Source organism: Convolutriloba macropyga, chromosome 7, assembly GCF_964194025.1.
Source record: "Convolutriloba macropyga chromosome 7, txConMacr16.3, whole genome shotgun sequence".
NCBI classification, from domain to species: domain Eukaryota; kingdom Metazoa; phylum Xenacoelomorpha; order Acoela; family Convolutidae; genus Convolutriloba; species Convolutriloba macropyga.
The window spans coordinates 30065379-30137467 of NC_134474.1; the positions used below are offsets into that span (position 1 = coordinate 30065379).

The following is a 72089-nucleotide window of genomic DNA, read 5'->3' on the forward strand; positions in this document are numbered from 1 at the left end:
TCTTTCAGAAACTTTTTAAAGTAACTGGAATGACATGTCATTTGTGGCAAAAAACCATTATTTGCATTTCTTGTTTGTGGCCGTGATGTAATTGGAGTTAAAAAAACTGGAACCAGTCCTTTCTGAACAGTTTGATCAATTTTTTGAATAACATTGACAAGTAAATTTCAAAAACTGTTGAACTTTTTTTCTAATTCATCAATTCAGTTACGGGCTCATTTTTTTTGTGCGGAAAAACATAGTCCTTATTATGCAATTTTTGAGTTTTTCGATCTTCATGAGGTATGTCTCATAAGTATTGCCTTACACAATAAGTGAATATTCAAGCACTGATTTCGCATATACGATGTAAATAATCAGCATACAGTTTTTGAAAAAACGTCTGCATCTATGCACTATACCGCAAAATTTAGAGAGTTTTTGCAGACATTATAAATGTGTTCTCTTAACGTTATTTTTTGCTAATTATGATGTCTAGATATTTAACTTCATCTTGCCAGGCAATTTTCTGATTGCCTGATTGCAAGCTGGTACCTTAATACTGTCTTCCCACTGCAAGTAACGGGCATTTTTTTGCATTTATGGCCGATGATTTATTTTTCGTGCAATTATCAACTCTATTAAAGTCCGTGATAATTTTTCCATTTTGCAACCGAATTGTGTAGATTGTTGTGTCGTCTGCAAAACGAATAATTTTGCTCTTTTCTAATACTTTTGGGGATAATTAACATAAAAGAGAACCTCGAGGAACACCGAAATTCATTTCCATAAGTTTCGATAGCTTTTCATTACCACAAACCTAAATTTTTTTGATGACCTTCAGTATCAAGCGCTTTTCTGAGGCCAAGCACTTGTTTGAGATCTTTGTATTTTTTTTCAATTTTCGAAGCTTGGTTCTTGAGATCACGGAAGAACTGAAGGAAGTGCTGTTCTCCGGCCGAGCATGCGGCCAAGTTTTAAGCAATAATTCTGTGTTTTAACGTGGTGTCACTGCAGAGAACTTATTGAGGATTTTTTAAAACATCCGTCGGTTGGTGACGCAGCAATTGGTTTATAACCCAATCTCGTTACAGGAGGTTGAATCTCCTTCGATGCTTTGCAGACATACGGGCGCAAAAATATCTTGGTAGGGGTTTCAAGTGAAAGGGTTTGGTCTGGACTCAATATAATTGGTTTCCAGTTGTCGGTTAATGCAATTGACCACAGTAAGCTGCAGGGAAACGTCCGAAGTTGAGCTAAATTCACTCTGAAGCTTGTTTTTAGTGCTATGTGTCAACTGTCAAGAGTTTTCTGAACTGATGTTAACTAAAGTTATGGACAGATTGTCAATAGCGTGTGTTCCCTGCCGCGGCAAATAAGAAGCAACCAAGAAGCAATTCTTGAGAACAGCGAGATACGTGGCCCACGAGGCAATTGGAAAGAGCAACCCCTAAAGAAGATAGTAGATGGTCGAAGGGATGGATGTGTCATGGCACAACAATGAGACGACTCGAATGTGACGGCATTTCGCGCTGCAGGAAACGGCAAAATCGTGTGGAGCGAAATTGAGTTCATGGTGGTCATGAGAGCTTGAGCCGACGAGTTGTTGAGTAGGCAGTGTTGGTGGTTCTGACCGCAGATATCTGAAGTGGTAGCCTTGTTGCTCGTCTTGGGCTGACTGTAGCGAATTGTTTTTGATTTTGGGTGTGTTGTAGGTGTTTCAATGATGCTTTCTGGCTGCGGCCAAAGTGATGTCCACGAGTGTTGTGGCCGTTGTGAGTGCCGGGGTGTTTGACTGGTTTTGTACTAAAGTCTCTTCTGTAGAGTTTGGGAGTCGTGGCAGTGCGAGCAGCGTCCTGTGATAAAAACCATTTTGTATTAAAAGTTCGCGGCAAATGATTAGTTGTGTCTGAAGACGAAGAGTGCGAGGAGGGCAATAGATTTACACAATAAGAGACAATTGTTGCAACCATCTGGAGTTGTTTTGGTGACGCTGTTCGGATGACTGGTGTAGGTTTTTGTATTTTATCCCCAGTGATTGTGGAATTTTTATCGTGTAAGATCTGACAAATTTCTGACAAAACCATCTTGCTAATAGCCTGTAAGGGATGCATCTTCTTATAAAATCTTATGAGACGTTTATCAGATCTTATACGATAAAAATTCCTCTTATAAGATCTTACACGATAAAAATTCTTCTTATAAGATCTTACACGATAAAAATTCTTCTTATCAGATCTTACACGATAAAAATTCCTCTTATAAGGTCTTACACGATAAAAATTCCTCTTATAAGATCTTACACGATAAAAATTCCTCTTATAAGATCTTACACGATAAAAATTCCGTCTTATCAGTTCTTACACGATAAAGATTTCCTCTTATATAAATTCCTGAAGCATGGTATATTCTTCATATTGAAGACAATTCAGAGTTGCTCTCAAGCAGTAGCCGAAAAACTACAGCATGCAACACTTAAGTGTCAGAGCAACAACGAGAAGAATATCTTATACTTTCTTTTAAGACTTATAAGATATTGTAAAATAGATTATTTGAGTGACAGGGGCTTTCTCCGAAGCGGTGATTATCAAACAGGGCTGAAAATTTTTTTCAAACACCAAAACTATCTTGGACTGCTAATTTTAGCCATAGTAAACAGTTAAGACTCACAAAAAAACTGCCGCCAAAACAGAATCAACAAGCATTTTTTTGTTTCATAATTGGTTAGCTGACCGATTATTATTTTACTTTCATAGGACCTTGACTACGTTATACGGTTATATTGAAATAATTAAGACATGTCATATCAGATCTTACACGATAAAAATTCCCGTCTTATCAGATCTTACACGATAAAAATTCTGATAAGAGGAATGTTTATCTTATAAGATGTCTTATCAGATCTTACACGATAAAAATTCTGGTAACAGGAATGTTTATCTTACAAGATGTCTTATCAGATCTTACACGATAAAAATTCCTCTTACCAGAATTTTTATCGTGTATGATCTGATAAGAGGAATTTTTATCGTGTAAGATCTGATAAGATCTTACACGATAAAAATTCTTAGTCAGCATCTTATCAGATCTTACTCGATAAAAATTCCACAATCACTGGGGATAACACACCTGAGGTCAGGAAGACGAGTGTCAGGATGACGGTGCAGTTTTTTGATAATTGATGGAAAAATTCTTTCCACTTCTACCATAGAAAAATTGAATGGAGTTGGTTCGATGTTCTCAGTATTTTATGTAATCTGGGGCTAATCTTAAGTTTAGTTAGGGTGCTTGTATCTATATAGTACTTAAGAGTGGGGATTGTCATTGCGTTTCTAGAATTATTGAATTAGTAGTGTTGTGTATATGCGAATTTGCTTAAACAATTTTAATTGTTTTGGTATCTGATTCGTTTCATTTTGAGATTGCGCATGCAATTCAAAATATGAACTTGGTGGCTGATCATGTTCCTTGGTTTTTACTCAGCGGACATGAAACATGGGTTTAGAATAAAATCCGAAACAACTGGAATCCAGCAAGGGTGACGTTAAGTCCTAAAATGTTTTGTCATACGCTCTAAATTTTTCTCATGTGAATCACACAAAAAATAGTGTATTGTCACACGAATTTTCGGGAAAAAAGTGACACACGAGAAATTGGCCAGTTACATGATGAATCGTGTATTTTTTCACGATTCTCTTGGTCTTGATCTCATGGTTTATAGCGTGATTCACACAAAAAATCGCGTGAAAAAACCCGAATTTTCCTGTATAAAATAAAATTTTTCTCCTGAATACCATACGAAATTCTCACGTGAAAATACAAGATAATTCGCGTAAAATTCACATGATTTCTCATGTTTTTCAGCAGAATTTCTTGCTGGCACACGAGAAATTTGTGTATTTTCAGTCAAATAATTGCATTTATTACACTAAAAATTGGGTTCTTTTCACACAACTTTTTGTGTGAATCACGCGATAAAACACGAGACTCACAAGGCCGAGAAATTAGTGTAAAAATACACGATTTATCATGTAACTGGGCAATTTCTCTGGTGCCAGTCTTGCCCCCGAAAAATTGTGTGACAATACACGATTTTTTGGACCAATCACACGAGTTTTTGTGTACAATTTTTACTTTCACATCAAAAAACCTAATTTTGGCACCCCACAGGAGTGCAAATGATTAATAATATGAAAAGCATAACAAAGTCTGTGAAAAAGTTTCCAGAAATCTTTATTTCTCTAAGAAAACAGCTAGTATCCAGCCTGCTTGACAACCTACGGCTAAAATATAATGATAAAAACAGTTTTTGTGAGAGAATCTCTTAGGTGGCTCACTTTATTCCATTTTTTGCGATTGTGTTGTGTTGTCTCTACAACTATGCCTTGAAAAAGGATTAAAAGATGTCCAATTCAACAGTGGCAATTCAATAGCCGTTGGCCTCTTTTTCCGGAATGTGTGGTGAAGTTTGAGGGATTTTGCACAAACTGCAAATTTTGCACAAAACTTTTCTTGTAGCCATACTGGCCGGCAATGACAAACTTGGGGTTAAAATTTATTGAGTTCATTTTTTTCGGCTTTCAACCTATGTTTCACATTACACGAAAAATCGTGTGGAAAATTAACACACGAGTTAATTTATCTCGTGTGAAAACACACGACTTGGGACTATCACACGAAAAATCGTGTAATTCAATGCTCACACGGGAACAATTCGTGTGTTCCCACACGAGAAATTTTAAGAGTGTATGTGTTAAACAAGTTTCATTTTTTGAAATTGAGAACGATCCATCCAAGGACTATCTCTTGTTGTAATGAGTACCGATTAGTAAGTCGTGCAAATAATTTCTATTGATAATATCTCGCCAATATAGCCTGCGGAGTGTAAACACTCTATCATTAAAAAGGGTCTGCCTCTGTAATTCTGCTGGATGGACAAGATCTATAAAGTGAACAGCTTGAACTACATCAAGTTTATTTGCTGCGTCTTAAGTTAATAGATTTATTTTTAATTTACTTATCGATTTACTTAGGGCTTTATGTCGAAATACAACAATCCGATGAGCTGTAAATAATAATGGAGTAAAACAACGCTGATTATCATGGGATATTAATACTAGAAACCTGATTTGCGTCATAAAAGGGTATGGCCTGAAGTGATGCTATTTTTTATTTTGTACGTCTAGAGTTATGAATGGATCAAATTTAACAGGCGCTGTTGGTTTAAATTACATGGTGCTGTTGCTGACTTGAGAAAAGTCTTAAAAATTTTTTACACGGTCTTAAGATATGACTTGTCCTACAAATTGATTTTTTTGGGTTGCATATAGATATATGTTCACAGCATTGGTTGTCAATTGCAATAGAAAAAGTTGTCACTTTCTTCGTCCAATTAATCTGTTGTCTAGGGTTGTCTAGGGAGCACCGTTTCATTGTATGTGGTTGGTTTCTGTTTACCATTCTGCAGAACAAAGCCATTGGACTATTGTGCATTTGGTGTGCGTGGTTTGAAATCAGAACTCAAAGTTAGTGTAATTATTTCCATCAACTGTCATACAATCATCTCGTATTTCAAATTCTGAAATCCATGATCAAATACCATTAATATTTACAGTGCTATAATAGAAAGGACGCCAGTAGCGGAAATTTTTTTTAGAAAAAAGTTTAAAAAAGTTCAATTATCTACCCGAAAAACTGAAAGAACTGGTGAAACATGAAAAGTTATAGAATAGCTCCAATTTTTTATAACTTAAACATTATGTTACAAACGTATACTAAATGGTTTTTTTGGCTCAAAATCAACAGGATTCAAAAAAGAGTCACTAAATAGAGTAAAAACACTAAATGTTATTTGATCGAGTTAACTTTTCCTCCCCTCCCCTGTTATGTAGAATATTCACACAGACTGAAATTGAAGTATTATTTTTTCAAAACATTTGGCTCTGAACTTATACAATTTTCACAAAATGAGGAGGCACAAAGAGCAAAATTAATGGATGGTTAACAAAATTATAGGCAAAAGCTCTTAGTTAGACAAAATTCTGGAAATTCCTAGCATATTTTTTCGACAACGTCGGTGTTTTCAATTTCAATCGTATTGAATTGTCGTTATGTTTGGTTTAAAACGCAACAAATCGTTATAACAATATTTTTGTTTTCGAATCTCAGGAACCGTAGGTATGTTTCACGCCAAAAAAACAATTTTTTCCGCATTATGGTATCAAATCTTCTTGCGTGTAAAGTTACGAACTAATTCACCATGAATCTTAATAATATGTGATACAATTCTCAGATACAATTTTAACATAGTTTGAAATTTATTCAAATCGGTTTGTGAAAACAAGCTAAGAAGAAATTTCTCTGTTGTCTGAACATCTATGAAATGTTCTCATTTTTTGTTTTTAATATAGTAACAATTTAAGATAAGAATATATGTCAAAAACTTTTAGAATTGATTTTAAGAGATTGGCAGATCTTAGTGAGTTTCTTCCGTTAGTATGTTGAGTAAACTAATTGAACAATTTCACTGTTTTCGTTTAATATTGTCTTGAAAATGTGGCACGCACAATGAGCATTGATAGAGAATCAGTTCATCAATTCACACTCAAGATGTAATACGAAAAAGACCCCGTATAATTAATTGCGTTTTGCATTCAAACATGTCGACGATTTTCTACTTTTCAAAATTGAACATGCTGCATATTCCCTGATTTGAAAGACAAAAAATTCTAACGATTAATTCGTCTTTTCTGTATAATTAAAACCAAGCGTACTAACGATTTTCCTACTTTTTTATGGAAAATTTTTGGAGTTGAAAACTCTAGATTATGTTTTTGGCTCTCACAATTCAACTTGGGATAGAAATATCAATAAGGAAGATTGAGGCTTAACTGCATGTAGGCGTCAGCGGTAGTGTGCAGGTAGACGAATTGTTGTTTGCATAAACTAAATAAACAAAATTAAGTGTTGAAACAGACAGTTAGGTCCTCCTAATTCGCTGAGACATCAGAACAACTTAAACGGATTTTAAAATTTTATCTTGTATTTGCTGGTCCACCCACGAGGTTAGACTTAATGAGGTTATCAGATAAAACAAACATTTCTCTCCGCTGTCAAGACTGCTCAGTTTGCATTTCTAGAATAAAGCAGGTTCAAAAGCTCCCTTAGAAATGATTTGGTTTAAAATTGCTTTGAGTGTCATCATTTTCGTAGAGATTATTTGGACCTGGAACGTGAGACAAACAAGATACTCAAGCAAACCCTACACTAAGCTTGAAGTTCCCTTAAATGATATCACTAGTAAGCATCTACAAGAATGGAGCCACTGGAAGAACCTCTACAAAAAAGAATACAAAAATGCGGAGGAAGAAAGTACCAAATTTTCTAACTGGCTCAGAAATTTGAACAGCGTCAGTGAGCATAACTTGAATGCGAGCCTGAATAAAATTTCGTTCACTGCTGCTCTAAACGAGTTCTCGGATATGTCGATTCAAGAGATCAGAAACAACATGTTGGGACAGAAGATGAATTTTGTACAAGCACCACCCGCACAATCTCAGGAAATGTCTGCATCAGATATTGATTCGGTAAGTGTTCAAATCAATAATCCTAATCACACTTCATTTCCGAGTGCAATGCTTCGAGGAGTTGACTTAACTAACTACAGATTGTAAATCATTTTTTACAAACATTGCCGTATGTAGAAGCGTAGAAGATAATTAACAAATCTGCATGCATAATGTTTCATTCAACATTATCTCGGTTCTACACAAAACGCGGCAGTGTTGTTCTGATCTCTCGGGGAATATTTAGGTCTTATTCTTTATCTTTTCCGTTCTTGGAGGGTCTTTTCCGTTTGTGCCCCCCCCCCGCCCCCGTACGTTATGCATCTCCCAGTTAAAGAGCACGCGTCATTACATGTTAAATCATTTTGTAAAAATATGGCACGTGCGTCGGGGGGGGGGGGGGTGGAAATAATATGCACCCACTAAGCTGGGGGCACAAACGGAAAAGATTCCTTATTCTTTTTAAAGGTGCTAAAACACTCTTTCGAACAATGTTAATTCATCATAATATCGATAAGGCAACTGTATTCAACACGTATCGAGGCAAAAAGCCCCTCTCCATGGCCCGGCAAATCTAGCTTGATCTTTTTTAGCAGGTATTTTGTCTGAGTCGATTTTCGACTCAGATTGGTCACCGATACGTTTTCGAAACATAAAAATATTAAGCCTAAAAAGAGCGCAATCGATTCAGTATATTAGTAGGCTCAACGAAAATTATGTTTAACGAACTTTTTCCGACCTTTCTACGTATATTAGAAGAGATTTTGTGTGCATTTAAACGGTTAAGCAATTACGTAATCCTTTCTCGCTTTAAATTCGTCGCTGCTCTTTTATTTAAATAGCGCATTGTTCATTTACGCGGTAACATCCTCCGGCCCGGAAGAAAATGTTGAGAGGATCGGTACAAGTTTAACGAGTGGGCGGACGAGCGATCCGGATGACGTGCGTAAGACGGCGGAGCGGGCGACGCTGTCGGAGCCGTACCGAAGTTCCTCAATCCGAGCGGTTGGATAGTAACCCCTAGGGTTGCTTTCTTCAACGATCCAAACTAAATCACCGACCTTGAGGTGCTGCTCGGCAGGCGTCTGCCACTTAGATCTACGGTTCAACGCAGGTACATACTCCTTGAGCCAACGTGCCCAAATTGCATTGGCGTATGACTGTGCACGGGCGTATCGCTTACGATGATCGAACTCGTCGACGCCAACGATAGACGGAATTCTGGTTGCTTGGTTACCGAGTAGAAAATGATTAGGTGTTATAGCGCCTAGGTCGGACGGGTCGGCGCTTATGGGCGTTAAAGGACGTGAGTTTAGTGCGTATTCGACCAGACAAAAGGTAGTGTTCAACACCTCATCTGTGAGGCGACGCGTACCGAGGATAGTGTACAGTACTCTTTTAAAACTCCGAACTAACCTCTCCCAGATGCCACCTTGGTGTGGCGCACTGGGTGGATTGAACCTCCACTTAATGCCCTTATGTGCAAGTTCGGTGGCAATGTTAAGCGTATTCCATTTTTCCACACATTCACGGAGCTCTATCTCCGCTCCAATGAAGTTCGTACCATTATCCGAACAAATCATAGCAGGAGTACCCCGACGGGAGACGAACCGCTCCACTCCCATTACACAAGAACTAGTGTCCATGGACGGGACAACTTCAAGATGGACAGCACGAGTAGTGAGACAAGTGAAGAGAAATCCCCACCTCTTCTCGGTAGTCCGACGAACTGTGACGTAGAATGGGCCGAAGTAATCAACCCCGGTGTTGGTAAAGGGAGGAGACTGGTATGCGAGTCTCTCCTTTGGGAGGTCTGCCATGATAGGTTGAATGGTTGCTGCACGGAACTTTCCACACAAGACGCAGTTTGATTTGATGGAACGCAGTGTGGAACGTAGTTTAAGGATGGCATAACGTTCCTGTACCTTTGACCGTAAGTAATCGATGCCCTGGTGATGGTTTTTCAAATGAGTATGCCGCAGAAACAGTTTAACAAAAGTATGACGCGCATCCAGCACGATAGGATGCTTAGTGTCAAAGTCAATTTCCACTAGCCGTCGGAGTCGACCAGAAGAACGGATGAGACCATGAGGCCCAATAAACGGAGTGAACTGAGCAATGCGGCTGCTCTTCTTAAAGGATTTGTTGTCAAGAAGATCCTTTCTTTCAGTATTAAAGGACTCTCCCTGAACCAAGTACTGGAGATGACGCTCGGCTTCGTCAAGCTCAACAGGGTTGGCTATGCTGCCGTCTACGGTACGGTAACTTTCATGAGATGGTAAAAGACGGAGCACATATGCGGTGACACGAAGTAACTTTTGATAAGAAATGAACTTATCAAACGGGATTAGATTGATGCTTTGTTCCTTAGGGGGCTTGGTTACGGATGCGGCTAGAGATGAGATGGAGTCATCATCTTGTTCCTTAGTTACAACGCCGAGCTTGATGTTGTCAACGACGTCGGTATTTGGTACAAAAGGGAATTGCTTAGTTCTCAAGAAGTCAGGACCCCTCACCCAGCTACTTGATTGCAAAACTTCAGCGGACATACCACGCGTGCCAGCATCTGCCGGATTATCACAAGTGGCGACGTGGTTCCATTGGTCAACGCTGGTGTTCTCCAGGATTTCACTAACACGATTTGCAATGAAGATGGGGTGTTTGTTCGTTGAGTTTATCCACTGCAAGACGATGGTACTATCTGTCCACATAAAGACTTTGTCCACAGTAACCGTTAATGCTCGACAGATTTCCCTTTTTAAACGGGCAGCGAGGAGAGCGGCTTGTAATTCCAACTTAGGAACTGTCATTGCCTTCATAGGTGCAACACGGGCCTTGCCCAAGACAAACGCCAGCTCTGTTATAATCTCCCCGGAGGAGCAAGTTACTTGAGCCCTAAGAAACCCTACTGCACTGAATACGTCTTGCGAGCTATCACCAAACATGTGGAGTTCAAGATGTTGGAATGGTCCTGAAAAGAAACTTCTCGGTATAGTAATCTCAGCTAACCGCGGCAGTTCAACACACCAGGCAAGGAATCTGTCAACTGTGTCTTTAGGTAACTCGTCATCCCAACTTTGTCCATTGACACGCCAAATGTCTTTCAAGATTAACCTAGCACCAATAGTGAACGGTGCGACAAGACCAATTGGGTCGTAGACCTTTGACACAAGACTTAAGACCAAGCGCTGTGTTAAACTTTTCGTGATGGTGCTGTTAGTACCCCTACTCACAACCAGAGTATCGTTGTTGTGATCCCACTTAAGCCCAAGCACGTGCATTGATTCCTCCTTTGATGAAACGATGACCTTCGGTTCAGTGGATTGAGCAGACCCATCAATTCGGTCAGCCAGATCTGGTACATTGCTTACAAACTTAGTAAGCTTGAACCCACCTAGATGGAGAAGATGTACCAATTCCTTCGACCTAATGAGGGCCCTCTCGGGGGATTCCACTGAGTCCAAGTAATCGTCCATGTAGAAGTTCTCAAGGACGGCTTTCGCAGCTTCTGGGTACTCCTTAGCATTATCGCGTGCCGTGCGCTGAAGTGCGTAGTTGGCGCAGGTGGGCGAATCTTTTGCCCCAAAGATGTGGCGCGTATACTGGTGTACCACAACATTTGATGTGGGGTCCTCCCGCCACAAAAAGCGCAATGATGGCTGATCACATGGTAACACTCCAACTTGGAGGAACATTCCCTCGATGTCGGCGGATACGGCAAATGGATGTTGTCTGAACCGTAGGAGTACATAGATGAGGTTTTGCAGTAAGTCAGGTCCAGTGAGTAATGACTTATTAAGAGATGCGCCATGGAATTTAGCTGCTCCGTTTAGTACCCTACGGACCTTGCCCGGCTTGTTCGGGTTAACAACCGGATGGTGTGGTAGGTACCACTCTCGTTCCGAGCGACTTTCCACCTTATGAGCATCTTTGACCCTTACTACGTAGCCTTTGTCTAAGTCCTCTTTGATGGTATTCGAGTACTTTTCCCTAAATGTCTGATCTTTCGTGAGCCGCTTTTCCAAAGACTTTAATTGAACAAGCGCTGAGAAATAATTGTTGGGCAGTTCGATGTTATCTTCAGCCCATAGCATTCCTACATCGTACCTTTTTCCATTATGCACGGTGGTGTTTTCAAGAATTTCATGCGCACGCGCATCCGAGGCGGATCGTGGGTCTACTTGCTTAAGTGCGCCGTACGACTCCATGTCGTACCAAGATTTTACCTGACTAGCGAGTTCAAAATCCTGCTCCATATTAGCTTTGAAACAAGTCGAGATTAAACCTGAAGACGACGGTAGTGGGCCGCTTAGAACCCAACCTATGGGCAAGCGAACAGCGAAGGGCGAGGACTTCTCGTCAGCAGCGAAGTACTCTAACGGGCGGATGGCATGATACACATCCTGTCCAAGTATCATCTCAATGTTTCCATAGCAATATGTAACTGGGTCTAGAACTGCTAGGTGCGGGTATGTTTCCTGAAGTCCTTTAATGTTAATGACATTGGCGCCTACATTCAAATTTGCCTTTACGTAAGGGCTGACTTTAAATGGTTCAAATGCTTGGTTGTCGCGTGGTGTTACAATTAGTTCAACTAACTTAGTGTCTACAACCTCCTCGGTATTTATACCCTTGTCTGTTAATTTCAATGATGTACCGTGCAAACCAAGTCTATTTGCAAGATCATTGGACACCCAAGAGTTACTGCAAGCGGTATCACACAAAACTAAAGCCGTGGTATCTTTACCGGAGGAGCTCTTCAACTGTAATTCAGTCACCTGAAGGAGGCCTTTCACATTACTCACAGATGACAAAGTAGTGGTCTTACTCGATGATTGGACACTAGAAAGTTTACTTTGATTTGCGCCGGCGTTAGAATTACTATTGTTATTGTTTGAAGGGGATTTTGATGGATAAACCCTCTCAGCTCCATGTAGAAGTGTATTATGGGAGCTGTTACATCCGTCTTTCCTGCATTTCCTGGCGTTTGGGCATTGCCTAAACATATGCTTTTCTCTCAAACATGAGAAACACAGTTTTGCTTCCGCCACTACCCTTGCTCGCTGAGTGGGAGACTTTTCTTTAAATACCCTACACTCCCAGATGCGATGATTGCCTTTACACACGATGCAGCGAGGGGTTGCAGGCGTTGCCGATGTTGAGGCTGGTCTCTGAGTGCCCTTAGTTTGTGTATTAGCAGCAAAAGTTCTTGAGGCAACTTTGGTCTTTACTACTGAGTTGGTGTTATCCTCAGTTCTTGCCTTCGATGAAGTTTGTTTCATTAAATCGTGTGCCTCGGCCTTCTCCTTCAGCCAATCGTTGAAGTCAAGGAGTGTTGGCTTTACCCAGTGTTTCTTCACTGTGAAGAGTGACCAATACTCTTTCAGATTGGGCGGCAATTTTTGCACAGCCGTGTTGAGAAGTGAGGCGCTCTTAAGGTCTGAGTCGTATGAGAGTGATTTAAAGACCCCTACAAGACTTGAAATTGTTGCAGAATAGTTTATGATGTTATCACTATTGTGCATCTTAAGTGGAGGAAAAGAGCTGAGTTTGTCTAAGTGTGCACTGACTACTGCCTGTGGTTGGCCAAATTTACGTTCGAGTGTCTTAAGTGCGTCCTTATACATTACACCACAGTATGCGAACTCAGCGATGGCGGTTTTAGCTTTTCCAGTTACAAGAGTTTTTAAGTATGTTAACTTGACATCATCAGTCAAGGACTGTGCGTCTATGGCGCTTTTAAATTGTCCGAACCATTCGTGCCACTGCAGTGGATCACCATTGTACTGTGACAACTTCCACTCGGGCAGTGGATCGTTCTTCTTACAAGTAATTGCCTCCGCCAACTGCTTTATCAAATCCGCAGAGTCCAAAGAAGGAGCCGAAGGTGTGGGATGCGGCGGGCCACCCCAACACAACGGGTTCGGAACGGTAGCTCCATACGTTGGCGGAATGATCGGAGTGACAAAGGTGGGGGCGGTACCTGTCGAAGAACTAAATGGATTCGCTTGCATGAAGTCTGATGTTACGTAATTTTGAGCGCCTGCTGCTGCTTGTACATGAGAGGAGCGGTGCGATGTAGATATATGAGGGTTGATTGACGGGGCCGGTTGTACGGTGTATAAGTTTGCGGATGTTCGTACAAATGGTACTGCATTAGATGGGACTGCTGCTGGAAAACGCCAGACATTTGGATCTGGAGGAGCAGGAGGTGCGTGGGTTATAGGGACAAAACTTTGGGGCTGAAAGCTCTTTTGTGGGGATGGTGGATGAATTAATTGAGGTACAAAAACGTTTGCGGAGGAAACAAATGGTGCAGGCGGAGAATGGGGTAACGGATTGACATTATTCGCCACGGGGTTAGTGGCTTGTAGTGGTAGTGCTTGTGGCGGCGAAGGAGGAAAGCGGAATGCTGGTGGGATTAACGGGAAATGCGGTGGTGCGAGGTTTTGAACGGGGGATGGTGGGGCTGGTACATTTATGTGTGCTTGTGGCGGATTAGGTGCTAGAGGAGCATTAACGATTGTATTAAAAGGTGGTGAATGCAGAGGGCTGACTAAATTCAACTGTCCCGGCATGCTCGATCTGCGAGGGAATTGATGACCTAACTGCAAACCATCGAAGTGCATTGTTGCTTGAGACAGTTGTCGGGCTGTGTTTGGGGCGTTTAGTTGAGTTGGCATACCAAAGTTTATTGGTGATGGAGGCGTATATTGAGGCTGTTCCTGCTCTTGCATGATGTTGTTTGCAACATGTGCATCAATGGTTACATTGGTTCTACTACTTGGTTCTTGCGTCTCATGGACAGGGAGGTTGATGTTGGCCTTTATGCGTTGTTGAATACAGATGCCTTCTTGCAAAAAACGTTGCTATCTTCGATTATAGAGATGAATTGAACTTACTACGATTGTCTGAATTTATCAGCTATATTTTCTGGTTTTTTTTTTGCCCTCGCTCTATAAAGTTTGTTAAATTTGTCCTGCAAAGTCTTCATGATCTTAAGAAAAACAGGAACCACAAGTTTAATTTGGTACTAATATAAAGTACACACACATGCAACAGCACAACACAAAGGGGTTATACCGAACCCTAGTGTGACGGTTTGGCTAGCAAACCGCCAAAGAGCAAAGATGTTCATCGAGTACAATAGTACCCGGCGAAAGAAAGAAAGAACGGTGCGCAGGAAGCGCTAAAAGGGGCAGAACGGGAGACGGGACGGACGGGAAGAGACGCCGAACGAGTAACGCACGACGCAACGGGAAACCGGACGGACAAACGGGAGCGTCGGGCGAAAAGCGCGCGACGAAGCGGGAAAATGGCACGGGCGGGGCGGAAACGTCGGGCGAAAAGCGCGCGACGAAGCGGGAAAATGGCACGGGCGGGGCGGAAACGTCGGGCGGATTGCGCGCGACGAAACGGGAAAACGGCACGGAAGGGGCGGAAACGTCGGGCGGATGGCGCGCGACGAAACGGGAAAACTGGCACGGGCGGGGCGGAAACCACAAGCGAGGAGGCGGGAAGATCGATGCTAACAGACCACAGCAACAAACTCAACCAAACAAGCTAGCCGTAACTCCAGAATAAACTTAAGTCACACCCTAGAAAGAAGGAGAGGAGCTACTGCCAGGTAGACTAGCACAAACATTATGGGGGCTTTATCAACGGCATCAAAACATCAAACATGAAACAATTTACGGCAACAGTGTAGTATAACCAAAAGTCGAAAAGGTCAGGAATTTTACTAGCCGTAACTCCAGAACAAACTTAAGTCACACCCTAGCAAACCACCCTACCCAGACAACAAAAGTGCATACTACAAAAATTAATAAAGCTACAACAAATTGCCAGCAAACAAGTGTGGTGAAAGTCACGAAACAGACCAGCCGTAACTCCAGAATGAACTTAAGTCACACCCTAGCTATTAATGAGACTACACAACAAACCAGCATACTGGCAGAGAAATTTTACTACAGCAGAGACTCAACATACTACATCATACAACAGATAAACGGGGGATAGAAGGAAAAAAAGTGACACGGAAACAAAAGGACGGAAGCGGAAAATGAAACCAGATAACCTGCGGAAAATGGACGGTCGTGAAAACTCGAAGAATGGGGAGAGCAAAACGTTTAGTAAAGCGCTATCGGAGAGAACCAACCACAAACTAACCCGTAACTCGTGAGTTAAATAAGTCACACCGCCAGTCAGCGGGTAGACTCCCACAACAGCGCAAGACTAAGTGACATTCAGGTTATCAAAGGCTTGTGTGAGTTCCGCCTCCTCGAACGCATGACGGGTGCGAAGCGTTTTACGACGGCGCTTTGAAAGTTTCTTCGGTCGGGAGCGTGTTATCAAGGACCGGAGGTTGTTCTTATGAGCTAAGACTATAGTGAGTGTTTTCAGCTCAAGCGCAGGCCTTTGGTGTAATGCTCTGTACTCTTTAAGTAAACTAAGATCTTTCTGTTTACGTTTAGACACAAAGTCTTTCACTAAATGGATGGTAACTAGAGTACTACGCTTGAGCTGATTGTAAATATCAGGAGTTCCCTCTCTGGGGCAATACACTATAGCTTCTATGCGCTCCTGATACTTTTCAAGCACTTCAATAAGCTGCGAAGGTGTTAAAGGCTTATTGTTGTTACTGCGATGACGGGACAATGAATTGTTCACCACATCATGCCATATAACTAGCCTCTTTTTATCACGGAAGAAGTGACTCAATTGAAATTGCGCGGTTTTTTGGACTTTCAAAGCGTTAGGATTAAAACTCAGACCCGGTAATGCGTAAATTCCTTTTTTATAATGGTCTTGTAACGCTTGAGGCAAAGTTTTTATGGCGTGATGAAGTGAACTTGCAGCTAATATGAAAACCATATAATGTTTTTACAACATAATTGATTTCAGCTTTGCTCAAACTCCGAACCTTGACGTTAAATGCACGATTTTCACGAGTTACCAAGAATAAGCGCTTTTTTGCAAAAAAAATCAGTTACCTGATCTTTTTTTTTGTTAAGTTTGAAAGACTTGACCAGACTTGTTTTTTACAACGTTTTAATCTATCTATCTACTATATTAGTATGCTAGAATGATCGGATAGATTTTATTCCAATTTTTTCTCAAATCTGGTCACTTTTTCAAACTTTTTTCTTTGGTTCGCGTGATTTAGACGTTTATAGCTTTTTTAAGCCTAATTCAGCGAGATATAACGCCATGAAACAATTATTGCATTTTTTTGCCGAAAATTTTCAAAATTGATGTTTTTAAACTCAAAAAATTATGAGGGATAGGTTATCGGCGACCTGAGAAAATGAAAATACCGGATTTGAGGAAATGAAACCAAAGGTAAGGGGGCTACCAGATTTGCCGGTTTCTATAATACTAATTTACTGCAAAAATCAGAAGTTTTTTTTTTCAACATGAAACTTTCCTTGGAGGAGTCTTACAGTTTTCCATCCAGCGATGTTGAGATCATGCATTTTCTTTTCTTTCCGCAATTTTTTCATCAGAGACATATGAAGGGGTCCAGCCCACATGTATCCAGTTGATGGAATGATGGCAGAGGTATCCACACTGTGATAGAGTATGACGTAATCATCTGCCAGTCGAGCATACTTGAAATACCACTCAACTGCCCTTCCTGAGTTCTCGCTCTGGTCCACGGGCAGGAACACTTTGCGCTGGCCGGGTTGAGGTCCCGGGCCGTTTGAACTGTTTGACGAGGTCCAATGTTCAGAAGTCACCTTAGTCGGTGAATAGAAATAATTGATGAATGGTCCAATTAAATAGTCTGACGAGAATTAATCACGCCTCTGTCTTCGGAGTTTAAGAGTCTTCAACCAGTTTCTGACCTGGCTAATACACTACTTGGATTACTCGTCACTGATTGTTGAGCTTTACTGAAGCGGGAGCAGGACAAGTTTGAGCAGTAGAACTCGTTAGTCATAAGCAATGAGTTTGTCAGTAAGCACAGTTCGACAAAGGCAAACCAACCATCCAATCACTATTTAATAAATTTATCGTACCAATTACGCTAAACGAGTGTACACTAAAGGCAGCTCAAGGAGCGGCACCAGAAAATATAGGTGCTAAAACACTCTTTCGAACAATGTTAATTCATCATAATATCGATAAGGCAACTGTATTCAACACGTATCGAGGCAAAAAGCCCCTCTCCATGGCCCGGCAAATCTAGCTTGATCTTTTTTAGCAGGTATTTTGTCTGAGTCGATTTTCGACTCAGATTGGTCACCGATACGTTTTCGAAACATAAAAATATTAAGCCTAAAAAGAGCGCAATCGATTCAGTATATTAGTAGGCTCAACGAAAATTATGTTTAACGAACTTTTTCCGACCTTTCTACGTATATTAGAAGAGATTTTGTGTGCATTTAAACGGTTAAGCAATTACGTAATCCTTTCTCGCTTTAAATTCGTCGCTGCTCTTTTATTTAAATAGCGCATTGTTCATTTACGCGGTAACACTTTTCAAATTTTGTCCCTTTTTCACACCCTTGGCCCCCAGAAACGAAATGCTTGAGAAAATATTTCCATAACTTACAAAATTGCGCTTTCAGTTCACCGATAACAAAAATTTTCAAAATGTCAGTTCATCATAACAAAAAGTGAATTTTGAAATGCTGTTCTTGTTATCAGGGAACTGAAAGCGCAAATTTGTAAGTTCGGGATTGTTTTTCCAAACATTTCATCAAAATTTTAAACTTGCAATTTTCTGATATCTGCTGTGAATTTCCAAAGAATAGTTTCAATTCAGGGCATCTTTATAAATGATTTAACGATTTCGAGATTCCATGGTAAAATAAAAGCAGCAACAGTTCCAAATCACTGTTGGCAATTAGTCAAAAACAGATTAATGCTGGGCAAATTCAAAAAGAAAATGTGTAATATATATTGCAATTTTTTAAAGCAAAGACTATTGTTTGAGTAGTTTGGAGCATGAAGCAGCGCATTTCGTTTTCATGGATAAATTACTCACTATCACCAAATTTGATTGCGGATGTGCTCAATAGATCTCTGTAAAATTTTAAACAAATGTTTCAATTTAACATTTCTTTTTTGATAGAAATATAAATTAGATGAAATGATAACAGCTTCCTTTTCTTCTTATTCTGTAGGAAAAGCATTCAAACTGTTTTCTCTTGCAGTTTAAGAAGCATATGAGTTCTCAGGCAATAACCATGACTCTTAAAATATCTGTTTGTTGTTAAGGAAACCATAGAACTTCCATTTATGATAATTTTGTAGTGATAGATCTCCCATTTACGGAAAAATTTTAGTCATGGAGCTTTCATTTGTGACCAAGTTGTAGTTTTACCAATACTTAAAAACTTTTTTGATTTGTCAAGTCAATTTTCTATAATATGAAAGTTCTAAGATTAAAACTTTTTGTCAACCCGGGTAAAAATTCAGCAGTGAGCTCACCGTAACAATCAGTAAGCGTTACAATCAGATCAATCCGATGAATCGTTTATACGGACAAATATTTTTTTAAATAGCCATTGCCTCTTTCGGGCAGTTCTGTTTTCAAATAACAATATTTTGATACTGGTAACGTCTCTCGAATTTCAACCTCATTTTCTTTCGAATAAAATTAGTCTGATATATGAAGTTCTGTGAGAACACATTTGTAGGTCCTTACACTTTTTCGCTGTCACAGTCTCAGGTTTCAATCAACGCATACCATCGTATTCAGTGATCAAACATAACATATTGAGTTTTTCAACTTTCTAAAAGTACCTCATCATTCAAAAAGGGAATTCAGTATTTTTTTTCACATTAATTTGTGAATGTGAACAAATTTTTGCTCATCATTGGCATTATAGGTGCTTCCAAAAATTTAATTTTGTACAGGTTGCATTTCTTGAAATTTCAGTTACTGCAACATTTCATAGACGCCATAGAAGGAAGCTGTAGTTTAATTTTTCGAATTTTGAGATTGACCGAGAATCATACTCAATTTCTCACGGGGCTACAGTCGCCTCTCCACCTGAGGTAGTAACATTCATTCTTCAGCAGTTCTTCTATTGAACGCGTAGTTGTCTCTTCTAAAACGATAGTAACAACAGTAAAATTAGATAGAAACTACATATTTATCTAAACTTCAAAGATTAGTGTATTCTTATTCCTATTGATCCCCATATCTTTAGTAGGGATATATTAGAGCAGATCCTTGAGTTGTAATGAAGAGTAAACGCAAGTGCATCAACCAAGTGATATTTTAGTTGATGTTTATGTTTACAGGAAAAATGAAATGCTTAATTTTCTCCATCATTTCTATTTTAAGACACTTCCAGATGAAATTGACTGGCGTGAGAAGGGATTCGTGACAGAAGTGAAAAACCAGGGACCAACATGCAGGGCTGGCTGGGCTTTCTCAGCAACCGGTAGCATGGAAGGCGGCCTTTTCAGAAGGACCAAGAGACTGACCTCATTGAGTGAACAAAATTTGATCGATTGCAGTTACACAAATTGTAAAAAAGGTTGCGATGGAGGTGATCCAGGAAGCGGAATAACGTACGTTTTATTCAATGAAGGGATTCAATGCTGAAGCTAGCTACCCGTACGAGGGTACAGATGGCCCATGCAGGTTAGGATTGAACCAGATCTTTTGTTTTTAATATTAAATAAACCCAATGATTCATTTTGTCCCAAATTTTACATTTTATTAAGTTAAATTAGTAAAATTCACTCAAAAATGTCAGTGATATTCACGAAAGGGGTTTTGAGATCAGAGTTATAGGCACGTGTGGATAACAGTTACAATAAATAAAATTAGAATTGATCCGCTTCATAAATTGAAGTATCCATCACAGTTGTCTACTATGCCTGGCATTGAGCAAGCGTAGAAAACAATGACAGAATCTTGCCGCCACGTGTCTTCAGATAATGTCAGTAAAACCGCAAAAACAAGAATTATCAATGTCTAAATACAGAAAATCACTACATTAACCTATTACTTAATATGCAGTTTTGCCAGTACGCAAATCATGTTTCATATGATCTAAATAATAGTCCGAATTTAGGTCTCATGTAATCACTAAATAAATTTGATTAAACAATTTTGAGCCTGACAGAGGGGTTTTGCGAAGAATATAAATAGTAACAAACATTTTCTGCATGGAAGATCGGGGGGGGGAGGGTCGTCCTCTTAGTCTTTTACATGGGATAGGACAACCCAAACTTTTGCATAGGATAGGACAACCCAACCTCTTACATACAGAGACAACCTAAACCTTTACATGCGATAGGACAACCCAACCTTTTACATGCAGGAAGAGCTCCCTCCCACTTTAACCGAATTATTATCCGGGCATTTTCCCCCTCCATTTCCCGCTTGTGAGGGAATTATTATTTCTTATCAAAAAGTGAAATTGATTAATAATTTATACTTATCAGAAAGATTGGATATAAACTGTGAACTTATTGTAGAACCAAACCACGCAATTTGCTCAAATCCAGCAATTGAAATATAGCTAAAAAATACAAACTTGGGTAGAGAAATTGAAACAAAATTTAACACAAAATCTCTACAATCAAAACGTGACAAATCACGATAAAAGCGTTGTGTGTGAAACCAGAATTAAGCACTAGTAGGTTAGAGTTTTGAAGTGGGTTTTGAACAGAAAAATGAGCCAATTTTAACGAAAAAATACAAAAAAATCATCAATAAATGAAGAAATAACTACAAATATTCAATTTTTAAAAAACCAAAGGGAGAAATTAAACAAAAGGTGGAAATTTTAGAGTGTGTTGAAAGCGCTGAACAGTTTTAATTGATATATCAGACATCATACACAATTCTTAACAAATGCCGACGCAAAAATAAGGCCAACAATTGTAGTTTTTTATGTGCGTCGTTGTCCCCATTTACGCTGTAATAAATGAAGAAAAAAGTACAAATATTCAATTTTATAAAAAAAAATAAAGGAAGAAATTAAACAAATGGCGGAAAATTAAAGTGTGTTAAAAGCGCTGAACAGTTTTATTTGATATATCAGACATCATACACAATTCTTAACAATTGCCGGCGCAAAAATAAGGCCAACAATTGTTGTTTTTTATGTGCGTCGTCGTCCCCATTTACGATGTGGTATCGCTTCCTCCTCCTCCGAGTCTGTTATTTCACCTCCCGCGGCGTGAGATTCAACAGCTTCGTAATCTATGAATGGACAATTGGTTGGAGATTGTTTAGCATTTACTGCCTCGAAGTCGACATTATCCTCGCTATCCAAGTTCAATTCCTTTATTATTCTGTCGACACAGGGATCGGGTGGCTGTTTTCAGTGGAAGCAAGGAGTATGCGGTCCGACTCATTATCATTTTCCGATTTTTCCCCAAACAGATCTTCATTTTCATCTTGGGTCGGTGCATCCCATTCTGGATCAACTTCAAGAACAGTGGCCTCAATTGCCTCTGCATGACCGAACGGCAAAGTTTTCATACCACCTTCAAGAATTAAACGTTTGTCATCGAAGGGACTCATGGGGAGTTTATTGATTGAAACAGTTTGTCGACACAATTCTGTTGTTCGATGTTCGTAGTGTGGATGACAAGAACAGAGCGTCTTTGTATTTCTGGTCGGTTAATTGTTCCAGTGCAGCTCTGGTAACAGTTTTTGCAGACATTTTTTGGGTATCTATATACAAAAAAAGTTACGAGAAAGCTTGAAAGTTATCAATTTGTCATCAAAAATGTTTCCCATAGAAATCTTTGGCAATGCTTGCTTCTCTTAAAGGTTAGCGTGATGATTGTATGAGAATGCCTAACCACAATAACACCAAATTTATGAAAAAACATAAACTTGTTTTACCGGTTGAAGTTATGGAATATAACTTCGGCTTCAGCGAAACAAACTCGTCGATGTCTTTTTCAGTGAGTTTATCTTTATATATGAAAACGACAAGTTCGTTTTTAGTGGTCAAAAGTTGATGCTCCTTTGGGTAATTTGGAAAAATCAAACTCCTGGAAAATTTTGGGTTTTCGCTGCTAATTCTTTGTGAAAATTGTCAGATCAAATTTTATATGAACAAAAAAATAACTTCAAGTTTATAGGTTTCACTATACCAAAACGGAGCTGCATTTTGATTTTCTTCTGCTGTATTTTGAAAATGCAGCTCCGTTTTGGTATAGTGAAACCTATAAACTTGAAGTTTAGCTAAATCTAGAATTGTCGCGCCAGCAGTTGTTGGCTTATCCCAATAGATTCTCTTTGGGTCCTGCTTGACGGCAAATAAGTTTCTGCCGAAAATTTTGAATGTCTTGAAGGTAAAACTTGATACATTCTCGAGCACTTGAGCTGCATTCTGCGCTAGGGTGAGTTGCATTCTCCTACTTTTTGACTCACAGGTTTTACCATAAGAGCTGTTATTCGTGAAATTGAACAATTTTTCTTCCAATTTGTTCCTCGCAGTCTGTCTCTTTTCCTGTTTGAGTCTGACATATGGCTCCCTCCAGTATTGTTTGCGAAAATTGGAGTACGCAATGTTCCTTTTCAATAATCTGACCAAGTTGCTCATAAAGTTGAAAATACGCGCTAATGGAACGTATAACGCTTTTTGTCCGTGACGGTTTGTATTAATATGTGTGCAGATGACCACGGCATGTTGACCTTGAACTTCAACTCTTTTTGGTAAGTGCTCAGCCAGTCATCGCGTACGAACTCTTTTGTTGGCGCGAGAGGGAAATCACAATGGAGGTCTCAAATTTTGTGTGGGTACGTCAGATCTACTTCAAGGACGTATTCTATTGAAGAATCGGTTGGTGTCTTGAGTACCCGCTAAATTCATTAACGGGTAGATGTTTTGTTTTCATGATGCCACGATACAATTTGTTAGCGTCTACCATTAAACCAAAAGTCGAGTCGAGTGCACTGTCATAATACTCCATATACTTGTTGTTTGCCTTGAATTGGCGTTCATCGTATCACGAGGCAAAACCTCCTTTGGTAATGTTTTCAAAACTTTCCAGATGTTCTCTATTTGTCAACAATTGAGTATTGGCCCAAACAATTTTGAGAAATGCATCAACAAAAAATTTGAAGATTTGAGGTACTGTAGTGATGTGTACAGTCCAATCCAAATGTGTTCATACACAGTCGCCAAAATTTTTCAATCACGCACAAACAAAAGTGTGTCGCACTTCTGATACAAGTTATGATACTATTCAAGGTTACGACATTGGAATGTATCAAAAAGAATTTTTGCCTTTTTGTAGTTCTTCCTCTGTAATTTGCAATTTTTCACTGTCTAAGTTGTTTTTCTGTTTTTCGAGTGTAAGAAGTTCTGTTTCTGTGAGATTTGATTGCCAGTCATGTACGAATAGGGGTATATTTCTTTCTCTGCAATCCAATTTAGACCCTCAGCTGACCGTTTACTATTGAACATTGAATCGAAAATTGCGAAAGCCGAAGCGGGTTAGCAACAAACATTTCTAGGGAAGTTTTTAAAAACTTGAAAAATTGATAAAGCGTAGAGAATCGTGAATTTTTCTGACTTTTCCTACTTTCCCAGTGAATGTTTTGATTAGGATACCAAACGTCATCGATATGTGCTTTTTTTCTGTAGATGGGACCAGGCTTATTGTTTTTGATGGTATATATTGTGGGAGCATACGTGGTGAAGGTCATAGCTAGCAATGCTGTGACCAATTACGTGAGCGAAACTGATTGTGCGTCTTATCCAGTTGCACTTTTCATGTTCAAAACCAAAGAAATCACCGCGGTGTTGGCAATGGTCGAAAACGTTTGTATCCTTGTCTCTGATGGGTTCTTCACTAATCCAACACTCATTTGTACTACTTCGATTTGGCACCTGTTGTCCCAAGTATACTGGAAAGCATCTCTTTCCATAGTATCCTTTTCGCGCAATCTCATGTAGTTTTCAAATAAAGTTTTTCATTTACTTTTCAGAGCTGTCGATAACAATTTATTTTGGTGTCGAAAAAACGTTCACAATCAATGTTAGAGCAAAACCGGAGGGTGTGTGTTGTTCGATAACTCAGTTGAAGATGCGCCTGGATTTGTTTGGTCGAGTTGAAATTGGCATTAGAAACGACTCAAAGTCGAAATAAATGGCAAATGGAGCAAACCGTCGCGCCTTAAAGTTTTTGAACCGGAAACAATTTTTATCATCGCCGGGTATCTTCATTGTCGCTAGTGCATAGTTTCGAGATGCATCATCGTGAACTTGTTCTTGCTCTTCAGTGTGTGAAAAAGCGAATCAATTCCTGCAAACACGCAAACCATTTCTGTACTGTTTTTTCTTCACAGTGCATATCAGTTTAATGAGGTTATTGATAAAAAACACAATGATATAAGTCTTCGTTAAATTGGAGTAGAATATTTAGCGTTGATTCAATGTTCTTGTTATTAAAAAATTGAAACACGTTGACCTTCAAGACATTCATGATATCGAACTGTTGTATATTGTGAAAACCCAATGGCATAGAAAACTCACCGCGGGGTATGGCAACTTCAGATTTCTTGTATATAGCTGGAATAGGCAATTGTGTTCTAATGTCGCGGGAAGTTTCAGCTAAGTTTGGTCCGTGCAGTTCATGATAACGGGTGCAGCAGTAGTTGAAACGTTCAAAATCATATTAACTTTGTATGTTCAACAAATTACGTTGATTTCGAAGACAAAGAGGAAGCTCAATAAACAATGAACCACGTATTGGCGAAAATTTAGCAAATTTTTAATGAAACCCACAAAATTTTTTGAAGAAACTGAACACTTCCATTAGAAGCGAACACGAAGAGGACAGTAAGCATCTTTAACACCATGTGGACCTTTCGTTAGAAAATTGATGATGAACAGGTGTCATTTCAGAATTGGCGTAGATATCAATGCACGATGCTTCTCCGTCGTCACTCGCATTTTTTTGAAGTGACGGATTTGCGCTGAATTGAACTTTTTGTGGACCTCCGTTCAACGTTTTTGTGTTCTATTATGTCATTGATTTCATTTTGCTGATCAATCAAGAAATCGAGAAGGCCAACGGTGCTGTTACTATCTACAATACAATAAAACTGGAGACTCCTTCTAAAGGCCAACTGTGTGAAGGTACCTCTTTGCTCTTGTTTTTTATTCTGTTGTTGTTGTTGATGCACAACTTTTTTGACAACTCTCGAATTGTCGAAAACATTCAACTCGTGTTGTTTCTTGACGTGTTCGTTGAACAAGTTTTTGTCGTTGAATGCAAGATTACTATAATGACAAAGGTTTTTAAATCGTATATGAAAGTCAGAGAGGTGACTCTGAAATTCGTATATTCGACGGCGAGTAACTGGACAAATTGAGCAGCGATATACAGGTATACCTCTCTCGTCAGCATGAACGATGCTTTCATGACCAGAATGGTTGCTTTTGTTGCTGTAAGTGCTGTAAGAGAACTTGCGTTTTTCTTGCATTTTCAAGATAAATTTGTACAAATGGTTTATCAATGCACTGTTTTAAAATATGGTTGATCTTTTTCAGTGAAAAAATATTCCGTTCGGCAAAAACAGATTTTTTTCCTAAATGTGCTATAAAAGTAAATAGCTCGTGAGTTTCACTGTCTCTTGAAAGCTCTAAGAAAAGCTGTTCCGTCATAAACCAATACTTTCTCAAATGTTTATATTTGATCATTTTTTTTAATGCATCAGCTACTACTGTTGCATATTTTGTTTTCATCGGCTCTACTCTAAGTTATCGTGACAGACAATCAATTGCTACAAAAAGGTGTTTAACACTGTTATTTTAATTTGCAAGGTTCTCACTATATGCTAAAGCCAATTTTATTCATATGTTTCACAATTACTTTAGGTCAGGGAAATTGCATTTGAATTGAGAAATATTTTGTGAAGGACGACTTGGTAATTAAATAAGACTTCTCTTTTGCTAGTGACAGTTTGCTGTGTTTTTTCAATCGTTCTGAGATTCCAAACAATGTAGGGCTTCTTGAGTAGAGTTTTTCTGTAGTTTTTCTCTGAGAAGAGGAAAAGAGACCAATTTTAGTGTTTGGCTATTTGTGGTTAGTGATTTCGTTTTTTCTTTTTCTCTGTTGAGGTATGTTTGGGGTACCGCATCCTATTTGTGGACTTTGTGGCATTTGGAAGAAACCTTATTCGCTTCCATGGCTTTTCAAAATTTGCTTTGTGTAACTGTTTGAGGCAAGTTCAGGGCCAAAACGAAGAACTGACAAGATTTTTGAATATGCCTCTCTATCAATTTTTTTAGTTGGTTATTGCAAATTACACAAAAACGATGAAATTTGTCAATGTAAATTAATTGGCTCTCTTCTCCAATAGTGATTTTATTTGATTGGAGAATGAGATCAAATTCTGTTTCCACATGTTTGATTTTGTGAGCTTCTTTTAATTTTACGTTTTTCCTTATCGACTCAAATGATTTAACTGTTGACTTTTTGTGACAATTTGATCCATTTCACTGTCTTCAATATAAAAGCATCCGTTTTGTTTTACTCCTCTCGTTCAAACTTTTTTGAATCTGTTTGGACCATTCTATCTGCTTTCACAACTTCTCATTCAATATTAGTTGGATTTGTTTGGACCACTCTATCCGCTTTTCTTACATTCTCCTTAATTGTTAACCTGTTTCGTTGCATAGGTGATAACTGAGAAAATTTGTTTTTATATCTTGAGTTTTCAATAATTTCACTGATTTGGGGTTGCTTTGTTATAAACGTTCGCTTTGGAATAAAAATTAACTCTTCTGTATGCATTATGATTTCATCAAATAGAAATAACAAGAAATACCAACCGTTTTTAAAACTTCTGATTTTCAGCCAAGAATTTTTTTCTTTTCTCTCAAACTTGTTTGTATATATAAAATTTTTTCAAATGATTTTTGGTGTTTTTCGATTAGTTTTTCATTAATTGCAACGATACCATTGACTACGATGAGAAAGCACTTGCACAGAAAAGGAATAAAAATTTTAGAAGCTATCTTTATCTTTTTTTAAGTTGATGTCGCTTGTCTGAAGCGTTTATCGCGGCATACTTGCATGTCTCATTTATTAATTCTAAAATTACGGCTTTCGCAGACGGTACGTAGAAAATTGAAGGCCTTGGTGCCACGATGTTGGAGCAATAGAGTAAAACATCCGACTTTGTTGGGTCGAAATCAATTAATAAATGACCTAAAAACTAATTGGTAGCTAACTTGTAACTTTTTTTTACAATTTGTGTGTTGTTAAGCTGTTCACCAATTAAATTATATTTTTGAACATCACAAGGTCATTGGAATGAAATGATGTGTGTTGTATTCAAATCGATTGTTCTCGACCACTTGGTTTGTTCGAATAGATTGTGCATAACGTACATGAAAATTATTTTTCGGTGACGACCTGAAGTTGCAAGTTTTGAAAACTTCCTATTGTTAAAAATTTCTTCACATGCATAATCGAAAACGAGTAGACTCTGAGACAACTTCGAGGCTTGTAAATTTTTTAAACTGTGTCTTTGTTTTCTCTCTGAAGACTCAAACTTTGGTTGTTCGTGCTGATTGATTTTAAAAAAATTGATCGAATTTAGGTAATAAAGTAGTAACATTTTGAAAATCAGTTTAGTTTTGCCACAACAAGATGGACAAGACATTGCCATTTAGAGTCAGTCGCTCGTTGAAATAATTTTACTCATAGGTTTGGGATTGGAAGCGCGTAGCGAACTGTGGAAGAGAGGAGCGAAAACCAAATTGTTGACTCCTCGCAATCCAATTGGAAAAATGCCAACTTGGTAAGGGATACTGAAATAAGAAAAACTATAATGAACATTTGAGTAAAATAAACAATTTTTGATCGTGGCACTATTGAATTACAAAATCTCAAAGATCTCTTTTCTTGTTTATTCACATCAAAAATTAAATTGGCTTTGCCACCCCCGAATCCAACTGATCCGCAGTTGAACTCATGGGAAATACGGATTTGCTAAATGGAATTCAAACAAAATAACTATTTTTTCAAATCAACTGAAACATGAAGTTGTATAAAGAGAGTTCTTGTCTTTTTTTCTTCTCTTTTTCGTAAGCAACTGTATAGCTTGCTTTCTTGCCATGTTCCATCCCGAAAAACGTAATTGAATCAACACATGCTTTTCTACAAGCTGCTTAATATCTTCAGGTAGACTTCCATCGTTCAGAGGCACTTGCACTTGAACTGACCGCTTGTGCATAAGGAAAAAAGTTAGATTCTTTCTTTGCAATTTTTTCATAGACCTGGTACAGTTGAAAATATACTAAAAGTGAAAGATACTTTTGAAGGATTTGGTTTCGGCTCCAGGGCAAACAACTTGCTGTTTCCTAACAACAATTTGTCCCCAACTGTCAATTTTTTCCTCTTTGACTAGTGTATTAACCAATTGATTTTCAGCCGTTAGGCAACTGTAAACAATCAAATTTGGAGACAAATTCACGCGGAGTGAAGACGATGTTGTCTTTTCTAATCTGCGGTTGTTGACGGATCAGCTAGTAGCGGAACGTTTGGGCCTCCTTCTTCGCACAATGTTTGTTTTTCTGTTGTCTTGGGCAAGCTGTTGAATGCAAATCACAAATTGGTGTCTCCCGATGAAAACTCAAATGTTACTTTTTCGGGCATAACAACACCTCCAAGTTTGTAACTTCTTTCTGGAGCAATTTTTGCACCTCGTCAGGTTTCTCTTCCCCTTTCGCCTTACAATCTATTGGAGGAAATCGAAGCACTACACTCTGTAGAATTTGTTGCAGATAACAGTATGGGTGATCCTCCCTCTCCTAATCCAAATCATCCATTCATTTTTTGAAACCCACTGATAACATTTTTGTTCACTCAAAATGAGAGAGTTGAATGCATGCGGAGGTGAGATTGAAATTGTGTCCGTGTATTTATGGCAAATTATGTTAGCTCTTTCACATTAAAAACAGATTTTTTGCTTCGAAATCCTTCAAAATCAAGAGCCACTGCTTTTGCAGTCAACACTGCAATCGATTGAATAATCGGTTTTTGAAAGATTTTAATTAAGACTAAAAGAAATACCAGTCACATGCCGGGTCTCTTTTAACTATACTCATAAACAAAACAACGCGCGCCTTGAAGTATAGCGTGCAAACACATAACTTTTAAATTTTTGAAATAAGTGGCCAAAGAAGAATTGTCGATCACAATAAATCCACCATACGGACTCAATTTCAATTCAATTTCTAAATCGAGGTCAGGATCATCCGAGTACATACAAGTTGCTAAAATTTTTTTGCCGTATTGTGAGTATTCTTTTTTCACTTTCTTGTATATCTCAGGTATTTTATCCAAATCCACCATGGCAATTGTTGTCATTGCGCACTATTTCGATAATGGTAATTTCCAAACAGTATCACAATACCCTTCAGTCAAGTCTTAGTAATATTTTCCTCAAAAGGGAAATTGAGGGGGAAAATGTCTGGATAATAATTTGCTTAAACTGGGAGGGAGTTGTCTTTACATGTAGAAGGTACGGTTGTCCCCTGCATTTAAAAGGTAGGGTTGTCCTATCCCATGCAAAAGGTTGGGTTGTCCTATCGCATGTGAAAAGTTAATTTGCCCTATCCCATGTAAAAGGTTCGGTTGTCCCTGCACATAAAGGGTTGGGTTGTCCTCCCACGTAATAGATAGGGTTGTCCTATTCCATGTAAAAAGTTGGGGTGTCCTATCCAATGTAAAAGATTGGGTTGACCTCAGGACAACCCTATCTTTTACATGGGAGGACAACCCCCCATCTTTCATGCAGTAATTGTTACTACTAATCTAAAACTGAAAAGCATTAGAACAAGAAAAATTAAGAAAAAGTCTTGTATCAATAAATCAAAAACCTTTAAATAGGAAATCCAGAGATAAAAATACAAGTGACATTGGCTCATTTGTTCGTTTTAACTTGCGTGGGTTTCAAAGGTTCAATTTTGAAAAATATTTTAATCAGAAACATTTTCTAAGCTGATTTTCAATTTGGAATACCAACATGGATCTCACATGGCAGGGGAATAATCTTCATGGCAACGTCACCACAGTTTTCAGGGGATTGGCTCACAGGCGACGGAACAAAAGTATGATTCTCCACCCAATATGTCACAAATTTTTGCCTCTGAGCTCTTTCTGTGGTGGATGTTTGTATGTCTTTCAGATGCAAGTTATATTCATATTAATTGCCCAGTTCTCCCTAAATTTTCTTCAGTTAGCCGCAAAAAATAAAATCTCTTTAAGCTGGCAATTGTTTTGATAAATAAAAATTTATCAGGCTGTTGGAAACTGATACCATCAATAGTTATGATAAAAAAACAATCCCCTGACATGAAATCTTAAATTGATCAGCAGATATTCTATTGTCCACCTTGCCTTAATAGTCACCTGGGTTGACCCCATATTTCAACAAGGAGGCTCGGTTTTGTGTGTTTCCACATAAAGTTCCGACCCCGCTCATCCACATTTTTGGCATAAACGTCTACCAAATGAGGAACAGATAGAAAACACCCAAAAATTCTAGTATTTTTAAAAAAAAATGTGTATGATTAAAAAGATCGACTCGAACGCATATAACTCAGTGGGGAGTAAAAAAATGCTGCTTTAGAATGATGAGATCAACCATTACTAAGAAATCAAGTCAAGACGAACAACAAAATGAAACAACAATAACAACAAATATTGATTACATCCGAAACCAATTATAAAAAAATTAACAAATTCAAAATAGCGTCAGATGAACTGAAACTATACAAAATAACTTCTACTTCACTAAAAAAATATATGGAACTACTCCATAATAAGGCTCGATAACAATTAGACAAAAAAGGAGCAATCAAAAGCAAAGTTAAAAGAGGCTTATATTTAAAAAAAATCAAAGTAATAAAGATCATAAGATAGTAATTGGAAAAATACAACAAGTTTATGATCAAATGCGCTTCCATTCCAAGATTTTTATGGGGTTACAAAATGATCAAATAGAGACAACAAATATAAATTGAAATGAAACTTGCAAGCAAACGCTATCGAAGCCGCAAAGCCATTTTTGCCCCTCAAATTAGATTCAATTGAATCTTCTTCTGACCCCAATAACTTGGCAGTTGACCTCTCATCAATGAGAATGGGTAACAAGCAGAGGAAAAAAAGTAAATTTACGCAATATTTTTGTATTTTTTTTGAAAACAACTATTTTCAAAGTCATGAGAGCCATTAGCTACAAATTGAAACAATTAAAAAGTTTGTCTGAAAATTTTTCTGACACATGCAATTATTTAAGATGTGGCGTATTTCTAACAAAAGAGCGTCAAATTCAGACGAAAATAAAAAAATTAGTGTACTTTCTTTGTGCGAAAACCCGTGTCAAAGCCATTAAATTCATAACGAATTCACAAAAAAACATTAGATTTTGTACACTTACACCATTATAAAATGACAATATTTTCATATGTTGCCTTTGATTAACGAGACTAGGTAACAAATGGATTAAATGTGAAGTTAAGAAAAGTTTTTTCATTATTGAAAACAATTGTTTTCGAAGTCATGAAAGCCATCATCTATCTACTCAGATCAGAATATAAGCTCAATTATTCCTTCATAAAAAACAATGAGGCTTGTCATTATGCAGAAAACTTTATACGACCAAGAAAACAATGCAAAAGTGACAGTTGAAGGCATATGAAAAAAATTGAATAAATTCTTAGGGAAAGTGGCGTCGAAGCCGTTTAAACCGTTATATATGCCTCTAAAGATTTTTTATATGCCTAATTGTGCCCTAACTTGAACGCAAATAATGTAATATGAGAAATGTGAAAATGTGACAAAACGAGAAAACAACCGTGAAAAGCGGGTCAAAGCCTAAAAATCAAAAAAGAGTTTGGGAAATCTAGTAGTATAGTAGTATTAAATCCAGAAAACTATAAATTAACCCATAAAACCGCAAAAAAAAATTTTGAATTTGGTGGTTAGAAGAGGAAGAAGAAACATTCTTCTTTGCTGACACTAAGGTACAAGTTGATCAACTTAAGAGAAAAATAGTGGCGAAGTTCATTAGGCCATTGTTTATTTAAAAATCAAACATTTTAAATGTCAAAAAGACCATAACCATCCGAGTAAAAAATAGTTACAGTAATTTGGAAGTGCTTAGGAAACCAAATTGACCTATAAACCTATCAACAATGTGCATTGATTTGAATTTTAATGTTCTTTAATATACATGGAAAAGATCGAATTTCTGTTTGAAGAAAAGTCCGACTGAATACAGTCTATTTATTGGATTGTAGCAGTCCAGGATTGGAACATAATCGTCCCTGCTATTGCTGGTTGCCCATTAAGAACACTCAGTTGTTTCCAATAATGCAGATCTATATAATTTGTTAGTCAAAAGATTATAAATAAATGCTGAGCTTTTAATAATCATATAGTAAAGTTGGCAAAAACAGCAAAATTTTAATTCCACACTACTCCCGATATAAGTGGAAGTAAAACTAGCGCCCTGCCTTTTGTCATTTACAAAGATTACGTTATTTGATTTCAAGTGTGTAGTTCGGGTAATTTTAAGCAAAGTGGACTAAAAGAGCTCATTTCGGACAGTTTTCGATGAAAACAGCTGAATTTTAAAAAATTTAGCCAAAATTTCAGCCAAAAAATTACATCAGAAATTTCAAAAATAATTTTTTGTCCTCAACAGTAAAATCAACAGTGCTATTTTTAACAATTTTTACATTTTTTAGCAAAATTGGCGAAATTTTAGGCAAAAATTTCGGAAAAGGTGAATAAAAATAACGCCAATCGGTCTAGTATTCAGAAAATTCTGAAGCACTCTTACTCGTTCTAGAAAACGAAATTCAATTATTTTAAATTCATATTCTATGCTGGACGGGTTGTTTAATACTACCACTCACAACTGTCTACGGTGAATATATCGATCCGTCAAAAATGACTGAACAAGAGAAAACATTTGAATATATAGTACGTCCCCCTCAAGAGGGGTCGGAACCAAAAAAATTACAACTCTGTTTTATGTTGTCTAACCAAAATTGTAATCCTTGAACTTTCATGAAAGGAAAGTTGCAATTTAACAATTTTTGAAAGAGCTCAGTTAATTTTAATTTTCAGTGATACCGTATTTAATAAAATGTTATAGTCATAGAACATCATAAAAAAACTAAAACTTCCACATTACAATTGTGAATCAGAAGGGGGTCCAATGAGGTATCTGTCAATAAGACCCTCAATAACGGCCTTCGGGGCAGTCTACTAAATGCCGTTTTATATTTTCGAAATCTTTAACGTAACCTTAACGGAAATTTAGTTGTATGGAGGCAACGTCTTCGGGGTAAAAAAACCATACCCCAAGATGGCAGCTAAATAAACTTCTTCAATTTCTTGACGAATGTCATCAGGACATTTAGCAGCACCAAAAATAGCAACTACTCACAACTAATTCCTCTTGAACATGCTTTTAATGTAAGTTAAAATATCTCTCATCTGTTCTTCAAAGTCATCAAGCTACAATTTGCTCCAAATATTACAAGCATTTCCAGGGCACTGCATATTTTATATTTTTTTTATATATCAATATTATTCCGACCCACTAGAGTGGGGGGGGGGGAGGAACTATATACTCAAATGGGTTTTTGTTTTGTTCAATTTTGGCTGATCGATATATTCATCGTTAAGAACTGTGTGGTATCATTAGACAGCCCGATCAGCTTAGAATGTGGAATCGAAATTTTTTTAATTTTTGTTTTTTTTTCAAAGTGGACTAAAAAAGCTTATTTCGGACAGTTTTTGATAAAAACGGCTGAATTTTGAAAGTTTTAGCCAAAGTTTCAGCCAAAAAATTACATCCAAAATTTCAAAAATAATTTTTTGTCCTCAACAAAAAAACCAACAGTGCTATTTTTTAACAATTTTTACATCTTTTAGCAAAATTGGCGAAATTTTAGGCAAAAATTACGGAAAAGGCGAATAGAAAAAACTCCAATTACTATAGTATTCAGAAAATTTTGAAGCACTCTTACTCGCTCTAGAAAACGAATTTCAAATTATTTAAATTCCATATTCTACGCTGGACGGGCTGTTTAATGTTACCACTCACAACTATCTACAGTGAACATATCGATCCGTCAAAATTGACTGAACAAAAAAACATTTGAGTATATAGTAGGGGGACGTACTATATACTCAAATGTTTTTTTGTTCAGTCAATTTCAAGAGGGGTCGGAAAAAAATTACAGCTGTGTTTTATGTTGTCTAACCAAAATTGTAATCCTAAAACTTTCCTGAAAGGAAAGTTGCAATTTAACAGTTTTTGCAAGAGCAATAAATTATATTTAATTTTCAGTGATACCGTATTTAATAAAATGTTATAGTCATAGAACTTCATACAAAAACTAAAATTTAGACATTACAATTGTGAATCACAAGGGGGTCCAATGAGGTATCTGTCAATTTTCGAAATTTTCAACGTAATCTTAACGGAAATATAGTTGTATGGAGGCACCGTCTTCGGGGTAAAAAAACCATACCCCAAGATGGCAGCTAAATAAACTTCTTCAATTTCTTGACGAATGTCATCAGGACATTTAGCAGCACCAAAAATAACAACTACTCACAACTAATTCCTCTTGAACATGCTTTTAATGTAAGTTAAAATAACTCTCATCTGTTCTTTAAAGTCATCAAGCTACAATTTGCTCCGAATATTATGAGCACTGCCAGGACACTGCATATTTTATATAATTTTTATGTATCATTATTGTTCCGACCCACTACAGTGGGGGGGGGGGGGGAGGAACTATATACTCAATTGGGTTTTTCGTTCAGTCAGTTTTGGCCTATCGATATATTCATCGTTGAGAGATGTGTGGTATCATTAGACAGCCCGACCTGCTCGGAATATGGAACCATTTTTTTTATTTTCGTTTTTTTTTCCGGAGAGTTAACGAGGTTTGAATTGTTGTGAGTACTGGGCAGATTTCCATTGTTTTTATTCAAATTTCCTGAATTTTTGCCAATATTTTGTCAGTTTCGACAGAATATGTTAAAATTGTTTCAAAAAGGTGTTTTTGGTTTGTTTTCTAAAGATAGAAGAGTGTCGACAAAATTTTTAGATCTATTTCGTGGCGCAAATTTTAACTACTTGTTTAAGAAAGCAATCATTTTTCATCGAAAATTGCAAGATTTAAGTTCCATTAGTCAAATTGGCCTAAATTCACCGGAAGTGCACACCTAAAAGTTGCTGAAACAATTTTATTCAACTCATGAGAAGGCTAAGCTACCTCTTCACTCTCTTTGATTCTTTTCTGGATGGGAAATTTTGCCGTTTTTTAGCTAATATATCTCGATATCTATACGAACAGCATTGTTTTTTTTTATATATGGAATTTTTGTCAAATTATCTATAACCATTAAACTGGGAACCCGGCTAGGTTCTTAGGGTGCGAAAAGTAATAGCAAGGTTAGTTTTGGTCTCATCGTAAAATTCCAAAATCAAGAATATCCGTGGATTGTAATCAGGGGATGTCTATTTATCTGAAAATTTATCGATTTTTTATGTTTTTTTTCAGAACAGAACAACTCAAATCACAGCTCACTATTTGCAGATCCAGTTGGCCTCATGAAAAATGGCCATTTAATGTCTTTAAACTTTTTAATCGGAAGCTTTTTGTTGTTTTGACATTTAAACGCATTTGTTTTCAAAATAAAGGGATTGTAGAGCTTTGCCACAATTTTTCATTTATTTTTTGGTCAACTTACAGCTTAATTTCAGCAAAGACAGAATGCATCTTCACATTAAATAGATTACAGTATCGGCTTGAATAGCAGTTTTAGGTTTTCAGCACGTCTTGCTTAAAAATTACTAAATTCAGAAAAGTTTGGTTTTTGGACATTTGCCCATTTTCAGGTTCTTTCTTTCTGGTTATGTCACATCATCAAATTATTGATAGGCATCTATCACTTTATTGGTGTTCATTGAATAGGCACGTTACGTTTTATAGTTTTTAAGGAATAGAATAGGTTTTAACGGCTTCGACACCAGTTTCAAGACGAATTTAACGGAATTTATATCACTTTTGTCTTTATTTGACTTTTCTTTTCGAGTCCTATGAAAATTTCTGAATAACATGACGTCTCAAAGGTATAGACTCTTGTTTTTGAGGAACTTACGAGCCTATTCACTGATTTCAGTTGTTAGCTGATTGTTTTCATGTCTTTAAAGATAACTTTTTCCAGAAAAGTAAAAATTTTAAAACTTTTCATCTTCTGTTCTTTTTAGTAGGCTTCTATGAGGGAATAAACAAATAAGTTATTATCTTCCAGTTAACAGCTGATACACGTTCATGGCTTTGATATATATATATATATATATATATATATATATATATATATATATATATATATATATATATATATATATATATATATATATATATATATATATATATATATATATTGCCACAAGAAGCCGGGCTCTCACAACTACAAATTGGTTAACGTGAGATTTCTTAACAGTTCGTTTAACATAACTTAAAAAGTGCCTTCTGTTGGCTTGGTCCACTAAATGGCGTTTAAGTTTCTATGACTGTTTGTATAGATTAGAAATTCAATGGAGTACACAATTTATCCGACGCAGTGGCAGTGAAATTAACACAAGCTATATTAATGCTGTTTTGCTTTATCAAATTGATATGTTTTGCAGCCTTAGCCCTTCAGATGCTCTCAATGCATTCACCGTTTTGTTGCATGCCTTTGGATTGCCATAAGGGCTTTCCATTGTCGGGTGCCTTGACTTTGGATGACTGGCATTTTCGTTGCCGCACATTCATGGTGTCTTTGAAGACATGTTTATCGGCTGGAGCATTGAGTACTTCCATTGATTGAGTCATTGCATTTGTTTTCCTCCTGCATCATCAAAGCTGCATAGTCCCAAAGAAGAACATCAGCGCTTCTCTTTTGTCAACCAAAGCGGAAATGAGGAAATCAGTATTTGAAATATTTGAAAGCAACTATTCAAAATCACTCATCATTATATCGTAGTGGAGTATTTCTAAAAATGGTGGTCTTCCAAACCAGTGGTCTTCAATTGCAAGATAGTTTAAGCAAACGTTCAAATTGTTTGTGCTATTTTAGCCCCCTCAGTGCTAATCTGCCGAAGAAGATGGCTGAAAAAGACATGAAAAAAAGGAAGCTAGGAAAATCTTTGTCTATTGTATGAAACACATTTGGTTAGAATTAATTGGACAATGCTGAAGGATGGTGTCAGGGCAATTTACACAATTCCGTATTAGCCAATGCCATTTTACCAAATGATATTTTACCCAATCACATTTTACTTCACCTGCCATTTTGCCCAATGCCAACTTTAATTTACCCCTATTACTAAGATTACCAGAACGGCTATTTAGCCGACTAAATAATTAAATTCCTCGAGGGCTGTGATAAGGAACTATCCCAACCGAACATCAGATAATTGAACGACAAGATCAAAGAGCATTGGGTAAGATGGAATTGGGTAAAATGGCACCGGGTAAATTGTCACGATTGAACCCTGAAGGATATATACAAACAGAAGAAATGCAATCGTTCAAAAGTTTGACAATAAACATAGGGTTTTTTGAACAGAAATGACTTTTCCCGAGAAAACACTTGGTAGACACATTCAATAACTGTTAATTGTCAAGCAGAACTTGTAACGCCATTTGGTCTTTTATTGTTATTCATATAATTTCCAAAAAACCATTCTCAGTTCTCGCTTCAAAGTTCTTCGGTTTTTATACCGTTATAATTTTTCTAGGTAATTGTAACAATTTTGAAAATGAGCACAATTGTTGAAATTTTTTTTCGGGATTTGTTGCAATCAGGGGTAACTAGGTAAACAGCCAAAAAATGCGCGACATTGGCCTCTCTAGTCAAGACCAGATGTTTATCTTGCAAGATCTTCCAAGATTTTTGCAAAAAATGGTTTTTTTTGCACGATCTTGCAAGAAAATGGTTATCTGGCAAGATCTTGCAAGACGATGGCTATCTTGCAAGATCTTGCAAGAAAAATAGTTATCTTGAAAGATTCTTGCAAGTTCGTTCCGGTCGAGCTCTGCTATCATTGGCTGTTTTAGACGCATTATCTTTCATTTAGCGCAAACTATTACCAAAATATAGTGGAATGAGTTTTCAGAAATCATTTGAAACAAAATTTATACTAGATATCTGTATTTTATTACAGCCGTTGGTATTAATACTGGTTACTCTCATTTATTTACATTAATTCGGGCTTCCAATTTCCTGTTTTGCTACTATGGAAAACAATTTACTTTCTTTTCTAAATTGATTCAATTTTTAGTTTGAGCGGAAGAAAACAAATTTGATGCTATTTTGGTTGTAATTGTGTATCACAATGTAACAAAAATTGATGAAAAGCAATGTTTGCGTCTCATTTTGATCTTGATCGATCATGTTCCATTTATTTGCATATTTGCAAGATGAATGGTTATCTTGCAAGATTCTTGCAAGACAAAGGGTTATCTTGCAAGATCTTGCAAGATAACCATTCGTTGTCAACTGGGGCTGCCTAATCCAAACAAGGAAGCTCGGTAATGTGCATTGGCATATAATGTTTCGATCCCCCTCACCGACATTTTTACATTAATAGTCTACCAAATGATGAAGACATAAAAAGAAAACAGTAATTGAAAAAAAATGCCGCATAAGAGGGCCACGACACTTGCCAATAATGAGACTACTTGAGAAGACAAACATAAAACTCAAATAAAAGAAACATTTTAACAATCACAATTTGAAGTCCATATTTCAAAGAAAACACAAAAACAAAATCAAAGTGGCATCCAATAACACCTAAAGCTAACAAATTAACCTTGCTATTACTAAAAAAGAGATGAGAACTCTCTGTGATGAGACTCCGTATCAAAGAAAAGAAGAGGTATGAAGTACTAACTTCAAAGTTACGTTTCCAGCAGCAAAAACAACTATTTTCTAAGTGATTAAGACCTTGAGGTACCAACTGAAGTCATTATGGAGACTGATTTACATGTCTTGACGTACATTTGAGTAAGAAATTGAAACTTGTTAGCTTGCAACTCTTTAGTAAACAATTCAGACCTGTTTTTACACAGAGTAATCTATCATCTTTCATCGCAATCGGGCGCTCCCAATTAGTGTGACACTGCGGGAAGTCAAAGAACAGCCTCAAAAATCGCAGATATCAATTTGTTTAAAAAAATTATTTTTTAAAAATGAAAAAGCATTGTATCAAAGCCAAGAAACGGCTAAATGAAAACGAAACAATTAAAACATTTCGTTTTTAGCTGAATAGACAGAATATGCGACCTGTGTTTACACAGTCTAATTCACCTATTGACAGAAAGAAGATGAAAAGTGACAACGATTAACAATTCAATTGGGCTGGTTAAAAGTAAGGCTCCAGAAAAACAATACACACCTAAAGAATTTTGAAAAATTAACAAATAAATTTACAACAGTTTTGAAGCCACAAAAACTATGATAATAAGAGTACTTTAAATTTTCACTTTGGTCTAAAGTTTTTTTCCAAGGAATCCATTTGCAACGCGTTTATGTAAAGAAGACAAAGAAAACATGATATTTTGACTAAAACAACACTAAAAAAATTCTAATGAGAGTCTAAACGTTAAAGACATCCAAAATAGATAAAGAAAACAAAAATTAAAGGTCACTTCGGCAAAAAGTTCATGATACTTGTTAACCATGAGACTAAGTTACATGATTCCAAAATCATGAACAAAAAAGGGAAAGTTCAGCAGTAACATATTTCGCTATTATCTTAAAAGAATTTTTTGTAATTTTTACATTTGTATTGTTCAATTGCCGAGACTAAACCATGAGAATGAAAAAGTAAACTGCAGGCAAAGCACACGGATTCAGTTTATCTTTTTAAGAACTCTTTTTTGAAGTTTTAACAACCGTGAGCTGATTCTGCAAAGATAATATGTTATGCTTATTGGAACTCGTTTGAAGGTAAATGGAATCACATTTATTGATTGTTGAATTGAAATCGTTTTAGTTGTTAACTAAGACTAAAAAACAAAATTTGCGTCCAAATAGAGTCCGAACAAATTTTGATTATAAAACTTCAAAAAGAGAACATAGCTGGCACCGATATAGCTGCGCGTTCAACTGTAACACCTAATTGTTTAATTGTTTCAAATTTTCTCCGAAATATCTTTTGGGAAATAAAATATTCAAAATGGTCATAAATAAAAAAAAATATAAATTTTCGATACATATCGATTAAAAAAATAGTGAAAAGGGGCGATATTTTAATTCACGAATATTCTTATATAAATTGAAAACAAAATTAACGCTCTTGTGCATATCAAAAAGATTGTGTTTGCAGTTTTCCGGTATGTACATCTGGCAAACGTGAAAAAAAAATTGTCTTAAAAAGCATTTTTGGTCTCATTTTTGATTAGAAAATCTGAAAATCTTGCAAAAATGTGGCAAAAAAAACTGGGATCAAACCATTTAGCAATCATTCTCTCTCTTTAGATCTAAAACCGATATGTTACTTTTAACAGTTTTAACATATTAGGTAACATTAACAAAAAAATGGGCTACAATTACGGAAAAAAGAACAAAAACATCGTGTGCTATCCACAAAACATTAAACTTCGATAAATCTCCGATAAAAAATCCTAGACTTTTTTTAATTTATATATTCTACGCTGAAGGGACTTTTAAATGATGCCACTCACAACTCTCTACGATTAATATATGAACTGAACAAAAAGAAAAACTTATTTGAGTACATAGTCCTTCCCTCCCACTAAAGTGGAGTCGGAACAGTAATCCAATTGACAATTTTTTTTCAGGTATTCTATAAATAGAAGAGTAGTAGCGCACCGGAGAAGGCAAATTTGAAAGCCACTTATGCCTTTATTAGGTTAGAACTGTAGTATGGTATATCAGAAATAATCGTAACTGCACCGATTTTTCAAAATGATGTTTCTTTGTCTAAACATACTTTTAACTAACTTCATGTTTTGAAATGAGTCGGGGCTGAGCTGAGACCATTTTTCTGTCCTATGGAAGTTGCTACAAGAACTGAAATTTAAAGATTGTTGTGTATGATGATAGCCCGTGTTGAGAATTTCGCCGGATTCAAACATAAGAAATTGTAGATTTTTGTCTGTTTTACTTCGCTAAAACCGATCACAACCCTTACGTTTTTTTCGTCGTTTTGATCGGTTTTCGTCGGTATTTAAGCGTGAAAATCGTAGGTTTTTGTCAGTTCCAAAAGGTCATAAGAGTCGCTTTTTGTCGTTTTCAAAAAGGTAAGAGGCGACTTTCCCTGAGGGCTCACCACCAGGATAACTTATCCGGTAACAATTTTAAGCCCTCTATATCTAAATTTTATTACGAAGCTGAATTTTGAAAATTTTGCCTTCTGGAAAAAAAATTTGCAATGACTTTGAAAAATGTTTAAAGGCAATATAGCCTCAATTTTGAGGAAATTAGGGTTCAAATTTGTCATCATTTGATCAACTAAGACAATTAGCGGTGTTCTGAAAGGTATATTGGAAATTCATCTCATCAATCACTTTAGCATCTATAAATATAAAGAATTTTCACTGATTTAAATGGTATTTTCAAATGATGACAAAGGTAATCTGGTAATCTGGTATGCTATTGGTTTAGTTTGATTTACACCATCCATCTCATGATTGTTAAGTACCAAATTAGCTCTGGTATGAATGATATTTGTTTGTGTATTTACATGTGGCTTTGTTTACGTATTAAAAGATATAATGTGTCTATTCAAACACTGTTTTTTAAAACGAATCTAATAGCAAGTTTCATCCACCACCTACAGATTTGTAAGAAGGGCTTTGGAAAATCACTCCGAACAACTTAAAAGAAAACTACATTCTTTATATATCAAGGGACGAAAAGATTTCAAGTTACAAGCCTTTTGCATCTGCAGGAAAATACGCTAACAGTAAAATGGAATGATATGCATGTTTTATGAGAGGGTTTGACTATTTGCTTAAAGAAAAAAAAAGAAATGTCTGGATTTTTTCACATACACCGGCGAAGAAATTGGTTTAAGCTCCTCAACTAAGAGTAAAAATTCTTCATATGCATGAAACTCAAATAATTGAAAAATTATTCTCATTCGGTCCTTCATACTCCGTTGATTTCTAATCTTAGTCTCAGTTAATTTTTCAGGTTTTTGAAAGGATGGAAATTATGTTATTTAATGAAGAGCCTTTCATTCGATTTCCATGCTGGTGTTCTGCTTGAAGCCTCATTTTAGCCTCATTTTTGAGAAAATTTGAGTTCCAAGTTGTCAACATTCGATCAACTTAGAAAATTAGCGGTGTTCTCAAAGGTATCTAGGAAATTCACCTCATCAATCATGTATATATCTGTAAATATATTTCACTGATTGGATTGGTTTTTTTTGAAAATTAATAAAAGTAATCTGGTACGTTTTTGGTTTAGTATGATTTGCGCAAGTTGGCTTTACGTACTTTTTATTCAGTCTCCTTAGTTCCAGTATATATCTAGGATACGTTCACTGGATTAAGTAAGGAGAGAACCACACCGTCCTTCTTATAATTGTTTAGTACCAACTTAGCTCTGGTATAAATTGGGTTTGTTTGTGTATTTAAATGTATTTTTGTGTACGTACTACAGGATATAAGGTGTCTATTCAATCAATGTTTTTGTTTTTGAAAGAAATCTAACAATAAGTTTTATCCACTACTTACAGCTTTTTTTTATTAAAAGGGTGTTGGAAGCTCACTCCGAACAAGACAAAAGTAGACCATATTCTTCATATATCATGGGACAAAGTGTTTTTAAGTTGTAAGTCTTTCGCATCCCCTGGAGAACACATTAACAGTCAAATGGGATGATGTACACGCCGTCCAAATGCCAATTTGACGTTTCTATAGTTACAAAATGCTGGATCCAAAAAGTTTAACATAAATATTTATAGTGCAGCGCTTTAACCGACGCTTCTCAAGTTTGGAATTGACAATTGAGTTGAATATAAATTCGATTTTCAAATATTAATCTTAGTTAAATTTTTGAGTTTTTCAAAGGATCGAAATTATGTTTTTAATGCAGTACCATTTATTCGATTTCCATACTGGTATTCTGCTTAAAAACAAACTTCTTGAAAGCTTTTGCCAGAAGGGATTGATTAAGTAAATTCAGTACTGAGGGATAATATTTCGACAAGTTTTGGTCATTTTAACTTAACAATCTTGATAGGTTAATGAGAGTTCAAATATTCATCATCCCAAATATTTCTAAATTATTTGGAAACGTATTTCGATTTGACTAAAGTTCTGTTCTGATGTGTTTCAACAATCTGGTTTTTGGTTCCTTGAGTTGTAAGCAACATTTTTGTCGAATAGTTTCCATTCAGTTTGCTGGCGAACATCCATCTTGTTTATTCTTGTTCATTATTTGGTAGCCACAGTTTATAGGTTTTCGAGCATACTCATATCATACTGATATCATCGGCAACTAATTTAACCCTTTGAGCAATTGAATTTCAATATTAAAACTAAATGAATGGAAAGATGTTACTAGTCATTGTCATATAAAAAAGAAAACGTAATCACAGCACAAAAACAGTAGCTGCAACAGATCTTAAATTGGGACAAAAATTCTACAGTACTTTTTAGGAGTTTTTCGCTACCATTTTTAAATGACTGGTGACAAAGAAAATGACAGGAAACTTTATAATGAATATTTCGCTCAAAAACTTAATATCTGTTCCCTATTTAAAGTAAAGAACACTACAATGCAAGACTGTTTTTGCAGGTTCAGTGAGGAAAGCAGTGTTGCGTATGTTGATGGAGTCTGGAAACAGTATCGTGATGAAGTTGGATTGAAATCGATGGTTGGGCGATTGGGACCTGCAAGCACAATGATTGATGCATCCCACGAGAGTTTTCAAAATTATGCAGGAGGTAAGAGAAAAGCTATTTTTTCTCCACTGCGCTCCAAAGTGCATTTTTTTATATTAGTGAAACTTTAAGTGAAAAAAGTTCTTTAAAAAACGTAGGGTCCCATTTTATAGGTGCATGTGTAACTTATTTGTTTGTATACCACAGGTTTCAGCAGAGCGTTTAATAATGATTTAATTCCGACAAAACGACGATGACTATACTTCAGCTAAATTTTCAAATTTGGTTGTCGTGCTTTTGTTCAAAATTTGCAAACCTTCTATGATAAAACTCTTGCTGATGTCATTTTTGCGCATCTTGTTCCCACGTTTTTCATGCTAGCTCATTCTACAAGAATCGTGTTCTCCATTTTTTTCCAGAAAAGTCACTGTCAGTTACATTGCTGCAGTCGAATTGACCTGTAAATTAGTTTCATAAACAGCCGGTTCCAGATTAGAAATCAGATATGATATAAACGTTCTATTCCCTCAATATGTTACTTTACATCAAAAATAAGGGTTCCGCATTATACTATATACAAAAAATTGCTTAAGTAGCTAATGTTTATTTCGAATGGTACGATTTTAATTTGCTGGAGCAGACGCTGTTTTTAGCATTATTTAATTTTGGTTCGAGAGTTTTTTTCCGTATTTCAGGAGGAAGTTTATTCGTGTTCAAAAATCTGAGCTTCATTTAAGTGATTAGCAATTCGCCTGGTCAAACTTCAGCTTACCTTAAAACTTATTTTGAAATTTCATTTTTTTGTAGAATATTTTGATTCCCTAATTTATCTTTCTCTTATCTGTTGTACTGACGAATCGTTAACATTTGGAATAAACAATTTACGAAAATTTAAATATTAGAGCACTAATAATCTCATGTAGAAAGTTTTGATTCCCCAATTTATCTTTCTCTTTATCTGTTGTAGTAATGAATCGTTAACTTTTTGAATAAACACCACGAAGTTTTAAACATTAGAGTATTGATGATCTGAACAACTTCAATTCTCCAATTGTACACCAAGTGGTATTTAATAACGTATAAATTGTATTAATAGAATGCCATTGTCTCTTTTGAAAGAACTTCATTAAGCCGATATTGAAAACAAAAAAATAGATCAATCCCAAATATCTGCAGTGTTCTTTCACTTTAAATGTTCTCCAATGAATTTCACCTCGCGTAAAATAATATTTTGAGTTGCTGGAGACTTCAATAAATTTGAACGGTACTCATTGCTAGATTGTTTTGCTTGAGATACACATCTTGTTTCATCGGTGCTTTTTTCTTCAAAATTGTTCCTGTAACGCAAAAAAACATGATGCGGTTGCTTGAGTAGCACTCTAATATATTAGTGTGCCTTCTGAAAAATGTCCACTAAAATTACACATTGGTCATTTCTAGCATGAGAAGACTCAAATTTTTTAACAACGCTATTGGCAACTCCGTAAACACTTAATTTCTTGAATAAAAAGCGTTGTTGTTTTTTATTCGAATGCGTTGACGAGATTAATTAAAATTGAAATTGAATTTAACGAATTTCTTACAAAAAATTCTGCGGCTTCAATAAATTGTAAAATAGTGTCAAGAGACATTTAGAGCATTTGAAAAGCAAGTACAAAATAATTGAATTTGTTTTTGCTGGGATTTATTCACTTAGCTCAAGAAGGACATCCAAAAAATTTTCCAATCATTAGGGTATCGGAAATCGGTCTAAAATTTTTGAAAACTTTTACGTGCTCTACTTTGTAGCAGGACTGTCAAACGCAATTCAAGACCTTCTGGTCGAATAATGTCTAAAAGGCAAATGTTAGGCAGGGAGTCTTGTTATTGTCGAGTAAAGCAATTGCCTGGTACAAAGCGTTCAGTTTAATTTCTCGCTAATTAAGTTCTTTTCTTACATCAATTAGTGGAAAAACTGTGATCATTCAATTATTTTTCAATGTTCCACTGTAAATTCCTAATTTTTTAAAACCCCATTTGCTTTCTAAAAAATCTTTTTCAATTTTATTGATAACAATTCCTTTTACCCATGTCTATTTGGCGGCTATAACCTCTTGCATTTGGTTTTTAATGGAAGACTCCGATCAATTCAATTAATATTTAGTAAAAAATGTGAGTTCCTATTTACTCGAAAACTCATGTGAGACTCGCTTTTCTTTCTCCTTCCACAATAATTTAGATCATTATCAACAAACAACACCAGCTCTTCTCTAATTGAAAACAGAGTAAATGTATCAGATGTTAATTTGCCAAAAAATAAAATCTCATATGAACAAAATGATGCTTTATTTAAAACAAGTACGGATTCCAAAAAGCTCTATCGTTAGGTAAATTTCTATCATCTTTTTTATTTTAAAGTTTTAGGAAATTACATGCTAGTAACATAACTCCCACGACTAACTCCTAATTTTGATGTCTCTGTTTTTATTTGAGTTTTCAAAATTGTCAATTAATTTGAACTAAACTTCAGATTCGCGAATTGCTTTCAACTAAATTTCAAAACTGTCTTTTTAATTTGACTTTCAATTCCGAATTAAGATGTGCTCTTCGCTGGCTTTGCTTACGTTTTACTGCAGTTTTAAACACTTATTTTATAATTGCATTCAAAGTATTTTTTTAATCTACAGCATTGCTCGTTATTAGTGAATTTTTGTTTTTGTTCTACTTTGTAGAAAATTTTTTTCGTATTTGGCAGAAAAATAAATATTTTTGGAGCAACTATACTTATAGTGGTGATTTTTTTGTCGTGTGAAAGCTCATAAGTGTTCAAAAATTTCAAAAATTTTCAAAACTATTGCGGAGGTAAGAAGAAAGACATTTTTTACTGCACTGCGCTCCACCAACACAAAAAGATCATTTATGAGACCACAGTTTTCCAAAAAAGTTCAGGACAGATACAGTTTAAATTTGTTGTAAATAAGTTAAACTTTAAGTGAAAAAAATTCGTTACAAGAACGTAAGGTTGCATTTTATAGGTGCTTGCGACTATATGCGATTCTATACGTGAAATGGCGAAGTTGATTAAGTGATTGGTACCTAAACTTAAAAAAATGTTAGAGTCTGAATCAACTCAATTATTTTTGAAAATTTAGCACTTTTGGAAAGCATTTCTTGCAAAGCTTCAGCGTAATTCAGCGCATTTGTTATTTTGACAGTTTTTTGAGCTAAAATTATTGAAGAATGAGCGGATTTCTTTGTATTTCTGACATATTATATCCAAAATTTCTCGAAGAATTTCCAGAATTTCAGGCGGAGTTTTTTACAAACTCACACGTGTTTGTCATACCCGGACAAACACGTGTGAGTTTGTAAAAAACTCCGCCTGTAACCACTCTAACCTAGTCCAGACCTATACTTTTGAAAAGACCCCAATAGTCTATTAGGGGGGAAAAATTGACCAAAATTACATATTCGGGGTTCTTTTGAAAAGACCAAAATAGTCTATTAGTGGGGTCAAAATGGACCAAAATTACACAGTCGAGGTTCTTTGTTGAGGTTCAGTAAATGTCTTTTTATGGGTCTAGCAAAATTAATTTCATAGGAATTTGGATTCAACCATTGTATTTTCATAATTCGAGCGAAAAGTTTTTCACAAGTCTGCTTATTTGCAAGCTTGAAAAGAATATATATTTTTTTCGTTTGCAGCTGCACATAATGAAACACCATTGAATCAGCATTGCATTACCGCAGTCCAACTTTGGAAAACTGTCAAAGGTCTTAAGAAAATCTGTAATTCTTAAGTTAAAGCAGTTATCGCAGCTGTACTATTTTACCACATTACTTGATTGAATGGAACTAGGTAGTTTAAAAAGGTAGTTTAAAAGGTTTACTAGGTAGTCTAAAAAGACGAAAGAGCATACACGTTGACTACATTATAAGCAATAGTGAGCTATAAAAATGCAGTAGAAAGTTTTGTGACGGAGATGCAGTTCCACGATAAGACTTTAGAGCGAACCATGATTTGACATAAGAGTTGACGCGGTGAAGAAAAGACCCGCAAAAACATTTTTTCTTGACTTAAAATCTAGCAAAACTCTTTTCATAGCTTTTTTGGGTCCAGCATGGTCTAATCATACTCAACCCAATTTTGGTCGAGCATGGTCTTTTCTTAGGTCGAGGTCTAGACTAGGGTGGGGTGGCACTTACATGCAGAAGGTTTTCGACGTTGTGCCAAATGACTTTAATTTACTTGTAGAAAAAAACTTATGACAATACATTGATTGAACAGGAGTTTATGACGAACCAAACTGCAGTTCAAAAGATTTGGACCACGGGGTGTTGATTGTCGGGTACGGGAAAGAAAATGGAAAGGACTACTGGCTTGTCAAGAACAGCTGGGGGACTTCTTGGGGTGAAAAGGGTTATATCAAAATGTCCAGGAACAAGAACAACCAGTGTGGAATTGCATCACGCGTTTTCTACCCTTATGTTTACCCAGACAATAACAAATTGGACGATATGTAATTTGTTAATTGTTCAGAAATTAAAAAGTTTCTTGCTTTCTTTCCGCCTATTATCATTCCACGAATTACAATTCAGTTGTAGATTTTCGTTTGAGAGAAGTATTATTTGTTGCGTACCAAGTTTAGGCGGAAACAAAAATGTGGACTGGGTTGGCGTCAATTGACCCAAATTGATGCACTAAACGAAACATTATCTCATTCAAGAAAAGGAAACGTATCCTTAGATTTCTTTTTGCTTTTTTTTGAATAGAACCAACTGCAACTTGAGTTAGACAAAATCAATAGGGTGTTTGAAATTATAGTGCGAATAAAAGGCAAACCTTGAAAAACCAGAAAGAATGAGAGAATGTTAAAAAACATGCTGGTATTTTGAAACATATCTGATTTGCACCTGCTTAGACCCTCAACATGCAAATAAATCTCCTTCTATTTGAAAACAAATGAGTAATGCGAAGATCGAACAAACTTTCAATCGATTTTATGAACAAATCACAGCCTATGTGTATAGATGATGTGCAACTATGCGCGTCAATTAAAAGAGTACCAAAATCTTTGAGTCAATAAATTTCTGAGCCAACAAGATCACTTTAGCAAAAATTAGCACAAAATTTCTGAACCAATCACAATGAAGTGGCGAAATTTTGGATTTTATCAGTACAAGATAATTTTGGCGAGATCAATTTCAAGCAAAAGACGATAATTACGGGATATGGTCACGACTCAGCTGCGCGTGGGACCTAATATGAATCTATCACAACCGCAACCGAACTAGTAACCACCGTGATATTTTCGATTTGAAAATTATCTGCGCGGGCATTAGTTGATAACTAATGCGGCTATTTGCAGTGCGGTTGCTCCTAAAAAGACACCAATTGACTTCGAATCGTTATCTTGAAAGACTAAGGCAGAATATTGCAAGATAACCATCCATTCTGCTAGAATCTTACAAGATAACCTTTTTCCTGCCATAAACTTGCAAAATAACCATTTTTCTGCCACATTCTTGCAAGATAAGCATTTTTCTGTCGATCAGAATCTTGCAAGATAACTATTTTTCTGCCAGAACCTTGCAAGATAACTATTTTTCTGCCAAAATCTTGCAAGATAACCCTTCTTCTGCAAGATAAAAAGTCTTGCAAGATCAATTTTTTTTGCCTGAAACTTGCAAAATAATCATTTTTCCGCCAGAATCTTGCAAGATAAGCATTTTCCTGCCAGGAATCTTTCATTATAAGCCTTTTTTCTGCCAGAATTTTCCAAGATAAGCATTTTTTGCCAAAATCTTGCAGGATAATCATCCGTTCTTGCCTGGGGCAATTCCAGTTTTGGCACTTCTAAACATCGTCGTATTATTACGTTAGCATAGACAGTCGTACGTATTCATTCTACTTACCTTCGTCAACTACACTTTCGATCGATCGGATCAAAGTTTTGAAATTGAAGCAACTTATCGGTATATTAAACGCCTAAAATGTAAAATTCAATAAACATTACACACGTTTAGCTATGAATTGGAGCCGAACGTGGCGCAACAAAAAAAGAAGAAAAATTAAAATTGAAAGATCAATAATGCTTTTGTCAAACAATTCAGATTGGTTCAAATTTAAGTACTACAAAGCTATGAAGTTGTGGCTCGGTTATCTTGATGATCTATTTTCTGTGTCGTCGGTTTGAGGCTCGGGTCGAGATGTCAGCGCGTTTCAGCAAATTTTTTGTAGAAAAATGCGCTGGAATTATGTAAAACAAGCGCTAAATGCGCTGACACTTTGTGAAAGTGCTGAATACATAAATTTCAGGCATCTTCAGCGCAAATTTTTCAAAACTTCAGCTAATTTTCACCAAATGTCTTGAATAAGTTTCAGCACTTTTTAAGTGCATTTCTCACAAGGTTTCAATGAAGTTTCAGCGCATGCGTCTAAAAATTTCAGGGTTTTTGAGGACACGTTGAAACTATAAAATTTCAGCGCGTTTCTTACAAAGTTTAAGCGAATTCAGCACAATTTAAGCGCAATAGAATGTCAATTGTTTGTGCGAAATTTTGAAAAAATTCAGCCACATTTCAGTGGATTTTTTTCATAATTGTCGAAAAAATTTTTGAACCGGTGTCTACTGGGCATTTCAGTGGCTGCAACCCCCTAACGGGGAGAAGGAGGTTGTGTTGTGGCGGAGCTTACTAACTCAACAAGCAAACTGAATAGCGCTTCAAGGCTATTTCAAGCATTGAAGATAGATTAGCATGACCAGCAAAATTTAAAGCTATATTCTATCGAAACCATACGGATTTGTTCACTTTGTTCAATATTTATATTCAGTAACTATTATTAGTAGGTATTAGTACGTATTACATACATGAAGTTAAACTGAAACTCAGACTCGAACTACACAATTGATGCCACGGATTCACTTGTTCACAATCACACAAACTTAGCGCAAACGGAGTAATAGATACACGAATAGGTATGCCAGACTCGATGAGTTTTTTGTCTTTTTTTGCCTATTCAGAGAGAGCGGGGCACCGTATAAAGTATCTCGAAACCCAAACTCTTTGTATTCAGAGAATTGTACAACACAGTGAACTACAACCAATCAGGGATGCAATTTTGGCATGTACGGCAGTATAACTAGATCTTGAAAAACTACCAAAAGTCAGTTGAAATTTGCAATTTTGGTCTTATTATACTAACATACAGTGCGTATTCGAGCACAATTTCTCGAGTGGTGAATTACATGTTATCTTGTGTTGTTCAGTAGATCATATTAGTGGTTGCACATATAGCGGATAAAACAGTTAACAAAAGTTAGCTGCAAAAACAAAATATCCGGACAGATTTGAATCCGTTGAAACGAATTGGGCGGTGTAAAATTTTCTTTGAACTCGATGGGAGAACATTCGTTACATTTGGTCCGCCCACCAGGACAGTGGATGGCAAACTGCTGTCCAATCTGATGAAAAGAGTGCCGAAGAGAATCGAATAAATCAACAGCAACAGGCCAGTGAGGTGAAGAGAAGAGTGCAATTCAATAAAGAAATTGAAGTGCAAACCCTGCTCAAAAGAAATCAGCAAAGCAAATGCAAACAGCAATCAGGCAATTCAAGTCTAACCAACAGAGAGGAAATTCAATCAACAGCCCAAGAGGTTTCAAGATACGACAAGAAGTTTCAAGATTTAGTGGAAGAAGTCAACACTAAACGAAGGCTTGGCTGCAAAATAATTGAAGATTCTGATCAACCCAACAAACTAAAGGTCCTCTACCAACAGACTGTTAACTTTTTAGAGGAAAAAATACCCAAATAACTGCAGCGTCGAAAAAAGCTTTTGCCATACCAACCAAATTTTGTTGAAGAACATCTGAAAGAGACAAAAAAGTTTAAGGCAAGTTTGGCTGGTATATATAAGCAAAGGCAGGCAACCAGCAATGAATGCAGAGCAAAGCAACACAACTCAAGCAGTGAACGACAGCGAGTTCAAAACAACTATCCAACGAACAATCCAGTTGCCAAAACAGTGCAGGAAGGAGCAACAGCAAGCGGCCCAGATACGGATAATGTTTCGGAAACATCGTCAGCAAAGCAAAGGCGTAAGGAAAGGATGAAGAAATTCGATATTGAATTCAAAACTAAGAGGCAACTAGAACAGGCACTGTTAAAGTGGAGGAAGCTAGAGCTGGATATTCAAATGAAAGAACTGAAAACCAAGCATCATCTACTGGAGGAAAAAGTGTGAGCTAGAGCTCACGGTGAACAGAACAGCATTAGAGAGTGAAGATGTTGGTTCCTAATCAAGTAGTGCCCGAGGAAAATCACTTTTCAGCTGGACCCCAAAGAAGAGAGATGTCTGAGACTGGGCCAGTAGGTTGGACAGCCTTCTAACCTCAGATCGATCAACAGCTCGCTTTGAAGCAAACCCTGAAGTGAACAGGCATAGTCACTTCTCATGATGTCGCAGATCACGAGACTGATTCTCAATTGTTAAAGATTGGGACGTTCTCCCCAGGGTTGTTCTACGATACAACAGTGGTTATTCAGGTAGCAGTAACCTACCAAAGCTGAAGTTGAACAACTTCCATAGAAACCCTCTCGAATGGGCGGTGTGGTCTAGTATGTCTAGGGCAGCAATCTCTGGAATGGGCTATTCTGGACAATTCTATGGTGTTGCATGGAGCATTCTGGAGAAGAAGTTTGCAAGGCCTCATTGGATCATTGATGCACAACTGAAGAGTCTTTTGCAAAGCAAGTTAGGTGAAAGCTCACGACTCAACAGGTCTGATGAGTTTCGCAATTTTTGTCGAACATTGTGAATGTGCTCAAAGAGTAGAAGCAGATTGGCAATCAAGCTCGACACTGTATATGGCAGTAAACAAACTGCCTCATGTTCTCAAAGAGAAGTGGTGGTACTATGTTGATGACAAAGATGACGATTGGCCTGATCTGGTCATGTCTAAACCGTGGCTATCTAGGATGGCACTCGTGCATGAAGGGTTTTCAGCTTTCAAGGAAAAACGAATACGAGAAGACCGAAGAAGCACGAAGAGAGACAAAGAGTTATCCGAAACCTCGAACTTCAATGCTAGTTCGAACGTAAGAAACAAAGCGAATGCATACTGATCACTGTCCGCTAGCTGATGGAACTCATAAAAATTCCAACTGTCCACTATTCAGGAATATGAGGGTTAGTGATTGGTACGCAGCAGTGAGGAAGCAACGCTTATGTTACGAATGTCTAGGCAAAAGACGTGAAATCCAAAATTGTAAGCTCAAAGTATGTTATCAATGGATGCATCAAAACAAATTGCTACACTCAGAAAACTAAATAGAAGAGGGCAATCACGCGGTCAACGTAAGCGCAGCAACAATCAACTAGAGTAACGCAGCTACAACCTTCCTTCAGATGGTGCCTACCTCAATACAGAGCGGTGGCAACATGCTGAACACATATGCTTTTCTCGGTGGTGGATCAAGGTTCCATTCATCGATCAAAGTGTTCAAGAGAAGTTACGAACCAAAGGCACTGATGTAACGCTCAACACAGCTGGCATTCAGGGAAAAAAGATCTGAAGACAGAAAAGGTTCCTCTCAAAATAAAGGGACTACATTCAAAGATTCAAAGGTGCAATCAAGAGAAGCGTTTGCACACCCGTCAATCTCCCTGGGAACACAAACTATAACTACAACAAGCTGAAGCAAAACTTCAATCACTTGAGTGTTTTATCCGACAAAAGCTTCATCTTTATGGAAGTTGGCATCATCCCTGGTCAAGATGCCTACGAGCTACAACGCCCATTGGGATACAAGATAAGAACACGAAGTGAACCGTTTGCCAATCTAACCAAACTGGGATGGGTAGTCAGTGGACCCATGACGGTTTGAAGGCGAAATGACAAACAATTTGTCACTTTGCCTTCACAGAAGTTTTTAAAATGGCTGAGAATATCCAAACCAGATGGGACATAGAAACCAATGCTCCCACAATTAACGTCTTCAGTCAGTCAAAGAAGGAACTGCATGCACAAAAGATGCTAGAGAGTACGACAAGGTTCACAGGCGAGCGGTACGAAATGTGAATGCTATGGAGTGAACCAGAGTCAAACCTACCGAGCAAATACAGCTCCGCCTTGGGTCAGCTTTATTCAATGGAGCGCAGAACCCAAATGGACTCAAACCTGAAAATTGTGTATCAACAGTCAAAAGATACAGATGTACAAATGGAATTCAAGCAATATTAGACGAAAAGCACCTTTGGAAAAGAATGGTATTTGCCACACCATCCAGTACTTAACCCGAACAAGCCTGGCAAAGTCACACTTGTTTGCAATAATGGATCAAACTACAAAGAAGTATGCTAAAACGATAGCTAATAGCAGGACTTAACCTGCTACACGGGTTGATCGGAACGATTTTCAGATTCCGCGAAAGACCAATAGCCCTGACACCTGTCATCCAATTGATGTTTCTACAGGTGCAAGTTCCCGATCAGGATAGAAGTTGCTTGGGGTTTTTATACTGGATACTGGATACAACTGATATTTCACAGTGGAAACATGTGAGCGGTATTAACAACGCAGCGGAAATGGACACCAGAGCAATTGATATTGAGTTATTTAAGAAACGTGAGAGGCTCAATGGGCCCATCTGGTTGAGGCGACCAGAAAGCGATTGGCCAGAGAAAATGAACCTAATCTTTGCCTCAGATGAAGAGAATATACCCTCATCAGTCTTCATGATACAGGCTGAAGAATAAAAAGCAATTATTCAGTGGGAACGAGTCAGTAAATTTAACAGAATAGTGAATACAGTGGCATACGTACAGCGAGCATTGAGCAAACACAAAAGGCAATCACCTTCAAGTTACTACAACGAGAACAGTTTGGTGAAGAGATACAAAAGCTCCGCCTTGGGTCAGCTTTACTCAATGGAGCGCAGAACCCAAATGGACTCAAACCTGAAAATTTTGTATCAACAGTCAAAAGATACAGATGTACAAATGGAATTCAAGCAATATTAGACGAAAAGCACCTTTGGAAAAGAATGGTATTTGCCACACCATCCAGTACTTAACCCGAACAAGCCTGGCAAAGTCACACTTGTTTGCAATAATGGATCAAACTACAAAGAAGTATGCCAAAACGATAGCTAATAGCAGGACTTAACCTGCTACACGGGTTGATTGGAACGATTTTCAGATTCCGCGAAAGACCAATAGCCCTGACACCTGTCATCCAATTGATGTTTCTACAGGTGCAAGTTCCCGATCAGGATAGAAGTTGCTTGGGGTTTTTATGGCGTCCAAGGACAAATGAACCGGTTTAGGTATACGAATATCAAAGTCATGTTTTTGGAGCTAAGAGTTCTCCAATTTGTGCAACCTCTGCTCTAAAGCGAGTGGGACTGAACAACAAAGAAGATTATCCAATCGCAGCAAAAGCAATACAAAACAACTTCTACGTGGACGATTTCATCAAATCGGTAGAAACCCCTGAAGAAGCAATTGAAGTGTTCAATCAACAACAATTTCTTCATCCACTACATGAATTTGAACTGAAGAAGTGGATAAGCAACAACGATGGAGTTACCAAAGCAATCCCGGAAGACTTGAAGTCAATCAGCAGCACGAAGCAAGTCAAAGTTGAACCCAAAACAGAGGGATCTAGAGTGCTAGGAATACAATGGACTGCTAATGATGATAGTCTTCAAGTGTGCAGAGTTACAAACGAGGAAATTGAAGCAATGGTCTCTTCAGAAGCACTTTTGACAATGGTCTCTTCAGTATTCGACCCGATCGGATTATTTGCTCTGTTCATTGTTCACATGAGACCACTTCTGAAAAGTATCTGGACAAAAATGGGCAACATTGGGACCAAGAAGTGGAGCCTGATGAACAAATTTCCTGAGACGGAAAGTGCAACTACCAATTGCAGCTGAAACAAGCGTGGATAGAAGATTTTTAAACAGAGAGAGGGATAAAACCAAACTTCATATGTTTGCTGACGTATCTGAAGACATGATATGTGCAGTGGTCTGTTTACGTTCAATATCAAAAGAATACTCAGCTGACTTAGCATTTGCCATCAAAAAATGCAGAGTGGCACCGATGAGAAATCTTTCGGTACCCCAACTGGAATTACAATCGATAGTCATGGCAGGTAGGTTGAAAGAACAGATAGTCAAGGAAAACAAAATAAAGATGAATAGTTGCAGTTTTTGGTCGGACTCAACTACGGTATTGCAATGGACAAAATTCACATCGCAAGCAACAAGTGCTTGTGGCCAATCGAGTAGCTTAGATACTGGATACAACTGATATTTCACAGTGGAAACATGTGAGCGGTATTAACAACGCAGCGGAAATGGACACCAGAGCAATTGATATTGAGTTATTTAAGAAACGTGAGAGGCTCAATGGGCCCATCTGGTTGAGGCGACCAGAGAGCGATTGGCCAGAGAAAATGAACCTAATCTTTGCCTCAGATGAAGAGAATATACCCTCATCAGTCTTCATGATACAGGCTGAAGAATAAAAAGCAATTATTCAGTGGGAACGAGTCAGTAAATTTAACAGAATAGTGAATACAGTGGCATACGTACAGCGAGCATTGAGCAAACACAAAAGGCAATCACCTTCAAGTTACTACAACGAGAACAGTTTGGTGAAGAGATACAATCTCTGAAAGCTGAAAAGGAAATTCCAAAGGCAGCAAAATCCTAAAATTTTAATATTATCTAGATGAAGAAGGGATTATTGGCGCCAAAGGCAGAATAGGCAAAAGACAATTGGATTTCAATGCAACGACACCACTATTGCTACTATGGAAACATCAGGCGATTGAATTATTCTCGCGAACCTAGCACTAAGACAATCAACACGAGGGAACTGAGCATGTAAGAAACGTTTTTCAGAAAAAAATTTGAATCCTTGGCATAAGACCAATAAAAAACAAGGGCATTGTCTGTTGAAAAAACAGAGCACAAACGATAGCAACAGTAATGGCAGATCTACCCTAAGAGCGGTTGGATGCTTCAACAGTCTTTACAGATGTTGGAGTTGACTACTTTGGCCCGTTCATTGTGAAGATTGGTCAAAGAAAAGAAATGCGACGCTGTTGTCTCTTCACAGGTCTAACTATGAGAGCGATGCATATAGAAATTGTGCCCAAGTTAGACACAGATAGTTTTCTCAATGCAATTTTAAGATTTATTGCACGAAGAGGCAAACCGATTACACTCATCAGTGACAACGGGACAAATTTTGCAGGAGCTGAAAGAGAGTTTGCAGAGTACATTGCGGCATGGTACAAAGAAAGGATCAAAGAACATCTAATTCAAAGAGGAATCAGATGGAAGTTCAACCCACCCGCACCACCTCACTTTGGAGGAGAAGGGGAACGGTTAGCGAGAAGTTGCAAGAAAGCAATGTATGGAGGACAGTGTTGGGGAACAGATCAGTCACAGAGGACGTTCTTTCAACAACGATGTCTATTTTAGAGCAGACATTGAACGCAAGACTTTTGACTCCAGTAAGTTCAGATGTTAATGACTTGGAAGCTTTGACCCCCAATCACTTTTTGCTCAGCAACAAGAACATTTGCTTGCACTATCTACCATGCGCAGAAAAGTTTGTGGATCATCGAATGCTCTTGTGACAAACTCAAGCCTATGATAATCTCATACGGGACTGATTTCGTAAAGAATATCTGCCAACTCTGAATAACCGGCAAAAATGGCGATCTACGGCGAACGAAACTCTTAAAGAAGGCGATTCCGTTGGGTCAATCGATAACAGCAGCAAACGTGGATATTATAATATAGGTCAAGTTACGGAGACAATCGATGGGTTTGATTGTGTGGTTTGATCACCGATAGTTTGAACAAACGGAGGAGTTTACAAGAGACCTGTAGTGAAGCTCATCCCAGTTTTACCTGGAAGAGATGATTTTGCTATGGAAAACAGGGCAGGTGATGTGGTGGCAGTGCTTACTAACTCAACAACCAAACTGAAATGCGCTTCAAAGCCATTTCATGCATTGAAGTTAGAATAGCATGACAAGCAAAGTTTAGTGCTACATTCTATCGAAGCCATACGGATTTGTTCATCTTGTTCAATATTTGTATATAGTATCTATTATTAGTACGTAATCGTCGTACATGAAGTTGAATTGAAACTCAAATTCGAACTAGACTATTGTTGGCACGGACTCACGCGTTCACAATCACACAAATTTAGCTGCAATGGACCTAGACATACCCAAATTGATATGCCAGATTCGATTATTTTTGCAAATTTTTTAACGATTTCAGAGAGTGCGGGGCACCGTATAAGGTATCCTTAACCTCAAACTCATTGAATTTAGAGAGTTTTACGACAGAGTGATCTACTACCAATCAGAGATGCAATTTTGGCATGTACGGCAGTATAAACAGAGCTTGAGAAACCACCAAAAATCAGTTGAAATTTGCATTTTTGGTCTTATTAAACTGACTTACAGTGCGTATGGAAGCAGAATTTCTTGAACGGGAAATTAGTTGTTACCGTGTCTTGTTTCTGTAGATCATATTAGCGATTTTACATATAGCGGATAATACAGTTCACAAAACTTAGCTGCAAAAACACAATATCACGACAGATATGAAACCGCTGGAACCAACTGGGCGGTGTAAAGTTTTCCTTTATATTGATAGCAAAGCAGCCGTTACAGGTTGCAAACACCTGTAGACCTTTTTGAATATTATTTAAATTATATATTCTTTAATAATGAGAGTAAAATCTATCAATCAAAGCTCCGCAAATATGTGGCTGAGAGCGTCATTTTAAGTTTTAAGTTATTCCTGTTCTTGCTACGCAGTTCTGCTCTATTGGCGTCCGTCCTCCCCTCACAGTTGTAAATAACACTAAATGTACAATTGCACAATTAATAAACATAAATAAAGTAATATAATTGATGCAAAAAGCAGTTTGCACTTGCTCGTAATTATAAAGAGCACTGATTTTGCTTCTGAGCCAAAGATTTTATTGAGTTTTAACTTTTTTTATTTTGGTTTTGCTAATTTTAGTTCAATGATGTAACGAAAATTTGAAAAAAACTCAGCCATCTTTCAGAGCTATTCTTTCATAATTGTCGGAAAACCGTGGCTGCAACCACCTGCAACGGGTAGGAAGAGGAGGTTGCAACCAACTAGACCTTTGTTACGCCCTTTTGCGAAATTTTTTTACATTAAATATTTTTTAATGATGAGAACAGAACCGTTCAATCAAAGCACGGGAAATATATGACAGAGAGTGTCATTTTAAGTTATTCCTGTTCTGACTACGCAGTTCTGCTCTACTGGCGTCCGTCCTCCTCTCAGAGTTGTAAATCTCACTAAATGTAAATCGCACAAATAATAAATATAATTGAAGAAACAAAAATGATGCAAAATGCAGTGTGCACTTGCTCTTAATTATAAAGAGCACCGAACTCGCTTCTTAGCCACAGATTCCATTTAATTTTTTTTCATTTTGGTTCTAATTTTTTATTTTCAGTTTTTAATTCAGTTGACAGCTGTGGATCTTGTCCAGTCTTTGAAATTCAAAGTTATTAACAAAGGCATCCTGACAAGAAATGTTAGCAACCACTCAAAATTTTGCTCATTATAATTCTCGGACACCAATTTTTTCCAGCTTTTTTATTTTTTGAACCTGAAATATTTTTTTGGAAGCATCATTGTAAACTTAACTGCAGTCTTTTGAGAACATCACTTAGAAAACGATTTTAGTTAAAATGTAAACTGATACTCGCAATCTCTGTTTTTCAGTTCCGCAATGAAAAACAAAGCCCTCAAAACTTCTGATTGAGTACTTTCTCTCATGGATTAGGGGACTTCTTAAGTACTTTCCCTGATTACTTCCTATTGTGGAATACTTTCCCGCCTCATATTTGGTTGTTTGTGAAATGAATAAGAATGCTGGTTAACTAATTATTGCTACAAAATTCTTCAGATATTGATTGTTTTTCTCTTTTAATTGATCAAATTTACTCTTTAATCAGTTTTGACAATTTAAATAAGCGAAAGCCTTCTAATGCTTTAACATACCATGTTTTTATTATAAAAACATGGCATGCTAAAAACCTAGAAGGTTTTGGCTTGTTTTTTTAATGTGATTGAACACTAAGTTAATTCATTCAAGAGAGAAAAATGACTTAGCTAACCAGCGTGTTTTTTCATTTCACAGACACCCCCATCTGATGTGAAGAAAAAACGCTCCATGGAAAAATCATTTGTATAAAAATTACTATAAAAAGATCGAAAAGACTCAAAAAGATTCCATTCGTGAGGGACAGCAAAACTAAATGATCCTTGTCCAAATGTTGTCTTCAATGTTGGAGTTTGAAAGTTGTAATTGTAGTGAGATCTTGTCACTTTGCCGTTTCGAGATGATAGAGATTTAAGATAGTGTGGAACCATCTGCGGATCGTCAACCAGACGATGACCCGTCAGAATGGTTTCGAAAATAATGCGTTTTCGTACAGATAACCACTGCAACCGCTTAATAAAATACAAAGTTGGTGTGCCAGGTGATAGTCTAAAAATTAATTTGCACGCAAAGTTCATTACCGGTTGTAACTTTTGAAGGAGAAAGTCGGGCAACCCATAATAAAGCAAATTGCAATAATAAAGCCTAGTGAGAATTAGAACTCTCATTAAATTAATTCATGAATCTTTTGGATTGGAGTCTCTGATGGAATAGATTTTACGTATAAAATAGCAACCACCTGTGCACACTGAACTAACTTGCCTGGAAAGGGAGGGTTTATCATCTAAAACAAAACCCAAAAACTTCACATTATCCAAAAATTTAGAATTCATTGGCAGCTGAATATCACAGACCATTGAGCTCTTCCGCGCAAAATTCATAAATTCTGTTTTTCTCAAAGTTTTGCCCCATTAAACCATTTTTGCAGAGCGCCGAATTTGAATAAAAAACTTCTTGAGTCTCATTGTTGTTGTAGACAAAATGGACAACCATATCATCAGCATAAAATGATAATTCATGTTGAGCTCCACAAATATAAGCTCTAATGGTAACAGATAACAATCAAAAAGAAGAGGGCCTGAAACAGAAACTTGCTGAACATCCGTTTCAACTGATTGCATTGAAGAAAAAGTGTCGTCAATTAAAACTTTTTGCGATCTACCACTATGGTAGCTCCTAATAATACTGAGAACACAATGCTCAGTTTCTAGGCTATTTTCCAGAACAGACAGAAGTATATCAAGGTCGGTTGTATCAAATGCTGCGGATATAAAAACTACTATAAAAATCGAAATTCCCTATCAAAAACATGGGATTTATTATTGTGATTTCACAGTTTTTTTTTCTATTTATTGTTCCCTTTAGCTCGTCAATTTTTCGTGCAAATTATATATATATATATATATATATATATCTTTAAAATTGATATAACAATAAAAAAATTGAAAACGATTTTGAAACTCTAGCATAATTCGAAAAAATTAGTCAGCCAATTATCTTAGATATTCACGATCAAGAATGAATCCTGTAATAAAATTTCAAAGAACTGCTTTTTGTGTTGCTCCCGCTCGGTCTACAATAATAGCCTTGACTTCACAGTCAGTACAAATAAGAATTAATACAGTATACTGATTTTTCAACCAGTGCTGAATTATGAGTTTTAAATAGTAAACAATGGTTTTAGTCTGTTGCGAACAATTCCACAGCATTCATTTCCTGTTGTCTGTCATAAAGCATGCAAGAATTCAGCATGTGATGTGCCTGAACAAAACGAGTCCTGCAGTGCTGTTCATAATCAGAATACAAAAAATCAATTGGTTCAACCCATTAGATAAGTCAGAAAAAATTGTGTACGTTAATTCTTTCTTTTCGTATCTTTTTTCAAGCTCTCCAATAAAAATGATTGAACCCAAGCGCAATTGTACAATTTACGAAAGTGAGCTGGGGCTTTTTTGGTTTTTTTATGCTAAATGAACTTTATTGTCAGTACGAATAAGAAATGATACCTTACATTGTTATTCTACCCAGTACTGAACCACTGGTTTTGCATAGCATTCATTTCCTGTTGTCTGTCATAAAGCATGCAAGAATTCAGCATGTGATGTGCCTGAACAAAACGAGTCCTGCAGTGCTGTTCATAATCAGAATACAAAAAATCAATTGGTTCAACCCATTAGATAAGTCAGAAAAAATTGTGTACGTTAATTCTTTCTTTTCGTATCCTTTTTCAAGCTCTCCAATAAAAATGATTGAACCCAAGCGCAATTGTACAATTTACGAAAGTGAGCTGGGGCTTTTTTGGTTTTTTTATGCTAAATGAACTTTATTGTCAGTACGAATAAGAAATGATACCTTACATTGTTATTCTACCCAGTACTGAACCACTGGTTTTGCATAGTAAAACGCTATTTTCGTTCTCTTCCGAACAATTCCATAAAATTCTTATTTTGATTTTTAAATTAGCTTGTGCAGAAATTCAACCTGTAATGTGCCTGAACATATTGATTAATTTTTGACATGCTGTACATGCTCAGACTAAATTTGTCAATTGGTTGAACCCATTAGAGTTCAAAGAAAAAAAGCTTCCAGCCCATCAATTTACTCATTTTGTGCCATTAACAAAGAACCGAACCAATTTGATTCACATAGCACTTTACTTCGTTTTTGCGCAATTACGATTCAACAGAAAGTACTCAATTATCAATACAGTGTTCCCGCGCATTTTAAAATCTATCAATAGTCATCTATATACGTCGGTCTGTTTTTCAGACGTCCAGGTTGTCTCATTTTCAATTCATGCTGTCCCATTAGATTGTTAGCTTTTTGGAGGCTTTTTTCGAACACGTCGGGCACTTCGCCGGTAGAAACATCGACATTCTCCAACAACAGTACTCTAGTGGTTTCGTTCTGTGAGTTTGATGTATTCGTTGAATCTTCCTGTTGGTGCCACTTCAAATCAGCTACAAAATCCATCAGACAACAAGAAATAACGTTTGAAACTGAGAAAACTTGAAACTTGTCAAAACTCAAAGTTGGTCAAATCTGAAAATTTTTACAAATTGTGACCGAAAATCTGTACACACTGTGCGCACACTGAACTAACTTGCCTGGAAAGGGAGTGTTTATCATCTAAAACAAAACTCAAAAACTTCACATTTTTCAAAAATTTAGAATTCATTGGCAGCTGAATATCACAGACCATTGAGCTCTTCCGCGCAATATTCATAAATTCTGTTTTTCTCAAAGTTTTGCCCCATTAAACCATTTTTGCAGAGTGCCGAATTTGAATCAAAATTTCTTGAGTTTCATTGTTGTTGTAGACAAAATGGACAGCCGTGTCATCAGCATAAAAATGATAATTCATGTTGAGCTCCAAAAATATAAGCTCTAATGGTAACAGATAACAATCAAAAAGAAGAGGGCCTGAAACAGAAACTTGCTGAACACCCGTTTCAACTGATTGCATTGAAGAAAAAGTGTCGTCAAATAAAACTTTTTGCGATCTACCACTATGGTAGCTCCTAATAATACTGAGAACACAATGCTCAGTTTCTAGGCTATTTTCCAGAACAGACAGAAGTATATCAAGGTCGGTTGTATCAAATGCTGCGGATATAAAAACTACTATAAAAAATCGAAATTCCCTATCAAAAACACGGGATTTATTATTGTGATTTCACAGTTTTTTCTATTTATTGTTCCCTTTAGCTCGTCAATTTTTCGTGCAAATTTTATATATAAATCTTTAAAAATGATATAACAATCAAAAAAATGAGAAAGACTTTGAAACTCATTAGCATAAATCGAAAAAATTAGTCAGCCAATTATCTTAGATATTCACGATCAAGAATGAATCCTGTAATCAAATTTCAAAGACCTGCTTTATGTGTTGCTCCCGCTCGGTCTACAATAATAGCCTTGACTTCACAGTCAGTACAAATAAGAATTAATACAGTATACTGATTTTTCAACCAGTGCTGAATTATGAGTTTTAAATAGTAAAACAATCGTTTTAGTCTGTTGCGAGCAATTCCACAGCATTCATTTCCTGTTGTCTGTCATAAAGCATGCAAGAATTCAGCATGTGATGTGCCTGAACAAAAGCAGTGCTGTTCATAATCAGAATACAAAAAATCAATTGGTTCAACCCATTAGATAAGTCAGAAAAAATTGTGTACGTTAATTCTTTCTTTTCGGATCCTTTTTCAAGCTCTCCAATAAAAACGATTGAACTCAAGAGCAATTGTACAATTTACGAAAGTGAGCCGGGGCTTTTTTGGTTTTTGTATGCTAAATGAACTTTATTGTCAGTACGAATAAGAAATTTTACCTTACATTGTTATTCTACCCAGTACTGAACCACTGGTTTTGCATAGTAAAACGCTATTTTCGTTCTCTTCCGAACAATTCCATAAAATTCTTATTTTGATTTTCAAATTAGCTTGTGCAGAAATTCAACCTGTAATGTGCCTGAACATAGTGATTAATTTTTGACATGCTGTACATGCTCAGACTAAATTTGTCAATTGGTTGAATCCATTACAGTTCAAAGAAAAAAGCTTCCAGCCCATCAATTTACTCATTTTGTGCCATTAACAAAGAACGGAATCAATTTGATTCACATAGCACTTTACTTCGTTTTTGCGCGATTACGATACAACAGAAAGTACTCAATTATCATTACAGTCGCGTAATTCCCTCGCATTTTAAAATCTATCAATAGTCATCTATATACGTCGGACTGCTTCTCAGGCGTCCAGGTTGTCTCATTTTCAATTCATGCTGTCCCATTAGATTGTTAGCTTTTTTGGAGGCTTTTTTCGAACACTTCGGGCACTTCGCCGGTAGAAACATCGGCATTCTCCAACAACTGTACTCTAGTGGTTTCGTTCTGTGAGTTTGATGTATTCATTGAATCTTCCTGTTGGTGCCACTTCAAATCAGCTACAAAAGCCATCAGACAGCAGGAAATAACGTTTGAAACTGAGAAAACTTGAAACTTGTCAAAACTCAAAATTGGTCAAATCTGAAAATTTTTATAAGTTGGGACCGAAGATCTGTACAACCCCCCAATTTTGGGAAGGCAAAACCCGAGCAACCCGAGGTTATAATAGACGGTTAGAGTTACTCATGGACCCAACGAACGTTATTTGATCAGACCCACAATTGTGGCCATTAGCACTTATATGGTGCAGAATTGGCATTTTTCGATATTTTGTTATTTATTGTTAAATTTCTTAAGTTGTTTATTTTATGATACTGTAGATGATCATTAAAAGTCAAATGCCGTACATTCGAGATATTTAGAGCCACGTAATAACCATCTGTGCTTATGTCAACAAAATTAAATATTGCAGTAATTTGACATTTACTATGTAAACAAAGACCTAAATCATTTCCTTGGTTAACCAATCAGAGACAAGTAGCAATGACGTTATAAACGATAAACATTTGATTAATTACTTTAACCCAATTATTTGATTAGTGACATTGAATTGTATTTAGAACCATTAGAAACTGTTATACAGAGCAGTAGGCTCTCAGATTAGACTAAAATTTGATTGTTTAACAACTTTATTCTTTTTTGCTAAGTTTTGCTAGATCTTAAGATCTTGCGAGTTTTAAGTTAGTTGAGCTTACTTGACGAGAAGTTAGCAATAATACTAGCTGCTGGTTGAAGCCTTACAAACTTCAGCACGAGATTGAACATAGATTATCACTTAGAATTTTCTTAACTTCAATCAACAAAATTAAAGCTACAGTCCTTTAATACGTTCGAGTGACTAACTATTTCTGCGAGATCGTTAGTCAATCGAACCCAGTGAAGAACCAGGCCGGCGTAAAACTCGATAACCAGGCTGTGATATATCGGTTCCGCTGAGATTCTTGAGCAGCCGCAACACTTGGTCCGCCGACCCGGACATCAACAAAACACGACCAGCAACGATGCCCAGCAAAAGTCCCAACAGACATTGGAAGACGAGTGGTCAACTCAAAACGTTAGAGAAAGAGCAAGCTGACCTACTCAAGTCTTTCTCCCGACATCTCAACGAGCTAGAAGGCTACCTGACACAAAGCAAAACAATGACGGCCGAAGGTGCTTATCGATGTTTCTTCGAGACGTACGACAACTTGGAAGACAACCGAAGGTTCTGTTCCAATCGTGAACGAACTGTTAAAACTTGAAAAGAAATTGAAAGCAGAAAATTTAAGCGACTCCGAAAAACAGATTCTGTGTAATCAAGCGGAACGGTTATTAGAAAAGCTAGATGAAATTTTCGCAGAATTTCTTCAAAAAATGAAGACAGAAGCTTGTCCCCAAGGGTTTGCGAATTTCAGTAATGCTAGAAGTTACTATCGAGACCTGATCAAGCAGTAGAGGCTCAGCAAGGATTGTGGAAATCAAATATCATTTGTGTCATCCTCATCGGCTGTTGACAATGACCCAAATGAAACTGCAATTGATACAGGAAGCGGAGCAATAGAAAACGCGGAGGAGAACGCCGAGGTCTCTTCCAAGCATTCTGCTCACACGGAAGCAGAAAACAACCCAGTATTGCCAACTCGCGATCATCGAGAAGGCGACAGATCGACGAAATGGAGCTCGAAAACCTAAGAGCTAAAAAAGAAACAGAGCAACGATTGCGAGAGCGGCAGTTGAGTTAGAGCAGGAGCGTGAAGAAATAGAGCTTCGCCGTCAGCAAGAAGAATTGCGTTTACAGCAGCTACAACAACAACGAGAACAAGAGTTACGCTTACAACAGCAACAACAAGAACAGGAGTTACGTCTAAATATGCAACAACAAGAGGACGATCTTCGTCTTCGACAGCATGAGCGAGCCCTTGAAAACGAAACAAGGAAAGCAGAGGCTGACAAAGAACAAAGACGTCTGAAATTTGAGCTCACCAAAGGAAGCTCAAGGGCATCTGGATCAGTGGCAGAAGAGATAGAAAGTGTTGGATCAAGACGCAATCAAGAAAAAACAGCAGGGTGGGCAGAATCAGTGGCTCAACAGTCTGTCCCTAGACGGCCACTATCTCCAAACGTTGTTATTGACCCTCCAACGAATGTCACACAGGGCAGAGTTGACAAACGTTTCAGCACCTACACGAAAACTACCCCGCTGTTGCAACCTGGTGAAGGACTTTTCTCAACGCAACTGACTGAACCGAGCATTCTCAATAAACCAGAAATCCGTAAACTAATTAAAGTAACGGACCCACAAGCACCGCCGTTGAAAAAACAACGTTTCAGCTGCAGGGAACGTCAGCAGTTCAAGACAGAAACAGGCTGTGATATATCGGTTCCGCTGAGATTCTTGAGCAGCCGCAACATTTGGTCCGCCGACCCGGACATCAACAAAACACAACCAGCAACGATGCCCAGCAAAAGTCCAACAGACGTTGGAAGACAGATGATTGGAAGGCGAGTGGTCAACTCAAGACGTTAGAGAAAGAGCAAGCTGACCTACTCAAGTCCTTCTCCCGACACCTCAACGAGCTAGAAGGCTACCTGACACAAAACAAAACAATGACGGCCGAAGCTGCTTATCGATGTTTCTTCGAGACGTACGACAACTTGGAAGACAACCAACAACAGCAGAGGTTATTATTAAAACCAAAGTATTTTGAAAGCTTTGACAATGACACCAAGCGTATGTTAGAAGAAGAGAGTAAAGTTTTGCGATGGGTAGTTGACAAAGTACCAGATCTCCGGGACATTGAAGATTGTCGCGCAGTAGTCATCGACTACCGGAAAGATACATTGCGAGTATACAAATTAATGAAAGGTTCCGTTCCAATCGTGAACGAACTGTTAAAACTCGAAAAGAAATTGAAAGCAGAAAATTTAAGCGACTCCGAAAAACAGATTCTGTGTAATCAGGCGGAACGATTATTAGAAAAGCTAGATTAAATTTTCGCAGATTTTCTTCAAATAATGAAGACAGAAGCTTGTCCCCAAGGGTTTGCGAATTTCAGTAATGCTAGAAGTTACTATCGAGACCTGATCAAGCAGTACAGGCTCAGCAAGGATTGTGGAAATCAAACATCATTGGTGTCATCCACATCGGCTGTTGACAAAGACCCAAATGAAACTGCAATTGATACAGGAAATGGAGCAATAGAAAACGTGGAGGAGAACGCCGAGGTCTCTTCCAAGCATTCTGCTCACACGGAAGCAGAAAAGAACCCAGTATCGCCAACTCGCGATCATCGAGAGGGCGACAGATCGAAGAAATGGAGCTCGAAAACCTAAGAGCTAAGAAAGATACAGAGCAACGACTGCGAGAGCGGCAGTTGGAGTTAGAGCAGGAGCGTGAAGAAATAAAACTTTGCCGTCAGCAAGAAGAATTGCGTTTACAGCAGCAACAACAACAACGAGAATAAGAGTTACGCTTACAACAGCAACAACAAGAACAGGAGTTAGGTCTAAATATGCAACAACAAGAGGACGATCTGCGTCTTCGACAGCATGAGCGAGCCCTTGAAAACGAAAGAAGGAAAGCAGATGCCGACGAAGAACAAAGACGTCTGAAACTTGAGCTCACCAAAGGAAGCTCAAGGGCATCTGGATCAGTGGCAGAAGAGATAGAAAGTGTTGGATCAAGACGCAATCAAGTAAAAACATCAGGGTGGGCAGAATCAGTGGCTCAACAGTCTGTATCTAGACGGCCACTATCTCCAAGCGTTGTTATCGACCCTCCAACTAATGTCACACAAGTCAGAGTTGACAAGCGTTTCAGCATCTACCCGAAAAATACCCCGCTGTTTCAACCTGGCGAAGGACTTTTCTCAATGCAACTGACTGAACCGATCATTCTCAAGAAACCAGAAATCCGTAAACCAATAAGAGTAACGGAACCACAAGCACTGCCGTTGAAAAGAACGACGTTTCAGCTGCAGGGAACGTCAGCAGTTCAAGACAGAAACAGGAGTCAGAGTCCCATTAATAAATCTCGAAAATGGTCTGCCGAAAACAAAAACAGGAGCACAATAAATCACACCACTCCCCAAGTCATTTATCAACCAGTACCAAGCAGTGGTGCCAGTGGCTTGCCAAAACTAAAACTGCCAGTGGCTTGCCAAAACCAAAACAGTGGGTTTTCAGGAGACCCACTGGAGTGACCAGAGTGTTCAGGTCTTTTTGATGTTGTTGTTCATCAAAAGCCAATCAGCGATAGAGAAAAGATGCAATACCTCAAGACCAGTCTCAAGGGTCAAGCAAAAGCAGCAATATCGGGAATGGGATTCAGCTCACAATCATACTATCATGCTTGGGATATACTCTGTGAGAAGTATGGCAGATCAGATTTTATAGTCAACGCGCAATTCAAGAAAATGCATACTCATCCTCCAGTTCGGCATGACGATTCTACGAGCATCGTAAAATTCGCAAATGTGGTTACAAATATGGTAAACACTTTGACTCAACTTGGATACACATCCGACCTAGAATCAAAAGGAGGGCTAAGTTCAACAACAAGAAAACTTTCTCCGCAACTGAGAAAACATCGGTTGCAGTATATGCAAGATCGTCGACTACTGAGAGGCAACCTGATTGTTTTCAAAGAGTGGCTTGCCTCCAAAGCTGTAATTCATGAGAACTTGTTAGCACAGACAAACTCGTCGTTTGACAGAAACAAATTTCAAAGCCGTGATAAACTGAACACGAGTACCTTTGCTTCAAACGCGGAAGAGTCAAGCAAACCCAAGAATTTTGAATGTCCCGTCAAAGACGGACAACAGCCCGTTCGGACTTGTGAAAAGTTCAAATCGATGAAAGTAAATGAACGACGAGAGCAAGTTCCGGCTGTGTTTCAATTGTTTGAGACCAGGTCACATGTCGAACGACTGCAAAAGCAGGACATGCAGTGTACCCAGCTGTGGAAGGCGACACAACAGGCTTTTGCACAGTGACCTACCGAAGAAGGAAACTACAAAGAATGTCTCAGATGCTACAACGGCAGTAGCAACTAACATCGTCCAGTGGTGCGAATCAAGCTGTCAAACAGAGACTTAAGACTAATTGTACTAGCAATGTGTGATTCAGGATCCTCAATATCATTTGTGGACAAATCAGTGGTGTCAAAACTCCAACTCCAAGGCCGAAAACCATCTCTATCAGTAGCCGGGATCCATGGATCACAGGATGTAAAGATTGAAATAGTGCCGATAGCTGTGTCAGCCCATGAGAAGTCTTGACCATTGACAACAATGCAATTCAACGTACACAAAAAACTGAAATTGGGCGACCAGATTGTGGAGCTGCAAGAATCGAAAGACCGTTACCCCCATTTGAGGAACTTGCAACTTCATAACTACAATCTAAACGAGGTTCAAGTGATTCTTGGGCAAGATTGTTACGACATTCATCACCCTTTTGAGTTCAAGAAGTCGGAAGACAAAACTGCACCATGGGCAGTGAAATCAAGGTTTGGTTGGGCCTTAAGTCGACTCCTACCAGCGAACCAACCAGCAACTCTTGCAACCACAGCAACATCAATTGCAGATGACAAATTGGCAAACCAGTTGAGTAAGTGGTGGGATATCGAGTCCTACGCCTCAAACTGCGATGTCACAGGTCATTCAAAACACGAACAACGAGCAATCAAGACGTTGGAACAAACGACCCGATTCAACGGTGAAAGATGCGAAGTTGGACTTCTGTGGCAAGAGGAAGAAGTGAAGTTACCGAACAACTTCTACTCTGCAATGGGGCAGCTCTAGTCCCTAGAACGACGCCTACAGAAAGACGAGACGCTACGAAAGCGCTATCAGGAAACCATTGACACGGATGTCAAAGCTGGATACGTTCGGAAAGTTGATCAAGCTGAACTGAATGAAACCAAAGACAAACTGCAAGGGTATTTACCGCATCATCTCGTCATAAACCCGCTCAAACCCAAAAAAAGTCAGAAGAGTGTGCAACGCAGCAGCAAAGTACCAAGGTGTAGCCCCGAACGACAAACTTCTATCTGGACCAGACCTGCTGCAGAGTCTGATCGGAACCATTTTTTGCTTCCGAGAACACCAAATAGCTTTATCAGCCGACATAGAAGCAATGTTTCTTCAAATTGCTGTCCCAAACGATGACAGCCGATGTTTACGATTTCTCTGGAGAGAAGATCGAGAGCGGCAAATAGAAGTGTATGAGTATACACGCCACGTTTTTTGAGTCTAAAAGCTCGCTGACTTGTGCAAATTACGATTTGCACCAAGTGGCGAAAGATAATGCATTCAACGACGAAAGTCTCGTCAAAACGGTTCAGCGAAATTTTTACATGGACAACTTCCTTAACTCAGTCAGAGCACCTCAAGAAGCGATCGAAATCTACCGGAAACTCAGAGACATTCTCATCAAAGGTGGATTCAATTTGACGAAATGGATAACAAGTGACGATGAAGTCAATTCAAAGATCCCAGAGACAGATAGGTCAACGAAAGTTGTGAAAACTTTCGAAGCAAAACCACAATCATCTTCAATCCTAGGACTCATTTGGAATGTGGAAACAGACAGTCTAATTGTCTGTCGTGGAACTGAGCAAGAAGTCCCAGCAAAAATAACTCAGAGAATTGTCCTATCGTTTGTCTCAGCAGTGTCCGACCCGCTTGGAATATGTTCACCCCTTCACCATACGA

General features: G+C 37.4%; 1 protein-coding gene across 1 annotated transcript; it reads left to right on the forward strand.

The window, feature by feature from the left end:
* Window positions 1-7114: 7114 nt before the first annotated feature.
* On the forward strand, window positions 7115-48986 carry LOC142342199 (procathepsin L-like). Its single transcript, XM_075393440.1, has 4 exons — window positions 7115-7565; window positions 19846-20075; window positions 44355-44503; window positions 48708-48986. Exons 1-4 carry the CDS (start codon window positions 7149-7151, stop codon window positions 48941-48943), a joined length of 1032 nt encoding a protein of 343 aa, XP_075249555.1. The 5' UTR covers window positions 7115-7148; the 3' UTR covers window positions 48944-48986.
* Window positions 48987-72089: the final 23103 nt, after the last annotated feature.

Excerpts from the sequence above, each read along its gene's own strand:
- LOC142342199 (XM_075393440.1), top strand. The coding sequence starts at position 7,149 with ATGATTTGGTTTAAAATTGCTTTGAGTGTCATCATTTTCGTAGAGATT. Across the intron at positions 7,566-19,845 it reads CTGCATCAGATATTGATTCG|ACACTTCCAGATGAAATTGA; the intron begins GTAAGTGTTCAA and ends TTCTATTTTAAG. Across the intron at positions 20,076-44,354 it reads GATCCAGGAAGCGGAATAAC|GTTCAGTGAGGAAAGCAGTG; the intron begins GTACGTTTTATT and ends CTGTTTTTGCAG.